Consider the following 62,866-nt stretch of genomic DNA (forward strand, 5'->3'; position numbering starts at 1 on the left):
ACAAGGGGATCCTGAAATTTCCTGAGAAAAGGAAGCAATGATAGTGGATGAAGATCCTTTTCCCCTGGTAGCCAATGTGAACATGAGCAGTACCGATTTGCGTTTCTTAATCAATGAGAGGAGAAGGAATGGAGGTGAGCACATGTCCATTAGGCCATGAGTTACTATAAGGAAGTGTTGGGTGCCTCGGAAAATGATATTTGAGGTTAAGGGGAAGAAAACAGAAATTTTTCATGAAAAATACAGCTATTACAGTGGGAGTGGTGTGCATTATGGTGAGAAGAATATGAGGTATGATAGGGAATCTATGGCCAAAAGGCCAGAGACCCAGTACCTCAGAAGGAACTCGTCTCCTGGGTTGGTGACTAGCGAGAGAAGAAGTTACCCGCAGTTATCCCAGAAGATAATACAGAGGCCAGCACCTCAAAAATATGAAAGAAAACCCCGTTTTGTTGTTCCTCCCAGAGCAATCCCCAACGACCTATGGAAACGGGTAGAGCATCCAAAGTTCCCAAAACCGCTTTCTCAGACCCAAAAACGACGTTTCTTAAGAGAAAAAGCTGCTGATCGCAGATCTAAGATGGGGGAATCACTCAGAGAGAAGAAAAAATTTGGGAGAAAGGCTACTGAAGGTAGTGAGGAAGAAGAGTTACAAATGGAGGATTTAATATTAGCTCCGGCTCAGATGAAAGATCGATAGCCGGAGACAGATGTTTTATAAAGATGGAATAGATGAGAAGTATTGTACAAAGTAGGCTGGATAGCCACTTTGGCTAATTTTGAGATATTGACTCGTAGAAAGTTTCTGTAATATGCGAGGAATAGACTTTTAAGCCATTCCCTGCTGAACTTGTTTGCAAATAGTGATGGAGCATCTGTGAATAAAAAAAAAATTGCTCATGGAATCCTTTGCAGCTGATGTGTTTTTAAGAGAATAATGTGTTGTCTTGATAGCCGAATTGATGACGTGTAGAGTACGTTTATTACATATTTCGATACTTTGATGGTGTTTGAAAAGTATGGGTGATAATGAGCAATTGTGATAACATGTTGTGATAATATTGAAAAAAACAGGCTATTTAGCCGTTGTTCTTAATTTATTTTACAGAAATCCGGGCAGAGTTTCTCCTGTAAACGTGACATCCCAAAAATATAAATACATGAAAAAAAATCCCAAGCAGCATGTATAAGGTAAACAACATGTTTCCAACAAAAAAGTTTGGCTTTCAAGCCACTTTCCCAAATCTACACATAATAAAAAAACACTTGCCAAACATGGCAAATAAGTGCAAAACGTACACCTATTGTCCCTAGCCAGTCTACGTATTTTATTTCTTCTCAATGTATTTGACACTCCGTACATGTATGTTCAGCCGCCGGCAGAGATATTCATCAAAGCTTGGTAATTTTCCGTTGAATTGTCCAGCAGCACTACCATGAATATTTTTCATCTCCATTGATCTTTAAGGTACTTTCTTGCATCAGCCTATGCGATTCTCAAATATTCGATTTCTCCAACCATGTTTCCTGAAAAATAAATGAGAACCACATGAGAAATAATGGAGTGTTGATCAACAAAACTATGCTTTGTGTGCGCTATATATTGTCATATATGTGGCACTTGTCACTTCTTTATGAGATGAAATGAATGTTGCCATTTTTGAGTTTATGGCTTGCCAAGATTCCGGAATGAGATCTCATCCTCAGTGAATTTGGTATAGCATCACAATTCCTTATGCTGGTGCATTTCTTGTAAGCACAGTGGAAGATTATATAAGTTGCACAAGCTATAGACCAAGCTTTGAATATGCACACCAAGGGAGCCGCTCTGTTGAGGTGCAAGCCGTGGGTGTTGCAAGGTGTTGCTTATCAAAAAACTCATTCAAACATATGCACAAACACCTTGAGTGCAGCATGAAATGTAGCAAATTCTACAATGTTTTTGTGATGGAGGATTGAAAAAATGGTGAATATACATACCTTGAGAAGATGTGCCTTGATGTAAAGGAGATTGATGATGGCAATTTTCAGAAACTTGAATGGCATAACAAAGGCGATGTAATCGGTGATTTCTATTGGAAGATCGATGAGAGTCGATGGAGATTTGGGGAAGGAAATGAGGAAGAAATAGGTAAGGATGATGTTCAGGGAATGCACACTCGGATTTAACCTGTTGGAGGAAGAACATGTGTTTCAGCTGTCAATTCTTCTTCAAGTCCGTAGAACCATTCCTTTCAACCATGTGATTATACGTTGTATCTGAATAGTTAGAAGACCGAACAAGAGCAAATATATAACAACCTTGGCCCACTGGGCCGAATTTGTCAAATTAGCCAAATTGGTCATTGGCCCAAATTGGCTAGGGGGCAATTGTTGTGTCTAAAATATAATCCAAGAAGTCCACTTTGAAGCCCATGAGCAGTAGCCCAACAAAGAAAAGCCCAGGAGAATAGCGGTTGGCCCAAGGAAAAGCACGATGCACCATTACACGACGTGAAAATCGTGGAGAGATCGTGGAATGTGGCTGAAACTCCCCCGTGGAGGGTGACAAAAGCAGAAGGAATAATCAGAAAAGGACCCGACAAAATCAACACAAAAATCTACAGCAAAGATCTGCATAATTCTCTCAATTCTATGCATGTTTATTTCAATTTCCAGCAGTCAAGTATTTGAATTTTTTACATATTCATTCAACTTTCTTGTAAAAACGTTGATCAAGTTCATAGCAACATAATTATATTTGATGTTGTTAATGGATCCCTCTTGTAATTTTGTCATATTCCTCATTTTTGTTTGCGTTTTTGAGCCATTTCGAATGAGTTAGAACTTACGATCGAATCGAGACCTACAACGTTTGGTAAACGAAGTCAGATTATTTCACAATTTTGGCACGAACACGTGTCTGGCACGCCCGCAATTTTCGTGATAAACAGATATATGTGTGGATGTATTTCTATCAGACTTCGAATAAATGTAAGTTATTTCAATTTGGATTTGTTCTCAAGATTTGTAATGCGATGTTTCATTTGAATTTAATTCAGTCACACACATGAAAACACTAGCAATCTATGCGTAGACCGACCTTTGTTCGTCTCATCCCGATCAAATTTTGAAATAGAAGAGTAATTTACTATGATAATTGTCGATTTGTTCCCCAATCCCTTCTATAAATATTATTTTATTAATTTGTTCCAATAATAATTACATACCTAACAGGGCGGAAATTAATAAAAACCATGTTTGACAAGAAACGCTCCTGATTAATATCCAAAGGACACGCAATTATCCTTTGCCTCACGGCATTGAACTCCTTCAATTCAATTTTTGCTACTATTAGTGTGTCCTACCTAGTCGCAAAATGTGATACAGTCTCACATATTATTTTTATAAAACAGATTTTTAACCCGACTCAATTCGTAAAAAATAATATTTTTCACTTTAATTATGAATCAAGTTAACTCGTCTCATAAAAAATCTCACCACGGATATATGTTAAAAATGACTACTATTATCACTCGATTTTGTTATAAATAAACCTAGTAAAAATTGATAAAAGACCGTATCTACATGGAAAGCTTTTTATAATCTTTATTATTTTATGAATAATCATTATAATTTGTATATCAATTCAATAGAGTTCGTATACAAATTTTATAGATCATGTGTTTATGTGAAAAAAAAATCAATTAGTCTTTGTAGGATATTCGATTTGGTAGAATATATGAGCGTTTGATCAATGTTCAAGTGTTTGATTTCTCTTTTCGGTATTTTCTCCGACGATCTTGTTACATAGAGCATTGTCTTAATTAACATAGTTTGCATACTGCTTCATGCTACCCGAAACTTTACACCATTAAGAAAACATAAGAAGAAAATCTCAATTAGCCTTTAATTCTATCCTCTCGCAGTATCGCGCAATCACAAAATGGATGCAATTTCAACAATTGTGTGTGTGTGTTTAATAATTATTGGGATAAATATTATTCTTCTCGATTTTTGGCCTCACAAATAAAAAAAAATACGAGGGCCACTGTTAATTAGCAGGCATTGTGTCATTCTATAAATCAAAATTATTGAAGACTAAATTATATTATCCCAATATCGTGCGTTCTATCTTTTAAATATGACGTATATAATAAACAGAGGGTCCGATATTGTGTAAATTATTTCGTATCATTCAAAAATATTGTTAAATATAAATATTAACAAATCAAAGATATAGTGTGGTAAAAATGACTATTTATTTTAATGAGATAAGATAATTAGTAAAAAATATATCTAACATGTGTTTCTATGCACAAATACAAACTCATATATTTATAATAGAAATTTGCATCTAACATCTTTATTAATAGTTTTTTTTGTCAAACATTTGATATCATATACATTCAAAATGAGTATTTTTGGTTAAGCGTTTACGAGTGAGAGTATGACTGAGATTATTGATATCTTGGGAATGAAACTCGTAAAATAATCAATAAAACTATTAAAATTTTGTTTTTTCATTTTTTAAATAATATTTTAAAAATAAAAGAGTCCAACATTTTTATCATTTTTTAATAATATTTTAATGAATATTGAAATTAAGTTGTTTTTAAAATAATTAATTAAAATTAAAAAAATGAGTAAGTGGACAGTGAGACCCATAAATAATGAAAGTTGATATTAAATGAATGTGAGTGTGTGTGTTAATAATGAGAAAGTGTTAATGTAATGAATATGTGGCTCGTGGATCCCATAATTTTTGAGGAGATGGAAAGTTAATAACATAGATTAATGTGGACGGATGCGGATGCCCTAATAGATATGATATCTATATCTATATCATCATTATTATTATTATTATCATGAATATTACAGATATATATAATAATGGTCTTGTTATATATTAAATTAAAGATGACATCAATAATTTTTAGGCATGATATATGTGTTTTGTTTTAAAAATATTTTATTCAAATAATATATTGATGTTATATGGTATGAATCAAAAGATATACATCTTTTTTAAAAAAATTTAATGAATTACTCAAATAATTTTTCAATTATGAATGCTAATATAATTATTATATATACTATTTTCTCAAAAAGAAAATTATTATTATGTTGCTGTCTCCTTTTTTTTTTTTTTTGTTAGTAGAGGTTTATTAATCAAGTATCGAATCCAAGTTTTCTTCTCAAATTTAAATTGATATCATATGAGTTATATATATTAGTGTAAACGAATCGAGTCAGCTCAAAAATTAGCTGATTCACAATCGAAACTGAATTTGAATCAAGCTCGAATATATTCAACATTTCGAGTCGAACTCAAGTATAATTTATTTTGTTAGATCACAAATTTTAACAATTTAATTAACATAAAAATTTTATTAAATGATTTTATCTGGAGACTTAATTTATCAATTAATTCACGAACCCGGACTTTAACATTCGAACCATAATTATTAAATGTTTTTTAGTTTGGGAGCATTAAATTTCTTCAGGACGTTACATGATGGCTGACGTTAGATGATGAGATACGTTGATCGATCATGGATCTCCTTTTCCACTTCGGCCGCTCTCTGAGGATAACAACGACGTCGTATTACATAAATCATATGCTAAACCCCCTCTATTTTCTCAAAATAAAATAAAAAAATCCCCAAATTCCACGCAACCCCTCAATTTCCGTTCCATGGATGATCAGAAGGACGATCTTTCTAACGACAAAACCACCAATTTTCACTTCTACTCAGATAAATTACCTTTCTGCTCCGATTCCGACGAAGATTCAGCCAACGGCGTTCATTTCCGAACGAATTTGAGCTTTAATGACGCATCCTCAAATTACCAAAAAACACCCAGAATTTTCGACCGTTTCGACAATTCCTCCTCATCCGAAGACGAAGGGGATATCAGCAGCTCATCTAGTTATCAGCGGAGACTCGATTACATGCTGCAGTTTCTCGACCGGAAGCTCTCAATTTCATCCCCTTCTGACCAGCCGTTGCCTGAATTTGTCGCTGCGGGAGGTGGTACTGGGATTTTTAAACTCCCTGCGCGAGCACCGGTTCACCCCAACCGACCTCCGAGTCTCGAGATAAGGCCGCATCCCGTGAGAGAAACGCAAGTAGGGAGGTTCTTAAGGAACATTTTATGCGTTAACGACGATGATAATGGGCCGCAGTTGTGGGCAGGGACGGAGTGTGGAGTAAGGGTTTGGGATTTGAATATTGATGATATGTACGGCAGTCAGGCCGAGGATGGGGAACTGGAAGAGGAGGGGACGGTGAGGTATTGGGAATCGGCACAGGTGGAGTCAGCCACGATGTGCATAGTGGGCGACGGAGGGAGTAGAGCGTTGTGGACTGGGCATAAGGATGGGAGGATTAGGTGTTGGAAGATGAAGGATTTTTTTGGCTCTTTTAGGAACGGTTTTCAGGAGGTGCTTGCGTGGCAAGCGCATCATGGGCCAGTGCTATCCATTGCTGTGAGTTCTTACGGTAATCTTTGCTCTGTCCTAAATTTGGTTTCTGTTGTTTTTGTATTCGGTTTCGAAGATTAAACACTTCAGATAAGCAGTTGTGGACCTCGTGGTGTCTGAATAAGTGCAGAGTGCTCTCTCGGTTAATTTAAGTTCTTATTATAGTTTGCTTTGCCCTTATTGGTTCACTTTGGGGAACCTTGGTATCTGTATCTATCAAATTGCTGTCAGTAAAAGTTTTTGAGTATTCCCTCTCTTAAATGGCATGCTACGTTGAGATACTAGTTAAGCAGTGCGCAACCATCTCATAATTTTCTTTCCAATTATGTCTGTTCATGACTAATGCTAATGTGAGGCGCTGTTGAGTTTAATCTCATCAATGCGGTATTAGCAATGTAATCTTGTTCTATACTGATAAGCAAGATGTCCACTTCAAACTTAAATAGCTGTGAAAATAAGGTGTATAATAGAATTATTGTTTATTCGCTCATTTGTGTCAGTAAAAATAATTTGAGAATAAAGCTCAGGGCCCTGCGCTCTTACTTGAGCAAGATCCCCTGCACTGTCAACCATAAGAGCAACATCCCCTGCACTGTCAACCACAATGATCCTCAGGCTCAAGCTTGATATGTTGCAGACCTCCAATTGCTTACCACACAAATCCTGCATTTTATGCTTAAAATTTACCCTCTAAAAGCCATAAGGCTAAGGCAGTTATGATTTTGATTTATCAGGGATCCCCAGTAGGCTGCCACCTGTTAGTAATTTTATGCAAGGTCTAGTACCAAGATTGATGATGTGAAAAACAAACCTATCTTGCGGAGCTTGTTGCATGTGATTTCTGTCAACTTTAGTTATATCTTCTTCCAATGCTCACGATGTTATGTTGTTGCTTCGTTGTTAATGCGATTACATGTTATAGGTAAAATTTGTATGTGTTTACGTGTATCTCTATGTTTTTCTCTTCTTCACGAGTCCACATTGTTCAATATGTTTCCAGACATTTTTTTAAGATTTTGCACGAACAATTTCGTCTTGAAGCTTCTTTTCTCCACTCATTTTACTCTCGATAAAGATCTTATGGGGAGTGTTTAAACAATTCCCAGTCGTCTAGGAAATACGCCTTTTTTTTTTACTTTTTCTTTAATTTTTTCCTTTGGAACAGGAGATATATGGTCGGGATCTGAGGGTGGTGCGATCAAGATCTGGCCTTGGGAAGCTGTTGAGAAGTCCCTTTCACTAACAATTGGAGAAAGGAACATGGCTGCTTTATTGATAGAAAGATCTTACATTGACCCGAGAAGCCAAGTTACCCTTAATGGTGCCGCCTACAGTAACATTTTTACGTCAGATGTCAAGTATATGTTATCTGATAATTCTGCAGCCAAGGTGTGGAGTGCAGGTTTTCAGTCATTTGCATTGTGGTAAATCGTCAGTAAATTGATCCTTTAAACGGCATCCAGTTTTATTGTTATGCATATAGTTGAGAACCTTATTTATCAAAAAGTCATGGAGTTATGCTCTTTATCTTTCATTTTTCATTGCTTATTGGTAGGATTTTTGCCAGAGGGTAGTTTTTCTTACGTTTTGAAAATTTGAAATCATTCCTTTTATAGCTCTAAGCTTTCCAAATCTCTGATGACAGTTGGTTGGCATCTGATAATATTCTGATGGGCACAATGTTTTAATCTGGTTCTAGGGTTTTAAGGAGTAAAGGACACCTTCAAAAAGGAAAAAAGAATTAAGGCTGATGAATAGCACTTTGCTGGTTTCTGTTTTTTTGTGCTTGTTGATTTTGGTATTCTCTTTTAGAAGGTTTTGATTTTTATTAGTCTCCACTATACAGGGATGCTTGTACCAGGGAACTGCTTAAAGTTTTTAACATCGATGGTCAGACCGAAAACACGACACTTGATGCTTTTATGGAGGATGAGATGAGGACGAAGTCCCTATCTGTTTCAAAGGAAAAGGCACATAATTCTTTTAATTTTTTCCAGCGTTCTCGTAATGCTATACTGGGAGCGGCAGATGCTGTTCGTCGAGCTGCAGTTAAAGGATCTTTTGGAGAGGATAATAGGCGAACTGAAGCATTGGTCTCAACTGTTGATGGAATGATTTGGACTGGATGTGCAAATGGGTTACTTGTGCAATGGGATGGGAATGGGAATCGCTTGCGTGATTTTCAGCATCATTCTTTTGCAGTTCAATGCTTCTGTACAATTGGCGAACGGATATGGGTAGGTTATATTAGTGGCGCGGTGCAGGTTTTGGATCTCAATGGTAATTTGCTTGGAGAATGGGCGGCTCATGGTAGCCCGGTGATAGATTTGGCTATTGGAGGTGGTTATGTTTTTACCTTGGCTAATCACGGTGGTATTCGTGGGTGGAATATTACATCCCCTGGACCACTTGATAATATATTCCGTACGGAGTTGGCTGGGAAGGAATTTTTGTATACAAAGCTAGAGAATCTGAAAATATTGGCTGGAACATGGAATGTTGCACAAGGGCGGGCAACTTCAGACTCCCTTATATCATGGCTTGGCTCTGCTGCGACAGACGTAGATATTGTTGTTGTTGGGTTGCAGGAGGTGGAAATGGGTGCCGGTTTCCTAGCCATGTCTGCCGCCAAAGAAACAGTATACAACATTTTCTTTCATCCTTATTTTGTTCAGTTTCTCTAATCTACAGCGTTTTGAAAATGCAATATCTGGAAGGTTTATAAGGTAAAGATTGTTGATATACAATTTGTTTGAGAATCCGATATAAAATAATCATTCGAAGCTGAATACAGTTGTTTCTGAAACGGGTGAAATAGGTTTGTTGTGCCTGCTAGAAAATTTTTGTCAAACACTCAAATATTATGTGGATGCAAATACTTCTCATAAGTTTCATTAAAGATCTGTGGATAGACAAGGAAATAAAGATAAAATCAAGAGATTCCAAACAATTTAATTACTTGACCCTTTGGACTTGTAAAGGTTCTTCTCATGCTACAATCACGCCTTCTAGTTCCAGTAATAAATATGTTTATTTGTCGTCCAATTGGAACCATTCAATTTTTTACATAACTTGCTCATGTTGCAGTGATTGAGTTTAGCGTTGATATATGTAAACAAAGTGGTTAGATCCAATGCTTCTTTATTTACTAGATATTACGTAGTGCGCTTCTTTTCCTTTCTTTGAATGCTTCATTTTGTCTGACATTCAAAACAAAGGATTTTTCCCGAATAATCCATGTTTCATTATTTTTAGTTAATCCTTTTTACATATCTAAGATGAAGCCAACATTTATTAGTTTGTCACTATCTGTTAGTTCATTCTTATTTTCTTTTTTAAATCATCAGTTCAGTTTTATCTGACTAATTACATCCATGAACTTGCAACCCATGCAGATGGGTTTTGAGGGTAGTTCCGTGGGACAATGGTGGCTAGATATGATTGGGAAAACATTGGATGAGGGATTCACCTTTTCAAGGGTTGGCTCTCGGCAGTTGGCAGGTTTGCTCATTTCTGTGTGGTGAGTAATAGTACTTTTGTGAATGTTATTTGATGAACATGGTTCTCTTCTCCTGTTAAACTCTGTGATTGGTTCTACCATGGGGTGAGGGTTTTCCAGAAAAACTTTCCAATATATGTCATTGTCTGAAATATGCTGCAGGGTTAGAAACAATATTCGAGGCCACGTTGGGGATGTTGATGTTGCAGCAGTTCCTTGTGGACTGGGACGAGCTATTGGAAATAAGGTATTGTTTGTTTGCTACTTTGCTCGTCTACTTGAAAATGTGAATATGATTTTATTTTATTATACTTTTTCTATTTTGAAAGATTAAATGGCAACATAACTGTTCTTGAATGGAATGCACTTTGCTTTGTTAGATTAAATTATTTTAGTAAGAGTGTCCCCACTGACAAAATGACTCAAGGGCTGGTACACTCAACTCTCCTTGCTCTGGATAGAGTAAAATCAAATGGATGAGAGCTCTTGAATAGTATGGCAGTCAAAGCATGCCCACTTCTTCCAAATCTGAAGCTAATTTCCCCTTTATGGAACATTCTAAATGGCTAAAAGCCATTCCCTTTCTACAGCAAATATTCCATATGCACCTTAACTACATAAAGTGATGATATGGTATATCCAGCTCACGACCATCGAATTTAGATGTAAAAAGGTCAAATGTATACGCAAGTTTCTGTTTTCCAACTTCTCATATAAAACTCCATGCGTTTTAAAAACTGGTTGAGTGCGAAGAGATGAATCTTTTTGTTTATGTTTAACAAATTATTCTTATCTATTTTATTCATGAAATTCTTTGAAGTGTTCAACTTTGACATTGTAACGGATGTCATTCCTAAGTCTGGCAATCACAGGGCTCACTGCCTCACTCTCATGACAGGGGAAACTGTGTGAAACAAACTGAATCATACAATAACTGCAGATTTTCTCCCCAAATATTTTGGATGATAAAATTGAATGGACACTATCCATTTGGGAGGAATCTTATGATTTGTTGGGAACTGTATGAAAAAGTCTTAACATGTAAAGACAGATATGGTTTGCAGATTAGACTGAAGAGTTATGATACAGAGCGTAAGCAGAAAGAGCCCCAATTAAAATTTGGAAAGTGATATAAACTTGAGAGATGATGATGGACGTAGCACTCAAAGATGACGATGTTTAGGAAATAGTTGGCAAAATTTCCTTGGGAAATAGATTGCTGGTAAATTTTGCCTGATGAAACAGTATATTATAAAAAATTCGGTTATATTATTGTATTTAATGAGGGGAAGTATGATTGTATCACTTTGATTCTGAAAAATGCCTCTATTTTACCGTTGAATTTTTAATCAGAAACAAGCAATTCATAGTGTTCAGGTGATGCTTGTAGTGGATTATTTTTCATTTTATTGAGATTAATTTATTCTCTGTAAGTTAATTTACTCATCATAATGTCATTATTTTAGACTCGTTAATTCAAGATTGAAGGTGTACCATTTTGGTGCAGGTTTCTACTTCTTCTTAATGGAATGGGTGTAGAATTATTATTACTTTGTATATTCTCTCTTATCGCTATGATAAAAAAGTTCCATCTTTGTTATTAAACTAATTTAAGGTGCTCTTGTCAGGGAGCTGTTGGTCTGAGGATGAGAGTGTACGGTCGAGTCATGTGCTTTGTGAATTGTCATTTCGCTGCACATTTAGAAGCTGTCAATCGCCGAAATGCTGATTTTGATCATGTATATCGAACAATGGTTTTTAGCCGGCCATCTAACCTTTTAAATGCTGCTTCTGGTATGGTGCTGTATTTAAGCTTATCTTCTTTGCTTGCCTTCTTGCTGTTATTTTTTGCACGTGTTAATTGTTTGCTTTTGCCATTTATCTTTTTTGTTGCAGCTGGCGTTTCATCTGCTATTCAAATGCTTCGCGTGACAAATGTACGTATATACTCTGGTGAATACTGCTGCCATTTTTTAGACCGTTTTAGAAAGCCTCCTTATGTTTCAAATGATAAGAAATTTTAATCGCTGATGCTTGTGCAGGCTATGGGTATTAACCCTGTGGAAGGGATGCCTGAGCTTTCAGAGGCTGACATGGTTGTATTTCTTGGAGACTTCAACTATCGTCTTGGTGGCATATCTTACGATGAAGCAAGGGATTTTGTTTCTCAAAGATGCTTTGATTGGCTTAAAGAAAAAGATCAGTTGCGAGTAGAAATGGAAGCAGGAAATGTCTTTCAAGGAATGCGGGAAGGTTATATTGCATTTCCTCCATCTTATAAATTTGAAAAGCACCAACCGGGTTTGGCAGGTATCAGGATGAAATATTTGTTTTACCTTATTTACAATTGCATGATGGAGGTTATAATTCCTTGGATATATGTATTTGAACTTGAACTGAAATTCAAAATTCGTATTTCAGTATCTATTGATGGCCTTGATATGATAGAATTTTATTTATTATTATGTTCAAAACTATTTTTGTGAGAGATTTAGTCATGGTTTGTTTGTGCTTTTTAAGGATACGATTCTGGGGAGAAGAAACGAATACCTGCCTGGTGTGACAGAATTCTGTATCGTGATAACCGTTCAGCTTTGGCATCTACCTGCAGCTTAGACTGCCCTGTTGTCTCCTCTATAGTACAGTAAGTTTCCTGGGAAAGAAATGCTACCTATGCATCTTTATTGTGCTAGAACATATATGGTTAGCCATGAAGTTCATTTTGCAAGGTTGGAATTCTATGCGCACAGATTAATTTATTTTGCTGCATGAACTATCATATTTGTGCCTGATGTTTCAGCACTTAGTCTCCTGATTAGGCAATTGATTATCATTCTAGTGCTATTTCTGTCATTGACTCTTCTCCTGCTTGATTTTTTTTTTTCATTTAGTTCTGTTCTTTTAGGTGTCATCACATATTAGTTGAAGACCTTTCTCAATTGATGATGAATTCATTGGATTTTGTACATACTTGGCGAAAATGAATTGATGTCTTATCACCCCACAAAAAAAAAAAAAACTAAAACAAAACAAACCCAAACCCAAAAGCATCTTTTAGGCTTCCTTTCTCCTTTTTTCTAAGGCTAGACATCTTGGACAGGTATGAAGCTTGCATGGATGTGACTGATAGTGATCACAAGCCTGTCCGTTGCATTCTAAGTGTGGAGATCGCCCGAGTTGACGAATTGGTTAGAAGACAAGTGTTTGGAGAAATCATCAGATCAAATGAGAAAATCAAACTTTTTCGTGAAGAGCTGTCCAAAGTTCCGGAAACAATTGTCAGTACTAACAACATAATACTTCAGAATCAAGATCCATCCATATTGCGGATCACAAATAAATCCAAGATGAACAGAGCTCTATTTGAAATGTGTTGTGAAGGTCTGGCTACCATTAAGGAGGATGGACAAGCGTCCAATCATTGTCCAAGAGGTGGTTTTGGATTCCCACAGTGGTTACAGGTAACTTTATTATTTTTATCTTTTTATGTCATTAGCTGGTTACCCGTAATTTTGTGTTTATTATTTTGGTGTTCGTTCTCTGTTATGATGTCAGTTGGTTACCCGTAATTTTATTTTTATTATTTTGGGTGAATTGGCCATAAGACTTCAACATGAATAAAAAATGTGCGCCCCTTTCCGTTATGCCATCTATACCTTTTATAGAATTGAGTTGGCTAGAGTGCAATAATCTCTGCGGTATGCTTGTAACCACGAAATTTCCTACTTGTAGCGAAAAATGTAACTCTTTTTTTCAGTTTCATAAACTTTTTCTTCTCTTTCATATACCTTGTTTATTTAATTTTGTCTTCCGAAACATTTAAGATATTGGTTATGATGAAGCCCCATCTACACCTTTTATAGAATTGAGTGGGTTAGAGTGCAATCATCACTACAATATGCTTGTAATTGCAAAAATTTCCTACTTGTTGCGAAGAATGTAACTCTTTTTTTTTTTTAAGTTCTATGAACTTTTCTTATTTCTTTCATGTGCCTTGTTTATTTCATTTTGTCTTCCGAAACATTGAAGATATTGGTTACATGAAGCCCATGGTAAGTGTATAAATTAATATAATAGATAGTGTTTCGTATTTATCTAGTACTTAATGAGCTTGTTTGATGTTGCCATGAAACATCACATCACATTGTAAAAGCATGGTATATTCAGTGGAAGTTCCTCTAATTTTTTAAAGTGCGCCATTTAATCACGTCCAGTTTATATCGGACACCTTTTTTAACTTCTGCATGCTTATTAGTTGCCACATGATCTTCTCTAACTTTATTTTGTGAAAATGTAATGGTTCCAAACTGTAACAGGTCAATCCAGCAGCAGGAATCATTGAACCAGATCATATTGCTGAAATATCTATCCGACGTGAAGAATATCATACATTGGAAGAGTTTGTTGATGGTGTTTCAAGAAACTGTTGGTGCGAAGATGCCAGGGACAAGGAAGTTATGTTACTGGTTAAAGTGCGAGGGAGCTGCACAACAGAGGCTAAACGCCATCGAATACGTCTGCGCTACAGCATTACTGGAAAAATCACACATAAGAATCCGAACTCCGACAACTCTAGTCCCTTCCAATCGAATCTTCTACACCGCTCTGATTTTCAAAAACTAAGTGGTTCCTGTGATGTAGCTGACCATCTTCGAAATCTGCATAGTCCTTGATGCTGGTGTATGAATCACCCGAGACAGATGTGCGTAATATTTACCCATGAACCTGAGTATCTATATATATGTAGATTACAAATTTATCTGTGGAACCTGAATATGGCCCTGAAACTTGAATACAATTACATGATTGTGCTGTTAGCTGCCTTAGTCTCAGAAGCACCAACTTTTTAATCTCCTGTTGAGTCCTGACCTGAGATTTCTGTCATTGGATGCATTGGAATTGGTTCGTCCAGCTAGTAGCTGTGCAAGAATGACCAGGTAGCTTTCATTTTGAAACATCTTTTTACTGAGCAGAGTTTTTTTTTTCCTAATACAAATATGAACATTTTGCATGGGTCTGGATTTGGTGTTCTCCCAGTTTCTTGTATATCTGGATTCATTTTTTGGAAGATATATTTGCACAGTATTTATAGATAATATTTTATAATAATAAGTGATGTAAAGGGAAGGGAAGTGTTCTAGTTTTCTCAATGCATGTTCGGTTGGTGGCAATTTTTCTCAACACCAGTTCCTTTTGGATTTATTTCCTGTTGAGGCTGTGTCGGAACATTTATTTGAAGTGAAGTACTGTGGCTGTTGAAAAGTTGATATTTCTGGTGACCGGATCAATCTCGACGGAGTGCTTTTGTAACTGAATCATGTTATCAAATTTCATAGGCTTTATTTAATTTATTTGTTATGAAATTGATCAAGTTGTTGATTCTTTGTGATTTATCATCTACTTTTGGAATTTGAAATCGATTTAACCAATAAATTTTTTTTTTTTTGCTTTCAATAATTTCATTCCAGCTGATGGCCACCAAATTATGGGATGTATCTGTAATTGCCTATGTCCTGGTGGTAGTTTCTATTTAGGATTTTTGTTGGTTCCAATCATCTTTTCTCGCAGTTCTATTACATGTTTTTTTTAACAAAACTACCACTATCGGTTTTACGTGTATTTTATGGTTAACTAACGTATACTTTTTAAGGCATATGATTTTATAGACTACACTGTCCGCACAAGAGGTATTTCTTCCGTCATCAAGTATTTAGATCAATTTTACCGTGAACAAGCAAAGCCCATTTCACGTCCAAAGCTTATTGTGTGTTGGTTGTGAAGTTCGATGTAACTAATTGTTGTAACCGATATTTTGAGAAATAGTTTTTTAGTAATAGAAATAGAAGTGCTCGTGTGAGATAGTAAGATAGTGTTTGCAAATGATTTAAAAAAAAAAATATCACGAACTGATTGTGTGGCACATTGTTCAAGGCAAAAACTCGTGTGAGACGATATCACGGGTCGTATTTTGTGAGACATATTTCTTATTTGAGTCATTCATGAAAAAATATTAGATTTTTTTAAATAGACTTCAAACAATTACTATAATCAATTTTAGTCTTCGGTTAAATTAATTTACCAAAATAGTCTTTTTATCATATCAAATTACATAGACACCCTCTATCATTTAAACTCTATTCACCATCAATTTCTTTATCTCAAACTCTATTTGATTTTCGCAATTTCTCGAATAATCTTATGAATTTCATGCATTTGGATATATAGTGGTGATAATTTGAGATAATTCTTTTGTCGAGTATCATTTTTATGCATTTTATTTTTTGAAGGTTTGTTGTGCATGCTCATAAACTGTTAACATGAAATAAAGTAGAGACTTAATTAAGATCATCAGATTTTTTTGTTTATATTTGTGTAAACTCACATTGATGTAATTCTTACGTTTTATAACCATGGTTAGTGTTGATTTTGTTTATATTATTTTAGATGAAGAACAATAGTAATTAAAATATTATAACCTTGGTGGTTTCGTATGCACTAATTCAAACTAACAATTCATAATTTTATTAAAATATGTTTATTGATATCAGTAAGTAGTATTAAAAAAATTAATATATTATAAATTAAATAAAACAGAACAAATGTTAAATCAACTCTTAAAAAGAAATAATAGATAATTAAGCAAATGAATCACGGAAATGAAACACGTGTGTTCATAGAAAAAGGATATTTTAGGATTTTTTAATTAAATAAGACATAAAGCAAAATGTGTTAAAAAGAATGTCATTTTTAAAATTATGACTTTGAAATAGACTAGAATAATCAATTTCCCTACTTTTTATGCTAAAAGTATTATTTTTTTGTGAATATCGGTAGAGTTAACCTGTCTCACAGATAAAGATTCGTTAGACCGTCTCAATAACTTTTTATTGTTGACAATGATAACAAAAAATTATGAAGTTGATAAGATTATATTTGGTTAACATGTCAATTACGTATTTTATTTGGTTAACAGGAGACCTATTCTTATAAATTATATGTGAAATCGAATAAATCGACTTTCTAATCAAATTTGATATTTTTATATTCAATTTTTATTTGGTTTTAAATACAATTCAGTATTTTATTTGTTTATTAAGCCGAGCTTTTTGACTAAACTGAAACCTAGCAAAAAATATTTTTTTTCCAGAAAAATTTAACTGATTTAAAATCGATTTTCGCTTTGTATTTGGGTTAATTGAATTTCTTGGGAGGGGATTTAAAAATCGATTATCTAATGTAAAATATAAAAAAAATGAGATTAATATATATATATATATATGTATGTATGTATGTATTATATATATAAGTCGAGTTTTTTATTATTTTAAGTAATTTCTCTTTTAAATATACATCAAAAAAAGAAATAAACAAAAAATATGATTTTATATATTATAATAAATGTCTATAGATTTATCATAAATAAAAATAGGAAACAATTTCAATCCCCTTAGTACTTAGCCATAGCTCTTAATTCATTTTCTGAAAACACTAAATATAACGATATTTATAATAGTTTGAGATATCGTTCAGTATCATGGATAAAATAATGATACATTGTAAATTTATGCTCATAAAATGTATGTTTCAACTCAAATAATTTATATGAATTTATTTCAAATCATATACATATATATACATATACATATATATATATGTAATCAGTAAAAAAAATGTCGGCCTGAATTTAGATTAAAAATCGTGGTAATTAATTTTGGGCTTAAGTATATGCTATTTATTTAACTACTTCATTTTTCGTATTTTTTATCTTGTGAATTATCCACTCTTCCACAGCACACAAACCAGAAAAAGTAGCGGACCGCTCAGGGTGAGAGTACTAACGTCACGCGCTGTCATTGTTTTGTCTGAAATGCCCCACGCAATCCTCCGGCTGTCCTAAAGCAGGTACCGCTATCTTGAAATCCCGACCGTTGGTTCTCGACAAAGAGAAGCATCCAAGTAATCTCAAGGCCAGTCCACACGATTGACTTTCTTATTTCAGAATTCGAGCCTGAAAGGGGGCCTTCGTTTAAAAAAAAAAAAAGCTCGAAAAATTTAGAAGAAAGAGATTTTAAGCGCCGAAAATCTATGTTCATTTGAATTTCACGAGGATTATACCCAAATCCAAGTTTCTCTCTCACTTTCACACCTCGTGCTGCCGTATACAGATTACGCATAGGATTGTTTGTGTATACACGTGTTTTGTATATGCACAAGCTGCCGCGGGTTGATCTTACTTCATTTGGAGACTCGGTATCTCAATTTGAGCTTATATGTGTCGTTTGAGCTCATAGTTTTGATTAATTTTTCCGGGGAGCCTGAGATTTTACCGTTTCGAGGGTTTTTTGAGTGTGTGTTTACCTGTGATACGTGGGCTTCTATGCATAATCAAGGGGGCTTTCTGTAGGGTTTTGCTGCCAGGGTTGGATTTTAGTGCTGGTTCTGCTTAACTTGACTGGCGGGTCTGGTTCAAGCGAAAAGTTCGGTGTTTTATATTTTTTGTAGTTGAAATTAGGGTTTCTGTATTCTTGGTAAAATAAGATATCGGAGTGAGTAGATTGTATGAGTGAATGATTACTAGTTCGTTCTAGAAGACAAAAGGAGAAATGTTTTATTCACAATTCATATTGGCGAAGAAAGGACCGCTGGGGACCATATGGATAGCGGCACATTTGGAGCGGAAGCTTAGAAAGAATCAGGTTGCTGATACTGATATTGGAGTCTCCGTCGGTAAAGCTCTAGTTTCCCCCTCTTTTCAAATCTAATTGATACTATACATCTATATTTATTTTATGAATGTTCTCATCGTAGATTTGCAGGCCCTTGGTGACAATAATCGGATTTAAAAGATAAATTTGTAATTTTGAAATGCATATTTTGATTGATATATTTGAAATAGAAACTCTTATGATGTGGCTATTTGGTTGTCTGTGAATTCAAATTTGGAGTTGAATAATTGCAATCCGGTGCAAGTTGGAGCTTTTGTTTTCTTATATCCAGAACTTGAGGAGAAAATATCAGTTTTCGTACTACTGGTGTGCCTTATTGTACTATGGCTAATTTAATGTGCATAAGAATGTATGCTTATTAATTATTACAGGAAGAAGAAGTTAATGTGAAGCTAATACTTATTATAATTTGTGAAACAATCACTAACTATGAGAGTATCGAGCTTAGATTGGATTGTTGAAACCTTAGTAAACTATGAATGAAGGGCACTCTATTCTTTTCATCACTCTTTCCATTTTTCATGACCGATATTAAAGAGGTTATTAGGAAACTCAAATTTATTTTAAATAGAAATATTTGGCACTAGTAAGGAAGAATCACTTTTCTTTTACTTGTGAGAAATATGTCGTATTTCATAATTTTTGAGGATGTGTGTATAGATGTTTTGATATTTGTTGACATAAGAGGTTACTTTGCAGTAGACAAACCTGATTTTTGTTTGAAACTGGAAAGAATTGCATGGTTTGACAATTGATTAATGAAGTATCTGAATCGAAGGGGATGTAAAATTGAGCTAAATATATTGGGAGCCCACAACACTACATTTTACTGACTCTGAACTTTCCACCTGGTAATACGATGTCTGCCTTCCGGGAAGAACGAGAGGACCGGCAGATGCTTCAGGGAAAGGCAGTTTTCTTCTGTTCTCTGCCTGTAATAACTGTCTTGTTTTACAAAAGCATAGGAAAATTGAAATCGCATGGATCTGAACCTATTCATTTGATGCTACATATTTATATTCATAAATTGAGTCACTAAAAGGTTGTTGATTGCCGTTCCCTTTTTATTTTATTTTGGGCAGTTTTGCAAAAATATATGTTATTTTATCAATTATCAAAATATTATTTCCACTTCCAATTTTTGAAATTGTTTACCTTATTATTCTCCTTTCTGTATATAAAAATATTGGAACTTCTGTACATTCCTTAGTAATGGTTCCTTTCTTATTGCTATGGTGGTCATTTTTTACATCATGGAATGTAATTTAATTATCTCGTGCAGATTCTATAATTTTTCCTGAGGTGCCGATTGCGCTTCGGTTGTCCAGCCATCTTCTGCTTGGTGTGGTGAGAATATATAATAGAAAGGTGAACTACCTCTTTGACGATTGCAGTGAGGCTTTACTCAAAATCAAGCAGGCTTTTCGCTCTACTGCTGTGGATTTACCTCCAGAACAATCAAAGGCGCCTTATCACTCCATCACCTTGCCAGAGACATTTGATCTTGATGATTTTGAGCTTCCAGATAATGATATTTTACATGGGTTAGCTCTCACTGTTTTTAGTTTTTCATGAGAGAGCTATGACATCATTTAAATGAGCTTCAATCTTTTGAGAAGAAAAGAAGCTTATTATAAATTCAATATGAAAAATTGAAAGATAAGATATCATTCCTACTAATCACTAACGTTACAAAGCAAAAGAAAATTACTACCCAACTTGGATGCATACTCTTTTCACGATAGATTACACATGTATTGACTCATCCTAATATGGGTTTGCATCTGCTTAATAAAAAAGCTAAATGGAATTTTTTTGAAGATCTGTCAGTTATTAAATTGGTGGCCTACTACTTGTCAACATATGCATATTGCATACACAAGTCAAGTCATTGGCTTGATAATTGATTGGAACTACTGTCTCTCTCAGATAAAGAGAGACTTGTTTCTATCTAGACGAGATGCATGACATTATATAAGACACTGAGAGATCCCTAAAATTGGGCGGTTGACTGGATCATTATGATTTTTTAGAGGACTCGAGGAGAATGTTATGTGATTTTATTTTTGAAATGATATGTTTTGACTCACATGTCAACTCCTAATTTGCAGCAACTATGTGGATCATCATATTAGTTCAAGGGAGCAAATCACCCTTCAAGATTCCATGGAGGGCGTCAGTTACTCAACATCAAAGTTTGGTCTTGATGGTTAGGGCTATCCTTGCAATTCTCTAATAGTGTTCCGTATTAGCTTTTTTTAATAACTGTTGCATCTTTTTCCTTATACTTCTTGTGGAAAAGTAATTCCAGCAACCCAAATATGAAGTTACATATTATTTTTCATTAGATTGCGATGCTTCTTCATGCATTCTTGTTCTTTAATTCGTTATTGTTGCTTATGTTGTTCACAGAGAGATTTGGAGATGGTGATGCATCTGGATTGGACCTTGACGAGGTACACTACTCTGTAGATGCTGTTATTATGTTTCCTTTCTTTTAACTTTGAACTGCTGTAGACATGTTATTATCTTATGTTGCTAACGAGGAGAATTTTATTGGTAATATAGTCATATAAGTTATACGTGATATATGTATTAATGGCGTAGAACATAAATATTTTATAATTAGTGAAAATCACCTGAAAATCCTAACAATTTTTTCCTTAAAACACGTTTTAATTTTGCATACTATAAAATCCATTTGTCTGACAATTTTTTTCCATCAAATAAATTTAGGAAATATATTTGATGAGTAAATTATTTATTATATTTGGGGTTTAATATCCTGTTATCAAATTTGTTGCAGGAATCCAATATTTCTTTTAATTTTTTTTAGTATCGGTATTAACTAATATAATATGTTTTCTTGTTAATTGTTATTAAAGGTAAATGATATAATGTAACTCTATAATTAAATTCTGTTGGGAGAAGAAATTAATTTTTCACTAGTTTTAATTTTATTTTTATTAAGTTTCAATAAATATTTATTTATATTTCTATTCATATATTTGATTTTCATATAATTAATTTATGTTATTTATATGAAATTAATTTTGTAAGAATTTTATATTTTATTTTATTTTTTAACAATAATTTGTTAGTTAACACGAATTTATAAATGTTTGTTTTAAAATCAAGGTAATCAAGGGCAATTTATGGGAAATTTATTAAAATTTTGATTTTTCGGGTTTAGTAATCAGCAGAAAAGTCAACTTGGTGTTTTTTCTAATATATGAATAATTTTCTGGGACTTTTGGATGTGAAATTATTTTTAATGGGCTTTATGGAAACTTTTTCATTATGTCGAGCGATTGAAACTTCTTTCTTTTCGTGAACTTGAACTAACTTTTTTGATTCTCAGAATCTGATTTACTTTGCCTTGTATATGAGCAAAACCCAAAAATATTTTCTGGGGAAACATATTTCTATGTTCTTACTAATTCTTATCAGGAATAAACGTTTGGCTTTACCCAAAAGACGGCTTGTATTTAATTTTCTTACATTTGTTTTATTATCTTTTGGAAAAAATTACATAAAATCCCAATATAAAAATTCTCACATCCAATAAATCCTACCAATTTTTTATTTATCTGAAATATCCATTTCAACAATTTTTATTTCCATAATACCCATATTGCTAAAAGTTGTTATTATTGTACCAAAATAGCCATTACTTACATGTCAAGTAACTACTAATTAATTTTATTTTAGACAATTTATTAAATTTCAATTTTTTAATAAATTAACTCAAATTTAATTTTTATTCTTTAACTTATTATTTAATCATACAACTTTTATATGCGTGTTTATTCACACATGATATATTTTGCTTAAAATAAAAAATCTATACGGAATTAAATTAATTTAAAATAGTGATTTAAATTTAAAATCTTATAAATTGGGCATCGATAAATAAATTTTACCAAGAAACTAGTTAAATAATTAGTTATATTCTATCACATATTAATATAATGCTGTTGAATTTTAAATATTCATTAATTCTATTAGTATAACTAAATTATATAATTTTTACAAAATGACTTTGTATTCTAATTATTTAAAAATATATTGTTTAATTTAAAATTTAATTGATTGTAAATCAAGTTGTTGAAGGATATTTTTGGAATGAAAATTATGCCTTTTGATATTCTGGGTTTTTTTAGTTTGAAAAATAGATAATGGGTTTTCAATACTAATTCAAAAACTACTAAAATTTTCCCTATTTTTTTCCTGATTATTACATCTAACTAGGTATACATTACTGCAGCAAACTACAACTTTATCAAGCCCATCTCAGTTATTTGACTATTTATGTATTTGTGGAACACCTGGAATACTTTGATTTTGATTCTTAGTGGGATGGGACTTGTTTTTGGTTCTATGAGCCTCTATATACCTATGAAACTGAGCGAATTTGTTCTATGATACTTTGTTCTGGTGTGAGCTGACGTCAAAATCTTCAGTAAGATGTTGACAATTACACTTTGGACTGTCTAAATATTTTCAAATTGAAAATCATATTCTACTTCTGAAACTGTTTGTGAGTGAAGGAATTTAGTGAAGTTTTGCTAATTTGCAATAACCTTTTGAGTTTAAGAAGTTATTTGCTAAATGTTTGAAGTGACTTGGCTTGTGAAAACCTCTGATGGACAGATCCCAAGATTCTTAAATTTTATTTGATCGTGGTTATGTATACTTAGCTCTTATAAATATCTTTCCACGTTTGCTTTTCTAATCAATTGAACATTTGCATGCAGGAATTATTTTTGCACAAAATTGGCTCTGCAGATCATGCTAATGAGAGGTTGGTTAATCTTTACGACTTGTGTTGTTTAAGTGATTTCCTTTCTCTATTCAACTTTCTCTATTCGATTTATATCAGTGTTTGGAATTTTTGGATTGTCAATCATATTTCACGGTCTGTTTACACACGTACCATTTTTGCAATTGAATGTTTAACAGACTTGAAGTGATAGATAAGATGCAACTGATGCATGATATATTAGTCCATTTTACGTAGTGTTGTCATTGTGGCTTCGGATCAATGGATTGATCCGAAATAGGTCGAGAATCGATTGTATTTGGTTCCAAGAATTGATAGACATAAATTATAAGTTCAGAATCAATTTGTGCACAATTATCAAAATTCATGAATTCCAATTAAACGCCAATGTTGAATTTTTGCTGTTTGAGCTTATCAGAAATTGTGACCTGCTTTTCATAAACCTAATAGTTCTTTCCTTACCATGTAAACCCTTTTTGAGCCTATTTTCCAGCAGCCGTAACTCCTTCATAGTTCACACCAGATACCCCTCTACTATGGGCCTTTTTGCTGTCTCCTTTCTCCCTCTCTCCTGGATTTCCATATATTGTTGACACCTAAGTTTTCTTAAGAATTTCTCCATAATCTATTTGCAAGATCAAACAGTATGTGGTCTTGGCGATGCCAAGTGGGAAAGACCTGGTAACGCCACTGTCTCCCCTTGTGTTGATCTCATTCTTTAGCTCTCATTGATCCTTAATCAACATTGGATGCTCAGAATATATTATTCATTTTGCAATTCAATTTTTCAAGAGAAAATGCCCTTTTGATATGTGTAAACCATATCGTTTGATATTTTGGGCATGTCTTAAGCTTGGGGTGATGTAAAATGTATGGATTATTTTGGGCATGTATGGATGGGTGAAACAGTGACGTTCTAATGGAAATGGGATTATTTGTTCTTTAGTGGCTTTGGTCATTGTTTTGCTTCCATGCTTCATAATTTGCACAATACCGAGGATTGATGTTTATCCATCTATTTTTTTTATTGTTGTTCTTTGCTCGACTATTGGTTTTTATTTTGATTTCATTTAATTAATAAATAATCAAGTTAATTTAAGTTTTTGAATTAGGAGAAAAATTACTTGGAGATTTATTACTATGTTTCATTCAATCTATCCACTCAGATACCCTTCAACCCAACCCATTAGCACCCACCCTATTTACACGAAGCCTATTGCTATTTTGGTTTATTTCGAAAAGTTGCTTGCATTGGTTCTCTTTCTTTTTATGTGCTTGAAGCTTGTTTATCATTTAATCGCTAATTTTAGGTTTGGCTGGGATATATGGTGGCTGTCTCTGAATACCTGTGTATAAGAAATATGAGAATATGTTGCATTATCAAATTATAGAAACACAGTGAATTGTGCTAATACCTTTTTTCTTTAAAATTGATAGTGGTGCATTATCATCTGAACAGTCTTCTGATTCTGTTACTGCTCTATCTCAAATAATTTAAATGAACCTCACTGCCCATCGTTATTCGTCTGTCTGAAATATTTTTATTTCCTATTATCAGTTTTAATCAGCTTGTATTATTCAATCGTGATAGATGCTGTGCTCAGTTCTTTACTTTATAAAAGCATACTGATGACACAACATCTTTGTGATACCAGTGCTGAACCTCAGGCCGCATTTGGATCAATTGCCTCTCCCAGGCAAGATGGGCAATATGAAGATAATGATATCAATTTAGAAAACATGGTACTTTTGGAGCTCTGTAATTTTTTTTAATAGATAGCTGGGCTGTCATCTATCCTTCATTTTGCTTTTCTCAATTCTAATTGATATTGCGTTTATAGAAAATATTTCATTTAACAATATTTTTATTGCTTCTGTTGGTTTGTTTTACAACAAGTTGAAATGTTCATTGTGTAGAAATTCGATTTTTCTTTGGTGACTTTCTTATGCAGGTTGATGGTGCTGATGAATTCACCGATCTTGTGGACAATGCTCATGCTCCATGTACTCCTAGACTGGTAGAGGAACCAAATCTCTCCAGTGTTCAAGAAGTTTCAGCAAGTGATGACCATCTGGAATCAGAATATCGTCTAACTGAATCTAATTTGCGAGATAATTCAAAAAGTATTATGTGTGAGGATAAACAAGAAATACACCGGGGTTCACTTGATGGTACAAATTGTGTTGCAACTCGTCATGTTCCACTAGGGGATAATGGATACCAATCAGGTGTCCTGGAAATCAAAGACTCGAAACAACAGGGAGAATCTACCTTCATTGAGGCTCATGTTGAACGCGTATCGTTAGATGAGTCGTCATCAGTGTATAAGCCCTCTTCTGTATTGGCTGATCAGATTGAGGCATCTGATGTTAACTGTAGGGTAGATATAGCGAATGAAATTGTCAATAAAGAGACACCACATTGTCGTGTAGTGGATGAGCCATGTGATGATGAAGGTCTCAATACAATTGGCTCTGAGACTGTTGCAATAAAAGATCAATCATCACTTGGGATTGAAGTGATTGGAAGTTTCGGTAGTGCACCGAATAATGATAAATCATATCTCGATATTCAAACTCAGGGTTATCAGGAACCTACAGATTCCTCTGTTTTTAAACAGGATATTCTTGAAAATGTTGCGACAAGTGAAACCCCATTTCTCAGGCCATGCAATTCAAACTTGGAACAACCTGATATTACTAATTCTGGATGTAGCATGTCCGCTGATGTTAATGTACTCACTGATATCACTGCTTTGGCTACGTCTGGAAGGGAGACAGCTATAACAGGTTGGTTAATCAAGCATAATACTTGATAATCTCCAACAAAGTGGAAGTTCCAAATTACGCCCTGGCTTATCCACACTATAAATTAAGCAAGAAAATATCATCATAACTATCTTTAGTTTTTTTGTGTGACCTTTTTCAGTTTACAAATATTACCCAGAATAACTACACCTATATCCTTGTGTTATTTTTTTGGTCTATTCTAAAGTTCATTTATTTCATTTAATAATTATGTAATAAACATAATTGTATTTTTAATATTGCAAAAATCCTGAAATTGAAATCCCTTTTTGCGAAAGAGGAAAATATTAGTGATAAGCATACATGTGGTTTGATCGATAGTTTCCCTAAACAGATTTGGTTGTGCATAGCAGTGATTGTCATTTCAATGTGTAAATCTCTTTGATTTGATATCAATGGCCTTAATTTTATCATTGATAATCCAGAACAAAGTTTGAAGGCAAATCACATTCAAGAACAATTATCACATAAAGATATTGACGAGTCATCCAGTCAACCTGATGGTCAAGTGTGTAACGCAAATTCTCAGGGAAGGCTAGTAGAAAATTTAAATAATTTTGAGGAATCTCAGATACCTGCTCCTGAAAAACTGCTTTCAGTACCTGATGGGTGTGCAGATCTACATAGAAACGTGCTTGAAGAGGTTTTGCCAAAGGACTTTGAAGGGCTTGATGAAGGTGATGCTGGCAGCAAAACCTTAACGGGTAAAAAACGCTGCTTTACTGAAAGTACTCTGACAGAGCAGAGTCTGAATTCTGCTGAATCTTCGAGACTAGTTCGTGTTAAAAGAACTGCAGAGTCTATTCCTGATGATGATGATTTGTTGTCTTCCATTTTAGGTACATAGTACTTTCTTCATCAACTAGATTTCTACTGACTGGTTTCTAATTTTATCAGAAAATTACTTTTTCAGTTGGAAGATCATCGTCAGTTATGAAAGTGAAGCCCACACCTGCTTTTTCTGAGGTGACATCTATGAAACGTAATCGTGCTGCTCCCCGTTCAGGTCCTCCCAAAAGAAAAGTGCTGATGGATGATACCATGGTTTTACATGGAGAGTATGTACCTTTTTTTGGATTTGATATTATATTTTTCTTTATCGACATGCCACTATCCTTGCTTGCATATTAAAGTTGAACATGTTGCATGGCTGGATTGTGTGTTTGAGACTTTACTTATCATAAGATAAACTAGATAGGTTGTCGCTATCACCTTTGGCGATTTCATTCTCATTTGTGTTATTTCTTGTTTACACCAGTTTCTTTCATTATTTTAACAATGATTTAGGTTTAATAGGAAATTTTATTTCTTTGTGTGATGCATTCTATGACATCGTATTAATCACTCGGATTTGCTGCCTCGTTGATCTGAACCATCAAGTTTGTGCCTGACTTTTAGTATTGAATTTTTTGCTTGCTGCTTGTTTCATTATTCTTAATGATCTATCTTTGTTCCTTGAAAGTACTATACGAGAGCAGCTGACAAACACTGAAGACATACGGCGTGTAAGAAAGAAAGCTCCTTGCACACGCCCTGAAATTTCAATGATTCAAAAACAGTTTTCGGAAGATGAAATTTTCCTGGAAGCAATACTTACAGGTGAGATTATTATAGTATTATCCTCCTTACTGCGCTGTATTTATATTGTAATTTCAAATATTGAAAAGATATTTTATTAAACTCTATATTGTTCATATCAGGACCTAAGGGCATTCTTTATGCTAATTTGGTTTATATATTTAGGCATGTCAATCGAGTTGGCAACTTTGTACAGTAAAGTAAGAGATATTGGTGGAATCAGAATTTGCGAGAGTGGTGCAATGGGTGCTTCTGTTGATGTTGTGGCTGAGTCGAAGCTACCTTCTCAAAATAATGAAAACGTTGTTTCCCTTGAAACTGTGGCTGATACAAATTTATATTCTTATAAGGAGAAAAATGATACCTTTCTTGAAACTACAGTTGAATCGCATTTATCTTCTCGAAATGCTGAGAATGTTTTGAGTTCGTTTATAGAAAGTGACAATAAGTTCAGTAGGCCTAATGTGGCCGAACATAGTGGAATGGGGGCAAACTGTGAACCGAGTTTGGTGAGTGATAATGAGATAGCTATTCCCTGTGAGAATCTTCTGCTAAGAGATAGCATTCTGGAGGAAGGCGACGTCAGTCAAGACCAGACTGAGGTTATTCATGTTGTGGAGACCAATGTTTCACAACAGGAGCTTGTTATGGACGTAACTGGTGTTGAAACAAGTGATAATATTTTTAATGCGGCTGACGCTGATATTATTGCTGAGCCTGAGTCAATTGAGCATACTGGTTGGAATAATGATACAGCTGATGGGCTTCAGGCAGGGTCAAATGAGAACTGTGAGAAAAACTCTTCCTTGAATGACGATGAACCTGATGTTTTACTGGAGCAGAAGGCTGATACACCTACTGTTGGGTTGGACCCCACAATAATGGATTTAGAAAATGGACAAGTAATTGGTGGAGATGAAAAAGAAGATAAGAATGTTTTTATTAATGAAATCAGTCCTGGGTTCGGCCTTCATGATCGAGATGTAAGTTTCTCCTTCTTTGCTACGCGTTTCGTATACATCAAACTCTATGTCGTTGACTTTTTGTAGGTTTGACCAGTCAGACACGTCAAAATCCGCGACATTTACTTTTTGTAGGATACACCATGGATACGATGGACATAAGTTTCGGCCAAAAAAATTTTGAACTGTTTTTTTTTTTTTTTTTTTTTTTTGCTTTTTCTTCTTAAATCACTTATACGAAGTGCACATTGTTTGTTGCCAAATATTATTGTAACTCTGACGTTAAGAAATCATTCTACTGTTACTTTTTTCAATATATTTATGAATTGAACGTTTCATTTTGAGTTAAAGCTTCCATTAACTTTGTGACATTGGTAATTTTGGTTAATTTTGTTCAATTTCGTGCAGGAAGTTTATCTGGCTCCTGGAAATGACACAGGTGTGATTCTATCTCAGTAAAATGATTCATTTTCTTTCTTGTCAATATGTTAATTAGAGTTGGAACTACTAATACATGGCTAATGGTGCCTAAAAAATAAAATAAAATAAATGAAAACTTTGTACATAAAGGGCATTACCATTAGTGAACGTCTGAAACATTAGTAAGCACAGTTGCCAAACAGGGTAAAAAATGTTTGCTGTTTGGTTGGTTATAATGCAGTTACAATATCACGATTGACTGTGTTGCTAGCGCATACCTGATTCTGCTCTGGCTGTGGCAATGCCAAGTTGTGATTGTCCTTGTAGTTGTGGCACATTAATGTTTAAGTTTATTCCATGATCATGTCTTCGGTCGTTGGAATTTAAGCTTGTGTCTTCACGAATTACGACAGTTTGACTCGTTCTTTTTCGAGGTTTCAGAGTTTCTGAATGTTGATGATGATGAGCTAGACGATTTAGCTGATGATTATATTCCTGATGGTGAAGAGACACGAGTCACTGACAACAGTGGATGGTCTTCACGTACAAGGTATATGCTCTTGTTGATGACTATCTGTATGTCGACAATAAGGCATTTCTCTACCATTGTCTCTGATTTACTGCCATCTGTGGGTGGATGTTATGAAATGAAGGAAAGCAAAATCGATTTATTAACTAATACTAGATGTGAGTGCTTGCTTAGTTGAACGACTTGGTTCACACATTCTAGGAAATTGAAATATGTGGCTTATAATGGTCATTAAAATCTTTCTTTGGACGTTACGTACTCAAAAAGTTGTAGCAATGTTGTTATTTGGTATGTCTTACTCAGTGGAATCCTAATTATTCATCTCTTTTGCAGGAATTGCTAAATGAACTTATTAATTACAAATACCTGTTGAGAACTAGGAATTTGATGATCTTGATTTGTGTTGAGTGATGACAATGGAGCCCATATGTTTGTGTAATTTTTTTAAAAAAACTTGATAAATTGTATGGATGATGTTCTTTGCACTCGAATGCTATTTTTCTTAGAACCTTCGTAAGTTCCTGATTTCGTTATGTTTTATAGGGCCGTTTCCAAGTATCTCCAAATGATGTTTGTCAAGGAGGCAGTGTTTGGAAGGAAATCTCTTTCCATGGACGGTCTGTTGATTGGTAAATCACGTAAAGAAGCTTCGAGATTATTTTTTGAAGCATTGGTAAGTTTTGACTTGTTTTTTAAGAAATTCCTGAAAAATCTTGCTTGCTTTAAATTTTTATTCGTTTGGTTAATCTTTTTTGATAAATTCAATTAATAATTTGTTTGGTTTATTTATTGTTCTCTCCTGAAAGGATTGTCAATGACTCTAATGTGAGGGTACAGACAAAATCGTTGTTAGCAGACCAAGGCTAAGGTCGCGAAAATTTGAGAGCGTAATAGAGAGCTGGTACTCGGGAGAATTTTTTCAAATATACCTCTGTTCATGTAGAGAGGATCTTGAATTCACTCGGATACAAAATACTCAATTGTTGGACTAATTGTGGTTGGTTGGCCTCTAGCAAGCCGATTTTTATGTTCGAGATCAGATTGTTAACAGAGTGACTGTTCTGCTTGATGTGGAATTGTCACATCGTGAGAAACATGCTCATAGTCATTACCCGTTTGTATCTCTTTCTTCGATTTGCTGACTCTGTGTGATCTATGTTTTAGCTTTGCCAAAATTATCTTCTGGAACCTAGCCTAGTTATAAAAATGGTTTGGCGTCCTCGACTTTGATCAACTGTTGCTGATCTTTGTGCTTTGATGTGAAAATGTTTTAGGTTTTGAAAACAAGAGACTATATCCATGTGGAGCAGCATAATGATGTTGATGACATTACCATAAGACCTTGTACAAGGCTGATGAAATCCGACTTTTAAACATTGAAACTGATATAGGAAACCTTCAACAACACAAAGAAAACACGTAATGCAGATCGGTGGTGTCGATTTGGGTTTATTCTTCCGGGAAATTAGGTCCATCTGTTTTCCTTGTAACGCTTGTGAGGTCCATAGTTGAAAAATCAGGTAGTTTATTTCTTTAATCTGTTTTAACTTTGTGGATTGTTTCCTGGTATAATATTATTATTCACAGTGGTAGTTGTATAATACGTATCTTATCTGTGTATGTATTTAGCCTATTTGGTAATATGAGCTAACCTTTTTTGTTTTCATGATCCAAGATTCCAACGAGTTGCTCAATTCTTTAAACAGTGGAATTTAACAGGTTGTAATCACAGCTCTCTATCTGAAGATTATTTCATGTATATCATTTTTGAAAATTCAAATTTAGTTCCTAAGTGTGCAATAAAAACAATATATGTTTTAAATATAATAAACAAAACAAAAAAATATAAACTATTTTATTTGTCAAAATTGAACCGATTGAAAACCAAAATTTAATTTAATTAATAATTTTTTTCTATTTAAATTATATATTTTATGAGATGATATTTAATGAACAAAGAATATTTTTGTTAATTTTTAGTTGATTGTTATTTACTTATTTCATCAAACCAAAATTTTTAGTTGATTGTTATATTATATTTTAATTACTAATTTAAATATTTATCAAAACTGAATAAATCGAACCGTTTTGCTAGAAAATCGAACTGAACCAAAGGAAAACAGTTCGGATATCAATTTATATATTTTTAAAATCGAACCGACCTATGAACATCTTTCCCCTCGGAATTGTCCATATCATTAAAAGTATACCTCTGAAGTTTCTGTGCACCAAATTGTCAAATATCCAATTGCGTGGTCATATTTTTTTATCCATAAGAAAAGAATCATTTTATCATAATCTCTTTTTCGATTTTTATATTTATTCGAGAGAATGCTTTCTATTTTGGGAAGGTTCTGCAAGTGACAATATCTTTAAAAATATTATTATATATTTGTATTAACTTGGGTTCGAATCTAAGGTTTATATCATGAGTATGTCTCTTGTAAGACGATCTCACGAATCTTTATCTATGAGACGAGTCAACCCTACGATATTTACAATAAAAGTAACACTATTAGCATAAAAAGTAATATTTTTTCATGTATGACTCAAATAAGAGATCCGTCTCACGAAATACGACCCGTGAGACCGTCTTACACAAGTTTTTGTCTTATATAATAAAGAGTTACGGCCTAGAATCACAATTTAAATTTTTTTGTTATAATTTTTGTTTTAATTTGGGTTTGAAGACATGCAAGATATTTATATTACTAAATTATGACGCGAGAATGACGAATTCTATGAACACCAGAATAATAAAAAGCTTTAAAATTTAACTTTCAGCTTTTGGTATAAATAACGAATCGCAAATCTTTCGTCAGACTCGTCGATCTTTTAAAAAAATTGTATTTGTATATCTCAATGTAAATGTACAGCTAACATGACTTATAAACATACGTGTTATGCAATAGAATCCGCACATCTCCGTAATAACATGATATTATCTATTTTGAGTCTAAATTTTTATAGATTTGCTTTTGAACTTTTCTCAAAATATCTCATATCAATCGAGATATTCTTCTTCACATATTTTTAAGGTGGAACTTTGGTTACATTTCAACAATCGAGACGACAACACCGAGTAATTTATTAGAAACTAAATCTGTAAATCTATATAAAATGAAGTTAATTCATAATTCTAACCAATATCGAGTCTACAGACTTGACTAATTGCTTGACCCACAATTTTTCTTTTCTTTTTTTTTTTTAAAAAAAAAACCCAACAACAAGTATTTGGCTGTCGTGCCAATTCAGCTTTTACAACGAATCCTCAAGGAATACAGAATACGTATCCAGAGAGATATCATATGCAATAGAGGATCGGAACTGTAAATTAATTAAAATATGGCGGTCCCACGAAAATAAGCAGAAAGCCACCGAATAATCATTTAATATTTAATTAATCTTCTTCGTTTATAATAACGATCGATCTCCAATTAATGTCTTCAACAAAGACCTAGAATCAAATATTTTTTTTAAAAAAAATCCCCTAGCTGTTTCTAATATACCATGATATTTTATTTCAGACATAAAACCTTAGATTCATTGGTCAAAATATTAGAAAACTTAAATTTTACGAACTGTCTGTGCTACAGATAAACATGATATATCATGAGTACCACGACCATATGTCCTTTATTTTTCGTTAATTTGTTGTGACTTACATTAGATGAACAAGTACTGTATTCTAGGATTGTGTCGTCGTGATTCGATTAATATATTGTTTTCTCGTACCCAAAATGCAGTGAAAGTTTTAAAAATTTTGTTTTAACGTTCAAAATGTTTTTGGGTGTTGTATGACTTAAATCATTCATGGTTGTTTATATCTGATTTACTTTGCGTATATAAAGCATATTCTAACTATTTCGAGTTTTAAGCGGATATAACCATTCTTTTAAATCTCAATGAATTGGTCTCCTTCCTACTCCAATCATTTAGGGGGGCGTAATCAATGTAGGAGATTTATTGACTTTTAATGACTTTTGTAGATTTAAAAGTCTAGATGTATTCAATTTAGACTTTTACATACTCTATAGAAGTCTATTGGTATTCAAAATAGACTTTCATAAAGTTTTAAAAAGTCAAGTGGTATTCAACATTGACTTTTAAAAACTCTATAAAATTTTATAGGTATTAAAATTTTCAATAGACTTTTAATAACTTCATGGAATTCATCAACATGCAAACATTAAAGCCTAATGTACAACTATAAATTGTCAAAAATTGTATTTGGTTCAACCTAAAGATTTGGATGAATTTTTAAAACTTCTAACTCATACCCAAGCTATTTATTTCTCTCTATGACGCTTCACATCATCTCTTTTCTTATCTCTCTCCTTTCATCGATCTTTATCACTCACTCAAATTTTAGAAGTGTATCTTTATATATATTTTCATCTTTTTTTTTTAATTTTTCATTTTTTGGCTGATTGTTCATTTAATAATTTTTTATTTTAATATCATAGGAAATTTTGAATTCCAAAATTGATTTCATGATTTTTAATTTATGATATACAAATTAATGTAATATGCAATAATAATAAAAGATTATCCAAAAAATTATCGTTTAATTCTTAATAATTGAATAGTCTCGCAATAACCATGATTTTTTAAATTCTTTTTAGCAATTTCAATTTCAATTAATATGTAAGCTTTGATATTTCTATTCAAAATTATATCCACACAAATATTCTTTTCACATGTATATTATCAATTTAAAAACAAAGTTACAGATTAATCAATTGATGTATTTTAAAAAATTTACAAACATGCATACAAACCACATATATACATATGTAATGCTTAAATGATTTAACTTTTAAATAAATTAATTCATTTATTAATATAAATATTGAAAAATTATTTCAAACTGAATATGTTATATATGTTAATTAATTGTTGGTTCAAAGAAATTAATAAAAAATAATATGTTATAATTAAGTACAAATTTTTTCAATTCTATAAAAAAATTCACAAAAGTCCATAAAAATCTTGCAAAAAAGTCTACATGAATCCTTATAATTCTTTTATAAATCTGTAAGATTCTGTAGAAGTCAATAAAAATCTATCAAATCCATAAAAGTCTATCGTTTGAAAAAGTCATTAAAAGTCAACAAAACTCTGAATTGAATACACCCTACTTAATTAGGTCAACGATCATAAACTAGATTTCTTGTATAGACCGCACTAGATATCTAAACGAAATTTGCGTCAAGATTGGATCACCTGAATTTCAGAAATCCACCGGTGGTGCGTCAGGGTCGGGGTGGCCCCACGGTGGAAGGATGGTGGCCGAAATTTTTTTCTCCAAATATTGGTGGTGGCCGAATTTTTTCTTTGTGAGTTGAAAAATTTTTGGTGTAAATATTGTGTTGTGTATTTGTTATATTATGTAATCAACATTTCTTAACATACATATAAATACAATACTAATGATATTATTAAATTTGTAGATTTTAAATTTAATAAATAAATAATTGTGAATTCTTTATAACCCTGATCGATGATTAGACAACGTACGTCGATGTATTGAGCGTATAAATCTTGTTTATACAATGACAATTGAAAATTTCTTGTGAAAAACCTTCTAGTATAGATAATTTAATTTAAATCTAATTTTAATTATTTATTTTGTAAAAAATTTATAATTTTATCAAAATTTATTTTCGGAGATAAATTTGATTAAATTTTAATAAAATATCAATATAACCCAAATTTTAGAAAAATAGAAAAATTGCCCCGATCACCTCAAAAGTGACCTCGTGGGGCAGGATTGCCCGAGACCATCTCGGGTACCCTGCATGTGCCCCTCCTACACTGCTTGAACAGTTCGGGCGCACATCCTTGCCTGTCTAATTTTTTTTAATAAATACTGGGCAAGCTGCGTATTGCTTGCGTGCTGCCTGAAAAAATTCCGGGAAGTGAAAGTATTTTTTTTAGGTGCTTCATTTTTTGAATTTCAAACGCGGTTAGAAATAAATTAATTAACATGATTTAATAAATAAACAACGAGATATCATTTGAATGAAAAACATTGGCTCTGATACCATATTAGTCACCATTATTAATATTATTATTTAATTAATTGATATTAAATTTACTAAATAAATAATTTTGAACTTATTATAAACTCGAATAATGACCAGATCAGCGTCGATATATCAATGATAAAAATATTTTTCAAATAATTAAAATTGAAAATTTCGAAGATTAGAATTTCCACTGATCCTTGTTGCCAGCGGCCTGTATCAGTGAACGCCAGTGGCCAGTTTTGTGAACTCGTTCACTAAAACAGACATTTCCACTCTCCTGACTTAATTAGTTGTTAAGCTAACTTCTACCTCTTACATTATATGAAATTAACTTATAAACTCCTTTATAAGCAATCTATTTGATCTCCACCAAACTATAGTCGACAAATTCAACTCTTTGAACTTGACTATCTCAATGAGAACACATAATCCAATACTTGTATGATCTTCAATGGTTAAAGGATGCAGCTAGCTATGTGTTCACAACTTCATGTGATTCAAAATAATATTTGTTCTCATTTGGACTTACTTAATTAGCCTCATTCTTTTCATCAACCTCTTGATCAAGAACGTCAGAACTCAAGTCTGATTGCATCTATCAAATCATGATAACAATATATAGTAAGATCTCCACATGATCCCCTAGGTTTAACTGATACTATCTGCAAAAACCTTAAGTTATTGTTAACATACAGTACGGTTCTTTCAACTCATATATACGATCGAATCTGCAACCATTGGTATATCGAGAGTTGCAAATGAATTCGATAACGATGTGATATATCTTTGGGTAATAATAGTGACATGATACGTGTAACAAGAGATTTTTTTTTTCCCCAAAATGCACATGTCTTACTCTGGCCAGAGATATCACATGAGATATTTTCAACCGTAGGTAGGCAATGAATCTCCAAGTACAATGCATTGATTTTTACATATTTCGAAACTACACCTAACCTCACAACCTGATGACACTCAATGGAGTCGGTAAACGGATCAAACTACATGCTAGTACGTAGAGCTTCCACGTTGTCTCGAGTCAAAAGACTAATGGTGCACAATCATAACCGTTGACTATTCCACTCGAGAAGTGAAAACCATTTGGAAAGTTCGATGGAGGGTTGTTCAGTGCATCATCAAATGATCACATATCTGTATGAATGAACATCTATATGTCCTTACCAATGAAAGATGAGGTTTACATCACAAATACTAGTTTCAAACTCAAGCGACCTTTATCTTTATTTTAGGCAGTTGAATCGATTAGGAACCAGTTTATAATATACAACACATTTTTTTAATGAGTTTCATTATCTTAATTTGGGATACATATCTTATGGTACCCATTGTTGGATTTTATCTATACAACTTGAATGAATATACATATAAAGTAAATGTAATAACTAGATGAAATCATAAATCATTATTAAAATAAAATATTGTTTTTACATAAGAGTCAAGAAAGCTCAAGCCACAAATTGACTCGTTGGATATCTACTCTAACAGCTCTCGTACGTATATATATATTTGCAGGTTTGTCGAGTCCAACAATCCAAAACATAGCGATATAGTCCATACCCTATAAAAACTATGAACCAAAGTTTACAATAATGATATCATCTGTTGTAATAAGTTTAAACTCTAGCTTTTTAATTATACTCCTAAGTAGCTGATATAATAACTTCTCTATTAAGTTCTTAATTTATTTCAGACACCACTAACGTGCGACAGGACTTCTCTACGTCCTCAAATTTTATTTCGCTTTTGATTTCACTCAGAATATAAAAACCTCAGGTCCCTTTTTTTTTTTTAATCACGCAATTCCTTAAAGCAAAATGGAAAGGAAAATTGTTTAAAAAAAAGTGGCAAATTCTTTCTTTTTTGATATCATTTCGGGTCTACGGTAAATGCAAACTGTGTGGATAGCATATATATATGTGCTTCTACCATCTATAAATAGCCCTTATATAGTGCATACAAGACTATAGAACAATAAATCCATAAGCACACTTGAAAAAATATAATGCCTAGAGATAGAGATCCTCTGGTCGTAGGAAGAGTCATAGGCGACGTGTTGGATCCATTCACAAGATCACTAGGACTTAGAGTCACTCATGGCAATAGAGAAGTGAACAATGGGAGTGAGTTCAGGCCCTCCCAAGTGATCAACCAGCCGAGGGTCGAGATCGGAGGGGAAGATATGCGTACCTTCTATACTCTTGTACGTGATTTATATATGTTATTATGATATTCGAAAAGCTTATTTTCTTGGTCTCTGTAGATTCATGTATATATATCTTTATAACCAATTATTATATACATATATATATATGTATATATAGCACTGGCAAATCGAAGAATTTGAACGAAAATCTGCGCAAAAAAATAAAAATAAAAAATCTCATGACCTATCCCTAGCTCATTCATTTGATGTGATCATGGGAATGAATGTATTTCTGTATGTTGTGTATTTGCATGCAAACAGGTGATGGTGGACCCTGATGCTCCAAGCCCTAGCGATCCAAATCTCAGGGAATACTTGCACTGGTGAGATATCTATATGTGTGTGTGTGTGTGTGTGTGTGTGTATATAAAATATTAATTGCTAACTAGCTGGGGTTTCATCTACTGCTGAAAAACCCCAGACCGATCGAACAGGAAAATTGAAAACATTTTTTTATAATTTTTTTTTGATAAATTTAAAGTTCCCTCTTTGTTATTATTTGAATATAAAATCAGAAAGCGAATCCCAAATAGCAGGTTATTGCCCACCATCATTTCTTGGGAACTCACACACACATATACATACACACACAGTATATATATATATATGTATGTATGCATGCAGTGGCGGAAGTCAAGTTTTCATTTCTATTTGGACTATAATTTTCTAAGTCATGGTTGAGCTAATATTGACAAATAAAACCCCCGGACTATCGAAAAAATAAGATAAAAATTTTATGTATAAAAAATATTAGAAACAAACAAGTCGTCCGGATGGTAGCAGCACATGGCTCTGCCCGTGCATGCATGCATCTAATCCTGGGCTGTTACTTACAATTATAATTTCAAAAAAAAAGAAAAAACAACAACATCTAACGTACGTAGGAGATCTAACATATAATGAAATATATATGTTTTTTTTTATATTTCAATAATTAATTAGAATTTTAAGATGGATACCATTTCTCTTTTACTTGACTGATTTGACTTGCATGCACGCGCCTTTCAAAATCCTCTGCGCACAGACAAAAGTACCTTGGCAACACAAAGTCTTTTTAATTGGTGACTGGTCTCTTTTGGGTGGGGCATCCACATTAATTACATTAATAAAAATTACATTAATAAATTAATATATATATATATATATATATATAAATACGTACATACATACGTACGAGCATATAGATCTAACAATTTACTTATTAAAAAAAAAAAACAATTTACTTTACATATTTTTTTGATGAATTAAATTTTCTTATGATCCAACTGGTATACCCCATTAATCTCCATAATATATCATTACGATCCAGGTTGGTCACTGATATTCCAGCAACGACGGGTGCTAACTTCGGTGAGTTGTCTAATCATTGAATTTATTTTTATATGCACATACTTTTTTGAGAAATGAACTCATGGTTCCATACCGAACTATTTCGACATCTATTTTGTTCAATAAATAAAAATTCGAAAACAACGTATATCATATGATGATATAAATCAAATCATTCTAATCCATAAATAATTTGTCTTTACAACTCAAATTCCAAATATGAATCAAAATACGTAGAATCGTCTTAAAATAATAAATAAGTAAATCGAAACAAAATCATATCCAAAGATCTTGAAATTTCGTCCATCACCAATTCCAAAATATGTCTTGCTCTTTGTTCTTGATTTGTTACTCGTTCTTATCTAAGAGGAATAGTAAGGGGTGAGAATTTAAGGAAATACTAAGCAAGTAGAGGATGTTGATGCACAATATATACTAGTGCATAATTTTTGAATATTGGGAATATCAAGACAAGATATAACACAACAAATTACAAACATATAATAATGATATTTCATCTTATTTTATATTATTTAATGATCAGTCCTCAATTTTTAATCTTCTAAATAGCGAGTCAACAATTTTATACACATTATGTATGGGCCATATGATAGTTTTATTCTCACCGTGTAGGAGTCATATAACGGTTTTATACCCAACTTATGAGGATCATACATTTTTCAAGAACTCTTTTTCATATCAAGCTTGAATCATAACGGTGCTTGAAATTCTTTTTTATACAAAGAAGCATGAACGGTCGGATATTTCAAAACATTTACATAGATTTCTATTTTTAAAAACTAACATAATCCCACTTATATATCATTCTTCAAAAACGTGAAGAGCCAAAAGCGGTGATTCATAAAAGTTTGCTTATCTTAAACCTCGAAATCTTGTGTTTCTTGAGAGAAATTTCCAAGTGTTTTGTCTAAGCTCCTCTAGGCTTTTTCGAAAAAATGAGGGAAGGACGTGGTGTAAATTTTGGATGAAGAGAGGTTGTGGCTAACGAGATAGACACGACATCTTCTTCATCTTAAAATTTCAAAAATCACGATAGATTGCAATGCAAAGATTTGAATTTTTTGGTTGCGGATAGATGACGATCTTGATCTGCTTATCTTGTAAATATTTTTTCGGGAGTTATAAATGTCCATCCTGGGTAGAGCAATCGAAACGTGATTATTGAGTTGTTGTACGATTTAAAAATTTTAAATTTCATTTTTAGTACCAGCTATAAATTTTGGTAAAGTTGTAAATGTTCAGTATTACCATTGGTATCAGAGCTAAAGTCACGAGTTCGATTCTCATTAATTGCAAGAAGTACAATTATTGAGAGAGACATTCTTGGATACATAATTATCCTCACTGCGTAGAACAATCGAAATGTGACTTTTGAACTGCTGTATGATTTAAAAGATTTGTGTTGTACCGTTAACAACAGCTATGACTTTTGGTAAAACAGAAACACTCTATTCTACAACTTTTTCTTGAAATATATACATATATATATATATATACATATATATATATATATATATATAGTAGGTTTCTTGTGAGACGGCCTCACGAATCTTTATCTGTGAGACGGGTCAACCCTACTGATATTTACAATAAAAAGTAATACTCTTAACATAAAAGGTAATACTTTTTCATGGATGACCCAAAATAAGAGATCCGTCTCACAAAATACGCCCCATGAGACCGTCTCACACAAGTTTTTGCTATATATACATATATCTTGATGTATGTACATTAAATTTCGAAATGCATGCATCTATCTGGTTTAAGTTTCAAATTATTGGGCACGATCCAATACAAACTCCAAAATTTATTCAATACAATTTGGAGTATATAAAATAATGAATTTCTTTACAAATGGTCCATTAATTTTATGTGACAACGGCTTTACTACTATTCCACTACAAAGAGAAACACAGATTGTGTGGAGCACAATCACTTGAGGCATACATGACATCCGTGTCTTTCTTTTACATCATTTTTTACAATCCCATAAATTATATGCTTTGCGCATGTGCATAAAATATCGATGTTATCAAGAATTATGTAAATTAGATAAACACGCAGAATACAATTTTCCACTAACTTTTGTAGGTGCAATAACTTATAAAAATCAAACCTTTTGTGGTTGAAATATATTTAATTTATTATGTTTTTTAATGTAATTATTAATATATTTTTTTTCTTATATTAATTTCGACCCAAGTAAATTATTTGATTTCCGCTTCTTTGAATTGATAAGTGGAAGCACTGTCTCCTGCAATTATACTTTTTGTCGACTTCCAACTTTTTTTTGTCGATCCTAATGCGTTCAAGGACCCTACAAGCCTCGCCCTAACGTGTCGATCTCACGATTCATCCTACAAATTTTTTTTTTTTTTTGGATTAAAGCAATTATATTATGATTGTGAAATGTATACTAATACGTATATGCAGGACAAGAGATAGTGTGCTACGAGAGCCCGAGGCCGTCGATGGGGATCCACCGGTTCGTGTTCGTGCTCTTCAGGCAGCTGGGGAGGCAGACGGTGTATGCTCCGGGGTGGCGCCAGAACTTCAACACGAGGGATTTCGCGGAGCTCTACAACCTTGGCTCCCCAGTGGCTGCTGTCTATTATAACTGTCAGAGGGAGAGTGGCACTGGTGGAAGAAGGAGATGAATATTTACGTATAATATTTCAACACTGATTATAGGCTTATGCTATATATGTGTGCTGCATGATCATTAGTGTTTTCAAGTCGTCTACTGCTGTAATTGATCTATAGGCTTGAAACAATATTTATACGGGAATAAATAAACAGTAAAAAGGAAACAAGCTTGGTTAATTATATATAACTCATCGTGTTCTATGTGTGATTATATGTCCCAGCGATGGCGTCACCCCATTAAAAACTTTATATATAAAGAGGCGACCGACCGGTCATGTGATATGGCTCACAAGAAAAGAGAATTCTTGTGTGATCACTTGGGACGAGCCTTGGTGTCTGATGCCATTTCTCGTACAGTTTGCTCATAGCATGGCTTGTTCTCTTTGCTTCGATCGTACAGAGAACCGTACGTTGCATGCGGTAATTTAGAAATAGTAAGAGGAAAAGGAAACACGAATCGAGCTGCTCTAGCCCTTTTGAGGAGCCAACTTGACTGCATCGGGCTCGGCTGAGAGGTGGTTTGCGTCCAAGGTGGGCTGAGACAATCACTTCTACTAGGGAATTAAAGCTCCGCTTCCCCACCTTGCTACGTACTCAGCTACTGTTTGTATCCTCCCATCTCGACGGGGAGGTTGGTTAATTAATTTTTATAAGTTTAGGCTATCAAACATGTCCATGACGAAATTACCTTATATTATTGCGCTTAGATCGATGGATTTTATTACCATTGAAATTGATTAACTTGATGAAAAAACATGAGATTACTTTTATTTTATTCATGAAATCAAGGGCTCTCGAGATCTTAGCAGCTATGGCAAGGCAGCATTCCGATATAAGTCGAACAAAGTGATAGGATTGTCGGAGCTGAGTCTAGCTTGGGTATTATTGAACAACGAGAAATAGAACACTGTAGACAAGAAGCATCAAACTGTATGATAGCATCATCCTAGCAAATATATATACACTGTACACAGATGAGGGTTTTTGTGAGATTTGCAGAGTCAAATAAATGTAATTCCCATAAAATTTACGAAAACCACTAGAGAATAAGTCAAGTGTAAATGTAGGATCATTAATCATAGTCTGAGAACTGAGTTTAACACTGAGTCTTATGTATATATTATATTTTTGGAAGTGAGTTATGCATAGTAAGATACAGTTTAGTGCAAATTAATGATAAAATATTAGTTGATTATACGTCTGGTTGTTTCAGCCAACGATACTTAGCTCAAGTTCTACAAAGTATTAGACATCTCCGATGGTAAAAACCCATCTCTAAAAACCCATCTCATTCTCGTTCTGTCACTTTAATGACACATAAAAAAAACATTCATTCGACCTCCACCGTCGAAAAACCCCAAAACTTTTTATTGACGTCAATATAAATATCCCAACTATACTATTTAATGAACTTCACTATCAATTCACATTATCAAATTATACATATACATAATTTATGTATATATGATGTATATTTAATAAGCATTACTTATATTTAGTAAAATGAATATATATAATTTACATTTATTGAAAATTATAATTTTTTAAAAAAAAAATGTGAAAATTTATAAATTTAAAAATAAGGAATACAAAGTGTGGATAATTATTACAAATAATTCATAATATTATATATGAGCATTTTCTTAAATTAATATTGTTGAACTATAGGATGAAATGAAGTACAACAAACGAAGGCAATAAAATTGTTGGAGTGACTTGGTGATCTTGTGAATAAAAAAAATATAGGACGAATGAGAAAAATGAAAAAAATTACGACAGCTAGTTGAAAAAATTTCAAGCAAAAAATAAAAAAAATCAAAAACAATAACAAAATCACACAAAATATTGCACTCAGCAATTTACCAAATTATTAAGATAAAAAAATTAATGTTCAAAATCAGAAAAAAAATGGCAACAGTACGGGGTTTGTGCACGACACCACAGTTGAATCAAGTGAGCTCATGTGAGGTTCGTATGATCCAACGGTTCTGCAACGCACAACATCATATCATGCACCGGAGATGATCTTCCTCACGATATATGACCTATGTGATATGTGGGTATTTCTGCCACGAACAGCAGCTCCTTAAATTAAATACTGTTCATCCTCACCAAACCAAATTTCGGTGCGACAAAAATCCGAACCAAAAACCAAATCGAATCGAACCGTTCGGTTCAGTTAAAAACCGAAATATTTTATATTTTCGGTGTAGCTAAATTATTATTATTTTATTTTATTTATGTGTAGTAATTTTTTTGCTTTTTTTGAGGTTAGCTCATGACTCATCCAAGTTTTTCTTTTGGAAGTATCTGAAAGAAAAAAAAGTATATTCAAATTTCAAATCAGTGAATTAAATTTGTAAATTCAAGTAATTAAGTTTACTTATCTATTTTAAATACATAAACTAATGTTACAATATTTATTATACTAGAATGACTTAATTAAATAAATTTACAAGTGCTTAAATTATTAATTAAGTGAATGTCCGAATGGTTTTTTTATTGTACTTAATTAAAAATATATGTATGGTTGTATGCTTACCACGACCACAAATCGCAAACAAATTTGTACTACATGAACATACAAATTAAAATGAATCGTATTAATATTGGAAAACGACAATGACATATTTTAATTTTTAAAATTCTGTAGCAGTTATTTCAAAATTTATAATATTACATCCTTTAAATATAACATATAATTCAAAACATAAATAAAAATAGAAGTAAAAGATAAAGTACATTACTGTCTTTGAGTACAAGACACAAATGACAATACAAGTGCGAAAAAAAAAAGGAGAGAAAAAAAGGTTTCGGGTCGGTTATTCGGAAAAAAAAAAAAAAAAACTTGAACCGAACACAGAATCGAAAATTATTTTATAATTTTGTCACTTTTCTATATTGATCATTAATATTGTCAAATTTCATTTTAATCATGTATCTTTAGATTTTTGAAAATACTAATAATTTTTCCTCAATAATGTTTATAAAACACTACATCCATGTTACATTGATGCCACATAAGTGCCACATTGAGAAAAAACAATTAAATTGTCCAACAAAAAATTTATCGAAGTAAAACTGAAATTTAACAACATTTTAGGATAAAAAACGTAAAGAGATAAATGTCATATCAGCACTCTTGATGAAACAATAACTAAAATTGCAAAACATAAAAAAAAAATGTGATCAAAATTAAAATTTGATAACATAAAAAACCCAAATTGTAAAGCGAGAAAATTAAGATAAAAATTTCATTTACATTTTAACCAAATGCTGATTAAAGGGCTGGCAACGTTAGTACACTACTTTTCGACCTTGGGTATCTTAACCAAATTGATTTTCAATCGCTAGTTCCCCCAAGCATAATCAAAATCTTTTATTAACATAATTACAATGTTGGTTTATGGTCTGCCACTAAGAGTAAATATGCATCTACTTAATATTAGAACTATTTTTATTTTCAAAGTTGTCAGGTTTGGTCATACATACCTCAATGTTAAAAAAATAAAATAGAAAAAAAAATGAAAAAAAATACCAGAAATACATCCGAATTTCCCAGAAACCTTTTTTTATAAATAAAAAAGAAATGAAAAAAGATAACTGGACAAAGATCCACCATGTGGTGGTGGCCATCCCCGGCCGACTCATTGTTTGCAGGATTTGTATAATTTAATATCTACATTTTCTATCTTGAAAGAACTTTTGAGTTCTCCGCACATAATTAAATTTTATAAAATGGCTTAAATTATATGGGAAATTTTCAAATTCGATGCGTTCATGTTTATCTTTTTGCGATTTTGGTCATCAGTAATATCGAATTTCAATTTCAATCAATTATGTTTTTGGTGTAATTTTAGTCTTTTTTTTAAAAGGCGTCAAAGATGGAACCTCGTGGGAACAGACACCCCCCTCAATTTTTAAGACCGAAGGGGTGTGGGAGGTGAGGTGAGGGGGGGATTACTAGATGAATGGGTGTTAGGATGTGGTGCAATACGATTTGAGGTTAATGTTTTGATAGAAAGATTTGAACTCATAACTATTTGTCAAATGCACACCCAGTTCAGAAATTTGAAGATCCTTTTGGAGGCATTCAATGATATACTTTCAACTTAAAGAATTTACTTCTTCAGTTGTTCAGAAATGTAGAGGTCGACGTTTCCTACCAAACTTTCACGTAACCCTAGTCTATGACACCAGTTTCCATTTTTATCCTCACGATCCCAAATCCTAGATTTCAATTTTGTCGGGTCGTGTTTGGATTGACGGATTTTAAATCCATAGATTTCAAATGTATTTTGTTGTTTATAGAAGATCATAAACTTCAAATTCACTTCTTAGTTATTTATATAGTATATTATGTTAAATATGATTGATTTCAAGTTCTTACAATTATGGTGATATTTGAAATTCATTCTATATACTAATATGTAAATGAGTAAGATATACATTTAAAATTTGATATGCTATTTTATATTTTTAAATAATAAAACTATAATCGAAATTCATATATTTCATATACATCTCCCCAAATACACCATCTCATAATTTCAATTTTTTTCGTCATTGTATAATTAGTGTTAGCCCATATTTGATATCACATATAGTTAATTATGATTCCTTAACTAATAGGCTTACTCAGTATTTTGAGTAGGTCTCTTGTGAGACGATCTCACAAATATTTATCTATGAGATGAGTCAACCCTACCGATATTCACAATAAAAAGTAATAATTTTTCTTGGATGACCCAAATAAGATATCCGTATCACAAAATACGATCCGTGAGACCGTCTCACCCATGTTTTTGCCCAATATTTTATATTTAATAATAAGAATCAATATTATCGTGTGACTAATATGCGTAATGCTTACTTAACTAGATTTATTTTGAGTCTTCCAATTTTTATAGCTACAATTAACAAAAGCATTGATAATTTTCATTAATAAGAACTATTAAAATAAGATTATGGAATGAAGTGGAAGATGAAATATCTGATATTTTATTAATATATAATATACACTGAAAGGGAGAGTGCTCGAACTTTTAGTATTAACTTAATCATCAACGAATTTGAAATTATAGAGTCATTATGTACAAATGACTCAATCAGACGAATTTGAAGTTATAAATAGTCTTTATTTATAATTTAAAAAAAGTTGTCTGTTTTTTGTCTATTTTATGGTATTTTTTGAAGTTATAATCGTCCAAATTCTTGTCTTTATTTTTTTCCCCAATGACAAAATATGAAGCCATATAATTATCTAAATATGAAAACATTTAACACATTTTTAATAAAATATATATGTATTTCTAAATATAAAATAATACAAATAGTATTTTTAAAATAAATTGTGTACATTTTTATCCAACTAAATATATTATTATCTCGAACTAAAAAGTGTGGGGGTATATCTGTACGTGGAGAGAGAATAAATTTGGCGTGGCCATTATTTTATAATAATAATATAATATAATATTTACAAAAAAAAAAAGAAAAGAAAAGAAAAGGAAAGAAACGGAGAGAATTACAGCAATCGTACCGACAGTTGAACCTTGATTTTGCCAATGATCGTAGAAGCAAGGAAGGAATTACCTTCAATTGCAATTTTATTGCTTTGCGAAAACCCATTCGTCTCTCCATTTTGCAGTTCAATTAGCTTAATCATATGCTGAAAAGGTAATTATTGCCTAAATAGTTGGATTGATTTCGAGGGGAGAGTGCTAGGGATGGAATCGGAGGATGAGATGGCAGTGATGATAGAAGATTCCAACGACGATGAGGAATTTTACGGAGGGGGAGATGATGACGATGATTCGGACTCGGAGGACGTCATCATGGACTATGGTGGATTCATGGACCACGACTCTGATGATTCTGATGATTTCTCCTCCTCTCATAACCAATTCCAACACCACCACCATCGGTCTCAGGTTATTATCATGGTTTTTGAGGAATTATTGCTGTGATTTATGTCTGTTTGTCGTTTTTGTTGAAAAGTATTGATTTTTAAGTGAGCGGCGCACAGTTTAGATAAGGTTTTGTGGTTCAGCTAGGTGATTTTACGCGTATTGATTCTTTAGGGATGTCTTCTGCACGCTGCGGATTGGATAGTAGAGGAGTTGTTGGTATTTGATTTCTGTGATCGTTGGAATTTTTTTTCATATATATTGTTTCTTTGATCTGTTGCTTTTATTATATTGTTGAGCTGATACTACTTTTTGAGAAGAAGTGAAATTTGTCTCGGTTAGTATTTGCATTGTAATTTATGGCATATTATCTAGGATGTGATGATAGTGGAGAAGAAATGAGTCTTCCACCTCAGTTTGTTTCTGTCATTTCCCTTGCCTTGGGGGCAAGAGTTGCGCAGCCACGACCTGAGGTCTAGGTGTTTGGTACAAACTTTTAAACATTTTTCAGGGGTCAGAATCTAAGTTATGTCTAAAGATTTTAAAAATTATAGTTAAAACCTGAAATACATAAATCTCTTTTAAGATGAGGCTGGTAAATTGACCCCACCTCCTGCAACACTTCCCCCACCCTAGCTGGGGCCTACAGTTTGGCTTCAAAATGTCTCTTGCTGAAGTCACGGATTAAGAAAATACTTGATTATTTATGCTAACCCAGTCAAATTTTGGATACCTGTGAGGGGCGGAAGGCAGCCTGTGTTCTAGCTTTTGAGTGTCTTATCTGTTCATGGGTAAATTTCTTTAACTCTGTTATGAACTAATAAATCAAGGTTTTCCAACAGCTATATAACACTGAGCGTGTGAAGGTGAAAGTTGAGTGGCCCAAACTGGAGGTTGTAAATGGATGGATTCATTAACCTTTTGCATTTGTGGCAATCTTCACATATATAGAATTCTGTTTAATTTAAAATTATAAGATTGAGTTTGAAACACTCCTTTTACTCTCCAATCTCAAAACTTTTATCCTGGTAATGCAAAATACCGGCCCATTCTGCATGCTTACACTTGATACAATCTTCATTATGCTTTCTGGAATAAAGCATTTGAACAGTTTACATGGTTGCTAATTGCTTATACTCTCTTCTTTAGAACTATACCATTTTGAATGAAGATGAGATTCGAAAACATCAAGAGGAAAGTATCGGAAAAGTTTCTATGGTTCTCTCAATCTCAAGGGGTGCTGCAGGAATCTTGCTCCGCCATTACAACTGGTAGCTAAAAAATTTGAGTGGGCTCTTTTCATTGGTTGCTTGGATTAGATATATCTTTACCATATGTTGTGTTGTTCATACTTTATCATGCATCGTGAATCCTCCATATATGTTTCTATTCATGATATGGTTTGTTAAGCTTATCTTTTTGTCAACTGAAAGTGAATTTGTTGAAGTAAAAAATTGTAATGGATGTGCTTAACTTAATTGAGTTGGTTATTTTATTTATTTTGTGGATAACTCCTTCACATGCGCTCGACTCACAGGAGTGTCAGTAAGGTGAATGATGAATGGTTTGCTGATGAAGAGAAGGTTCGCAAGGCTGTTGGTTTGTTGGAGAATGGCATTCCTCTTCCAAATGCCAAAGAGGTGATTATAATGTGTAGAAGTTTTGTTGATTTTATCTTTACATTTTACATATTATAATCATTTGATGAAAAAACACTCAGTCTACGTTACCTTCATTGAGTATCCATCGAACTAAACATCCACGCCATCACAAGTGGATCAATTAATTCCCAATTCGTGTGTGCTGGATCTTCGGGAGAAGTTGCTTTGATTCCAGTGACATACCCCCCACTATAACCACTGGAGTAAATTTGGTGTGTTGAATTTGTGTCTTGTGGAAGACTTAGCACTATAATTTTGAGCGATAGCAGGAGAAAATTTGGACAGATAAATGGATGAGCAAGAGTCACCACGGCAGTCATTTTTGATACAGCTGTGGTTGAAAATTAGTGATCGCAAACCTGTTATTTGACCATGAGGATATGAAAAAATATTAATTCTATATCACTCATTCTGCAATACATTATAAATAGTGTCACCTCAAAGGTGTAATGCAACGAGTATACATGATTTATGGGATACAAAATCACCTATTGTGGAAAAATAACAAGATATAAACTCCCCTAACATAAAAGATATTATTCATGTATCAATATTCTCAGAATCTCCGGTAGTGTAGATTTCTGATTCTTCTACTTTCATTCATGTAAAATTTAGTCTTTTTCTTTCTCTGCAGCTGACCTGTGGAATTTGCTTCGAAAATTACCCTCGTGATAGGATGAATGCTGCTGGTTGTGGCCATCCCTTTTGTTTCACGTGTTGGCAAGGTTTGTATTTGTACAGGTTCTCTTCTTCTTATTGTTATTATTTGTATGCTTATGTTCTTTAGGGGCAATATGATTTTCTTCTGATTGACCTGAAGGGATATATGTATTAATTTGTCGACTGTTGAATTCTGCTCTATAAATCATTTTATGACATCCGTTTTTTTCTAAGTTTCTACTTGTAATTCATTGTGTAGGTTATATTAGCACTTCCATAAATGATGGCCCCGGATGTTTGATGTTGCGTTGCCCAGATCCATCCTGTGGAGCTGCTGTTGGCCAGGATATGGTGAATAAAATTGCTTTAAATGACGATAAAGTGAAACACAGTCGTTACTTTTTGAGATCATTTGTCGAAGATAATAGGAAGGTAAATGAGATCATGCAACTTTGATATCGAGACATACTTTTTTTAATGTAGCATTTTTTTTCTCATGGAGACTCTCAACACTCTTAGTACTAAGTGCTCGGGCGAATTGCTAAACAGTTGAAGTTAAAATCGTTGCACTTTCTCATTTTTTTTTCCAATAAAAATTGATATCTAGGTTATGGGAGACTGTTGATATCCATGGACTTTACTGGATTGTCTTTTTTTCATACTGGACTTTGTTGGAGCATTGTATCTATGTCTTGTGCTAAAAAGTTTCCATCTTTCTTTAATCCATTTCATCCACGGATGAAATGGTGCCCAATTGGATTTTGTTGGAGCACCGTATCTACGTCTCGTGCTTAAAGTTCTCCATATTTTTTTAATCCATTTCATCCACAGATGAAATGGTGCCCGGCACCAGGCTGTGATTTTGCTGTAGATTTTATTGTTGGTGGGGGAAGCTATGATGTTACTTGTCGCTGCTCCCACAATTTTTGCTGGAATGTGAGTCTTGGTTCACTCTTCTAATCTTTTTCCTTCTTATTCGAATTTCTTGTATTACAATCTCTTTGTTCGAGAATAAAGCAATTATTTTTTTTTCTACTGCATTGCAGTGTGTTGAGGAAGCTCATCGCCCTGTTGATTGCGGAACTGTGGCCAAGTGGATACTGAAGAACAGCGCCGAGTCTGAAAATATGAACTGGTATATTTTGCAATACTAGTTAATTGGAAATCATGGATGTCAAAGTTAATTCCATCACATGTTGTTTCCATGACTTTGCAACACTGTTTTCACAGAACATGGCAAATTTCTGATTGCTTTTAAATGTATTTATAAATTTTCAACACAAACAAGTGGTTGTTTTTGAAAATACCTCGAAGATTAATGAATACCATCTAAAAGTGTTCATTCACGCATTTTTATTTTCTTGATTGATATTTATAGTTGTGACTTACCCACAACCAGCCCCCCAAAAAAAATGGATGTGATATAATTCAATTTTTTTCTTCATATTGACATTTCTAAATCACATTAGTCTGATCTTATTTCAGGATATTGGCTAATTCCAAGCCTTGTCCAAAGTGCAAGCGGCCTATTGAGAAGAATCAAGGTTGCATGCATATCACGTGCACACCACCTTGTAAATTTGAGTTTTGCTGGTATGTGTGTTTCTCTGGTTATGAACGACAAAAGCTCTACAGTTTTAAGAAGTCCTTGATTGTAGATTAACTTTCACTCTATGTACATGGTGATTCTTTTTTGCCCCACCTTGTCTTCTTTTGCATGCTCAAATGATGTAAACTCTCACCTGACTCAAGCTGCTAATCTTTTGTTTCTGTAGAAAATCCTTGTCATTTCATGCCATCTGTTGTGATACACTTGCAGGCTCTGCCTTGGTGCATGGTCCGAACACGGTGAAAGAACTGGTGGATTTTACGCATGCAACCGTTATGAAACTGCTAAGCAAGAAGGAGTGGTGAGTTTATAAATTTGCTACTTTCTCATGTGTTTCTAAAGCTTCATCTTCATATCATGTCTCTATTAAATTCATTCATCTGTTGCATATAGTATGATGAAGCTGAAAAACGAAAAGAGATGGCTAAAAATTCTTTAGAAAGATATACACATTACTATGAAAGATGGGCTACAAATCAATCGGTATGTTCATTTTTCCAACTTTTATGATGTGGTTTGGCATACTTTCCGCTGGTTTCTCAAATTGATTGCAGTGGACAAGATATTTGTGGAATATTTAATTTACTTTTTAGCTTCATTCTCAGTCAATTCATACCTTGTGTGTTTAGATTTGGATTGCAACTTTTGTTATTCACATATAAATAAATGCCTTACAAGAATCGTTCCTTTGTTTCCTCTCATATCTTTGAAATATTGTGAAGTGCATTCCCCACTTCTTTAAAAGGCACCTCACTATCACTTGATTAACAGATTCAGGAATTTTGTGTATTTATCTCAATCCCTCAAGGATTAATTGAGCTAGCAAGTGCTCACAAATCCAATCTAGTTGTATGATTTGGCTCGCAATCGCATCTTCAATTTGGTTGTGATAAACGCTTAATGTGTTCTTATTCTCGAGATATATAATTCGTACCATCATTTGTGATTCCATATTTTGTATATGTTTTGTGTGGATTAGATCTCAATTTATAAATTTTACTATTCTGCAGTCAAGGCAAAGAGCACTTGAAAACCTACACCAAATGCAAACAGTACATGTAAGAAACATACTTCACTCTGCAGCTCGCTAATCCTCCACTTTGGAAGATTTTTACTGTTCCTCGCCCCTTACCGTAAATGAGATCAACTTACCCAGTAATGTCACTAAAATAAATTTCTGGTCAAAATTTCTTTTCAATTGAAGGACCTTTTCTTATTTTAAACTTTTATAGGCATCAGTGTTTTACTGATATATTAGTATTCTGAGCATAAGTACTATAAATTATTTTCAGAGCTGAAGAAGTGTATTGATGATGACTTTATTATGCAGCTAGAGAAACTGAGCGACAAACAATGTCAACCTGAATCTCAGCTTAAGTTCATCATAGAGGCCTGGCAGCAGGTAAATCTTTAGTTTCATAATTTCTCACTCTGGCCAGAGGGCATTGTTTTCATGGATGTGTCATTTATTGGTCACTGCAATTTGGAGAAGAGTTTGCATGGCCAGTCAGTACACATGATAGATGTCATTTAAAGCACTGAAAGGTATAACTTGGACTCGCTTCTCGAGCAGAAAAGGCCAAAAGCGGTGGTTTTGAATAAGTGAATTTCAATGTATCAAACTGTCTTTTTTTTTTTTTTGCTTACATCAGCGCCAGCAAAAATTAGCTAAAAAACAGTCTCTGATTAATGCCCAGCATTAGATGGGGTAGATAAGGTTTTGCAACCTCTTCATCTTCTTTGAAGAACTAACTGTAAATTCTTCTTCTGTATCCTCTAAGTAATTATATTATGTGCTATATTTGGTAGCATTTCACTACTAATTACAAACTCTGGACTCTGACATTAGGACGTGGGATTTATTTTGATAATCCAAGCTCTTAAAGTACGCCAGTTTTATGGCTTATGTGCTTGCATTGGCCTTTTACAGATTGTTGAATGTAGACGAGTTTTGAAGTGGACATATGCGTATGGATATTATCTACCTTGGGATGAGCTTGCTAAGAAGCAGTTTTTTGAGTATCTACAAGGTCTGCAATTTATCCTACTTTGTATATTTTGGTTTGTTCTTTGATTTCATTTTACCATTTTTTCTCTGTATTCTTTAGGTGAGGCAGAGTCTGGTTTGGAACGGCTTCATCAATGTGCAGAGAAGGAATTTCAGGGCTACCTAAATTCTGAGAGTCCATCAAAAGACTTCAATGAGTTTCGGACAAAGTTGGCAGGATTGACCAGGTGAATCCAACTATTATTCTCTCTTCTGCTCGACTTCTGTACTCCATATTTGTTCTGACATCAGATTACTCTATCTTGTTTTTTTTAATCGAAGTTACACCGCACCTGTCATGGACTTTAATCTTCTCTTTGTGTTTGTGCTGGCTTTATGAGCACCATCAATTCATAATGATTGGTTTTTAATATAAGTTTTGCATGGATGACTGTAGCTACTTTCTACATCTAAGCCTTGAGAAGAAGAGTTTTCAGCCATGTAAAATCTGAGTGTGCGAATGATACTAATAATGCTTCTGCTTGGGTTAATTTGAGATGATGAAGTGTCTAAAATGTCTCTTGTTGGCTTTCTTGTATTTGCACACGTTTTAAAGTGATCCATTTTGTACATAGATTGCCTGGTTTGGACTGCACTTTGACATTTTCTCATTACGTGACAAGTCCAGTTGATCTCAAGGGTTAATCAGAAGATTTCTCCAATTTCCTAGAATCCTTAAAATGATTGTCTCGATATCTTGTAGAATAATATTTAATATTTGATGATACGGTGTGTCTTTCAAAGATACTGAACCATGTTCACCAAAGGCACATTGTTCGACCCAATTAATTCCTCCCGTACTATTTTCCTCAAACAAATCTAGTTTGTGCACTTTCTTGCATGAAGAAAAAATTGTCTGGATCATTAGATGTGAAATTGATCTCAACATTGCTCTAGAATTATGTTTTCAAAGTAGCCCTGGTTTATAGATGATTAACCCGTGAGGACATTCTTGAAGTACTGACACTGCATCAGCATGCTGTCTGAGTAGGGTTATTGAGTGCAGGAGAAAGTGCTCTCAACTTAATTATTTAATTTCTCGAAATGTTGAAATGTCAAAGCTAAAAACTTTCGCATGATTTGGACAAGCATTAGATACAGTTGGAGGTGTGAACAACACTTCGTCTTTGGAGGAAGTGTTGGTTTCATCCACATCACAATGATTTCCCCAAGTCACTCTTTCACCAAGTGAAAAATGTGATTTCTTCCTTTCGCTGAGAAGACTTACCTGTTCTCCCTTGGTAAATATTTGTATTCTAGTATATTAACTTGAACTCATTCACCTTTCTCAATTTTAAATATTGCAGCGTCACTAAGAATTACTTTGAGAATCTCGTCAGAGCCTTAGAGAATGGGCTATCAGATGTAGACTCTCATGCAGCAAGCAGCGGGGCAGGTAGCTCCAAGAATCTGAGCAGTGGCAGTGGCAGTGGCAAAGGAAGAGGCAGCCGGGGAAAGGGAACTACATCCAAATCAAACAGTTTTAGAAACTTAGATGACTCGAATCACTGGTCTTGTGATCACTGCACACTTGCCAACGATAAATCAGCTACCATTTGCCGAGTGTGCCAGCAACACAGGTGAACAAACCGGTTCTTTCCTTATTATCTTTAAAATGAAGCCACTAGTATTGGCTGCTTCAGTGTCACGCGCCTAGTTCTCAGTGCTAAAACCATCAACCAGTCTCAGAAGTCTTGGTGACGGGTGAACTGTACATAATCGTTTCGGATGTGTTGGATGCCCGAAAACATTTCTATGTTGTATATTATTTTAATATTTTATACAGTTAGGAGATAAAGACTAATAAAAAATATTTAAATGTTGTAAGGTTTGTAAGTAGGAATGCTGACACTGGACTAAATAAATCTGTGAATTGTAAACGACAAAATTCACGTTTCTATTTTTCATATGAATTTGTTTTTAGTTACATTTTGAGTTTTGAACAATAGCCATCGGTCTACACTTCAATAAATTGCTTGCCTATGATACGATTCTCCTCTAGTCTGTTTTTCTATTTACATTTGTATTTATATGACAAAATTCAGTTTTATCAACTTTACTGATTTTCAGAAGTGTGTACTATTTATTATAGTCGCTTCTATAGTTTCAAATCCAAGTGATGTATAAATTTTGCTTTAAATACTCAAGACAGTAGAAAAATCCCCCATTCTTTGAATTTCAAAGTTCAAAATTACTGAGACTGGTAAGTCAGTATCAGAGGACATAATCACAGGAAAGCTCACAAAATTCATAGCCAGTCTGTGATCGCCGGCTGTAGAGCAACCTCTGCAGTGTCCTTACAATGTAATTTGTTTGCAGCAAGCCGCAAATATTAGAGTAAAACATGTGAACCAGAAGATGAAACCCGAAAGTACCTTATCCTACTAGAATTTTTCCTACCAAAAATCAAGAAAGATCACATTAAACAACTAGCTAGAAGTTAGATTTGTACACGTCGTTCCTGAAATGTTTCTCAGGCCAGGGACTTCTATGTCGTGTTCCATTCGGTAAAATTCGAAGATCCGAGATTCGACCGAGAACTAGGAATATAGTTATTGCAATTTGATCCCTGATCATAAATAGCACTTGCCTTTACTGCTCCACTTGATTGATACAAATTTCTTGTCTGGGGATAAACATCCGTTGATCTAAACATTCCCTCTAGATCTCCCTCGCCATGCCCCACGAAACCATTTTCCCGATTTTGATTCCCATTTCCGACGATCACATGTGCCCATAATCGGCCCCATAAAGCTGTTTCCAGTGGTTCCATTCCCATCTCCATTATTCCCATAAACGGAATTCGACCCTGAGCTATGCTCCATAGAAGAAGAGTCCAAGCTCATCAGATTGTGCAACACGTGAGAAGATTGAGAGAAATTTTGTGCGTTTCCCAACTGAAGCTGATGTGGAATATTGTTGCTACCATTAAAACAATGACTAACTATATCTTGATCTTGTTCTTGTTTGCACCACATCCGGGTTGGGTTCGCGTAACCGTAAATGTTCGATGGCTGAGTTTGGTGGAATCCAATTGTATTCCACCCATAGCCATTTGCAAGATTATTCGGCCAGCAGTTTCCTTGCTCGGACCATTGGATTTCTAATGCCGCTTCTTGGTTTTCGGCACCCTTTAAGCGCTTAGCAGCACTGCCGATCGGTAAAGTGTTGCTTTCGAGTATGCTTTTGACATCATACCGGTTTATTTCGAAGTTAGTCACGGCATTCAGGCCTCGGAATTTTATTGCAGCTATGTCATATGCTTCTGCTGCTTCCTCTTGGGTGCCTTTAGAAACCAAGATATCAGGAACAATATAATGTCATTATTTTGGAAATAAAATTTTAACATATTATGTACACAATATATGTGTACAGTGTGTTATAATTATAAAACTGTTTTGAGTGATTAAAAGTAGAATGAGTTGAAAGCTGAAAATATAATTTGGGAAAGAATTTGAATACATTGTGAATATGCTTGGACTTGGTAAACATCTTCCAGAAAAATAAACAAAATATAGCCAATAACTTCATGCAAGAAGCTTACTGAAAGTTCCCAAGTAAAGGTCCTTGTTCCCTGCAACTCTTCCTATCCTTGCTTGCCACCTTCCATGCTGATGATGTCTGTTAAATTACTCAATCTTAATTTAATTTAATTTGTGAATGGAAAATGCAATGATAACTACTGCATGTATATCAAGTAGTTTGGAATGCAAAGATGCATGTCAACATGCTGAAAACTATATATTAATTATTGACTCCATGTTGCTCATGCCCAATATGTCATAATACAGATACAGATTTACCTTGTAACTCCCCGATAAATGGAAGCGCCGCGTGAGAAACCGCTACTTTTCCTGGATTAAAAATGTAATCATTAAGTGATTAGCTCAGTAGATATATACAAATACAGAACCATTATGCTTTTCCCGTTCATGATTCTTATTAATTCTGTTATCAAAGCTTCAGGTTACCTTCTTAATGATGCTACATGTTCTTGTCTAGTCATGTGCTTCATTTCATCCACTTCTTTCTCATAGTTGCTAATCTGAATCAATGTTTTGGAGGTAGTCAATTATTTCAAGTTTACAAAAATACAAATATTGGAACATTTTAATCCAAACACAGGAAATGAATTAATTGGTTCTCAAGATGATCACTGACAGGAAAATTTGTAGTGGTAGTGGTTCCCCAGTATTTCAAAGCTGCTAAATCATATGCTCGAGCAGCCTTTTCTTCCTTGTCATAACCTCCTAAATATATATACATAAAATTATACGAAGTTCAGAAACAAAAACGTAAAGAAAATGGAAAATTTATTTAATACAAAGTTTCGTGAGTTGTATCAGTTTGCATTGGCAAATAACAGAGTGAATAAAATTAACATGCACGACTTACCCAAGTAAACTGCAGTAAGATTGAATCATTCACCAACAAGTTCACGGAAAGGAGACAAAGAAACAAGTGTTAAAACAAATAATAAATAAATCTTAATTATGATTAATATTTTAAAAAATAAAATAATGGCAGACACTTTATTCATATACCTTGCCTTCCTTTCCGGGTTTGTCCTTCTCTTCTACAACTATTATCCCACAAATGTGCTTCATATCTTCCAGTCCATCTATGCCTGCTCACAGTCAATGATGAGAAGAAAAGATTACCTCTTTATACCATTTAGACAAAACCCAGAAAAGAACCATCATGAAATACAAAAAAATTAAATAAAATAACAAGAAAAATTTATAATCGACCTCGTTACACCACGGTAAATGGAGGTCCTTTGTCCAAACGTGTCTGGATTTTTCCTGGTCACAGACTCTATTGCACCACTGGACGTTTGACTGTCAACTGTAGGTTGTTTATTATTATCTGATGCACAACTCTCCTCTGCACTATTTTTATTAATATTGTTATTACCGTCATTCACAAGTGGTAAGTTTTGAGAGCTTGACTGTGAGCATGTGCTCATGGAAAGTGACAGTGTCTGAGCACCGGCAGGTGGTGCCGCCTTGGTACAGGGCTTTATCTCCGCCGTATGTGGTGCCGTGGGATTGTTTCGGAGCCAGCTCTTTATCATGGAGAGGCCAATGGAAGTGTTGTTGTTGGTGGGGTTTACTACACATTTGTGAGAGGTGGCATCTGTTTCTTGGTATATGTTGTAAGAGCTATCGAGGGTGCTATTGGCTTGGTAACTTGTGGGATTTGTAACATTAGGGTTCTTGAGCTGTTGATGATGATGATCAGCGGTGAAAGAGTGCATCCCAATTCCAAGAAAATTTTCAAGTTTTGGGGTTTCTTGACTCTCCAAATTATGGCTGCCGCATGGGATTATAGTGCTCATTCCCGTTCCTCCCTTCATATTCCAATCTGCAAGAAAAGAAAAGAGAATCATAAGACCCTCAAACTCAACCCCTTTGTTCTGCATGAAGTGAAGTACATAATCATCAAAACTCGAGGGACAGCACCTGCAGAAAATTTTACTTTCAACTAAAAATACAAAAATCTGCAAAAGGGACACAAATCTACTTAAGCTAAAAAACTTAAGAGTAACTGATGAATTTACCATGAGATTGAGGATCCGAGGTAGCAGTGTTGGTGACGTTGAAAGCTTCGAAAATACCAAAAGGAGGTGGAATGACTGAATCATAGGGTTGTGTGAGACCAAAACATTGATCAGAGACTACTACTTGTTGAGGTGAAAGAGAGAATCCTAACCAGTTATTCATAGAACCCATTTTCAAAAATATATTATTATTGATTCTACTTCAATGAAATAAGGTTACAAACTTTTGATTTTGAGAGCGATGTTGGGTTTTTTTCTTTCTGCTAGCGCATATATTGGTGTATATATATGCTATTGAAAGACAAGAAGCAGAAGCTGATGCATGTAATGAAATGGCAACTAAATGTGAAGTGAATGATCTAAAGCAGATTTTTAAAATGTTGGAAAGTGCAGAGAAGATATATATGCAATCTTAGTCACAGATTTCTCGTACTATCGTTGGTGATATATGGGGGTGTGGTACTGATCCCAAGAACCACTGTGGTTGAAAGCTAGCCAATTTAGGGTTTCATCAGGGGCATAATTGTCATTTCAAGCCAAATTATTATAATAAGCAATTATATTGAAGCTACTTTAAATTATACACACACAAGGAGTCCATGATTAGGTTGGTAAAAATTTAAATAATATTTTCTAGTATGTTACGTATCTTAGATTGACATGTTAATGGAAAAAGTAGGAGGAGGGTTAGACAATTGAAAACTCATATAAATGTGATTAAAGCGGATATCTTAGATATTGGTTTAAGAGATGAAACACACGAAAATTGTTTAGTTCTGAGAAATAATATACATGTAACTACCACACAACTAGCGATAATGTGTTATGATGATAATGATTTTCTAGTAGGCTACATGTAAATTTTATTATTATCAAAAAAATTATAGGAAAAACTGTTATCATTTTTTTTTTGAAAAAACTAACAAATACAAGTACTCCCACGATCAGAAACGCATGAGAATCACTACAAGAAAAACGCCCAACGACAACGCAGCTACAACAACGTTTTTTTGAAAAACCGTTGTCGTATAGTTTTTAACAACGGTTTTAGTGAAAACCGTTGTCGTGGGTGCTTTTTGACAACGGTTTTATAAAAACCGTTATCTTTTAGGGGGTCAAAGACAACGGTTTTTAGAAAACCGTTCTTTCAGCGTTTTTTTAGGGCAGAAGACAACGGTTCTACGAACTGTTGTCTTTTGGCGTGTTTTTTTGGACAATCGACAACGGTTTTTGAAAACCGTTGTCGATTAGTGTGTTTTTTTACAAACGACAACGGTTTTTTTTAAACCGTTGTCTATTAGCGTGTTTTTTTAGACAATCGACAACGATTTTTTAAGACCGTTGTCGATTGGCGTGGTTTTTGGACAAAGGAAACTGTTGTCATATTTAGCGACGGATTCTTTATTACCGTCGCTAAATTCAAATTAGCGATGGTTTTAGTTTAAAGAAACTGTTGCATGTTTAAAATTAGCGACTTTTTTAAAACCCCGTCGCTACACTTAGCGACAGTGTGGTATTAACCGTCGCTACATTGAGCGACGGTTTTTATCCAAACCGTCGCATAATCAAAACATGCGACGGATTTAAAAAACTGCCGCTACATTTAGCGACGAGTTTTATTTAACCGTCGCAACTTTTGGCGACGACTTTATGACAACCGTCGCTAATTTCACGGTTTAACAAAATACCGTGCAAACTCTCTATAAATATCTCAATTTTCGGTCCATTTTCCTCCACAACACTTAAAATTTTTTCTCTCTTACACAATTTTCTAACTTCACATAACACTTAAAATTTTTCTCAATACTTCATAATGCTTAAAATTTTTCTATCTTACATAATTTTATCACTTCACACAACACTTAAAATTTTTCTCACTACTTCATAACACATAAAGTTTTTCTCACTACTTCATAAAATTTTTCTCACTACTACTTCATAACACTTAAAATTTATCTCTCTTTCACGATTTTACTATTTCACAACATTTAAAATTTTTCTCTCTTACACGATTTTAGTTTCGATTGTTAGTTTCTTTTATATTTATTAAATTATTAAAAGAATTTTTTTTTATTTTTCGAAACAACTTAGCGACGGAAAGCATGAATAAAGATCGTCGCTAAAGTTAGCGACGGTTGCTTTATGCTGACCGTCGCTAATTTTAGCGGCGATATAATAAACCGTCGCTAAGTAGCGACGGTTGGAACAAAACTGTCGCCAATTTACGTAGCGACGGTTTTCAAAAACCGTCGCAAATTCCACCTACCACAACTGGTAAAAACCGTTGTCGTTGAGCGGACTTTCAACAACACCCTCAGTTACAACAATTTTAAAAAGGCTACGACAACGGATACCGTTTTTGTTGTAGTGAATCCAGGGCTAGAGCTGAAATATTTATCATTTCTATAATTTTTGCGGGACGCAAACATATATATAATGTTAAGCCAAAACGGAAATAAGTAAAAAAAAAAAAAAAAACTATTCGTCCCAAGTAGATATGGATAGCCAAAACGGAAATAAGTAAAAAAAAAAAAAAAAAAACTATTCGTCCCAAGTAGATATGGATCCATGCATGCCACCATTAATGGGGTCTTACTCTAGACTAAGAAGAAGAGCATATATCTGATTTCGTAGTCTTAATTAAAAGTATCAAATGTTTGCCTTTGAATGTTCATTTAAAATATATATGTGTGTGCGCGCGTGCATATACTTATGTGGATACTGATGATGTATCACTCACATATTAGATGTGATTAAACATAAAAAAAAATGCATATTAAATACGTGGATGTTACTTCATTAGTGCTCACATAAATATGCACGATGGACGTACAACACATCAAAACTATATAGTTTTGAAGAGACAAAAAGGAGATTTAGGAGATATTTCACACATTAATCTCCTAAATCTCTTTTTGTCTCTTTAAAACTCCTTAATTTGATACTAAACTTTAATCATAAGATACTATATAATTGATCTCATATATATACATACATATATATATATATATGTTATTTCAATATGGCCTTGATTGGGGCCAACCTCGGCATGATAGGTGTTTAATGAAGCATGACCCATCCATGTACGTACATTTTTGATTGATGTCCAGTTGGCCGGAGACATGTAATACATTGAGTGAGTGAGTAGAACAGGAGAGTGCATGAGAGGGGCTATTTAATTAATATGATTTAGGGTACATATTTATATGAATAAAATATAAAAAAAAAAATTATTCCGAGAGGATATGTTAATCGTCTAATTTGCTCTCCTTACGCTATGTTGCACGATGATCGTTTCTTTACGCGCGTGTATATAAATAGAGTAAAATAACATACATAAAAAAACACTCTCGGAATAACATAATCTTATAGATCCGTATGTCTTCCCTGAATC

General features: G+C 33.6%; 4 protein-coding genes and 1 pseudogene across 6 annotated transcripts; 4 read left to right on the top strand and 1 right to left on the bottom strand.

Moving 5' to 3' along the window:
- Positions 1-5,604: 5,604 nt before the first annotated feature.
- On the top strand, positions 5,605-15,406 carry LOC142533440 (type II inositol polyphosphate 5-phosphatase 15-like). Of its 3 annotated transcripts, none has more exons than XR_012816756.1 (11): positions 5,605-6,485; positions 7,632-7,890; positions 8,313-9,105; positions 9,862-9,986; positions 10,128-10,212; positions 11,594-11,902; positions 12,008-12,275; positions 12,486-12,609; positions 13,066-13,426; positions 14,282-14,902; positions 15,180-15,406. XR_012816756.1 is itself a non-coding variant. In XM_075640202.1 (11 exons), the coding sequence occupies exons 1-11, from the start codon at positions 5,678-5,680 to the stop codon at positions 14,636-14,638; spliced, it is 3,387 nt and encodes a 1,128-aa protein (XP_075496317.1). In that variant the 5' UTR covers positions 5,608-5,677; the 3' UTR covers positions 14,639-15,406. The 3 variants fall into 3 exon arrangements, 2 of the variants coding, with proteins under 2 accessions (XP_075496316.1, XP_075496317.1); XM_075640202.1 differs by having other exon boundaries at positions 5,608-6,485; positions 11,594-11,759; positions 11,862-11,902; positions 14,282-15,406; XM_075640201.1 differs by having other exon boundaries at positions 14,282-15,406.
- Positions 15,407-17,930: 2,524 nt separating this feature from the next.
- On the top strand, positions 17,931-31,437 carry LOC142533811 (sister chromatid cohesion 1 protein 4-like). The gene is made up of 15 exons (XM_075640707.1): positions 17,931-18,692; positions 19,974-20,235; positions 20,803-20,900; positions 21,104-21,147; positions 23,449-23,495; positions 25,130-25,217; positions 25,427-26,264; positions 26,708-27,121; positions 27,196-27,340; positions 27,745-27,881; positions 28,026-28,843; positions 29,231-29,261; positions 29,684-29,792; positions 30,315-30,444; positions 31,046-31,437. Exons 1-15 carry the CDS (start codon positions 18,569-18,571, stop codon positions 31,142-31,144), a joined length of 3,384 nt encoding a protein of 1,127 aa, XP_075496822.1. The 5' UTR covers positions 17,931-18,568; the 3' UTR covers positions 31,145-31,437.
- Positions 31,438-37,772: 6,335 nt separating this feature from the next.
- On the top strand, positions 37,773-42,196 carry LOC142533908 (protein VERNALIZATION 3). The gene is made up of 4 exons (XM_075640843.1): positions 37,773-38,024; positions 38,289-38,350; positions 39,337-39,377; positions 41,811-42,196. Exons 1-4 carry the CDS (start codon positions 37,827-37,829, stop codon positions 42,032-42,034), a joined length of 525 nt encoding a protein of 174 aa, XP_075496958.1. The 5' UTR covers positions 37,773-37,826; the 3' UTR covers positions 42,035-42,196.
- A 5,342-nt stretch (positions 42,197-47,538) lies between these two features.
- Positions 47,539-55,836, top strand: LOC142532638 (putative E3 ubiquitin-protein ligase ARI8). Its single transcript, XM_075638966.1, has 15 exons — positions 47,539-47,956; positions 49,082-49,203; positions 49,470-49,572; positions 50,228-50,318; positions 50,513-50,685; positions 51,085-51,189; positions 51,300-51,388; positions 51,739-51,846; positions 52,073-52,163; positions 52,256-52,345; positions 52,873-52,920; positions 53,193-53,264; positions 53,793-53,892; positions 53,971-54,097; positions 55,217-55,836. The coding sequence occupies exons 1-15, from the start codon at positions 47,753-47,755 to the stop codon at positions 55,491-55,493; spliced, it is 1,800 nt and encodes a 599-aa protein (XP_075495081.1). The 5' UTR covers positions 47,539-47,752; the 3' UTR covers positions 55,494-55,836.
- Positions 55,837-56,079: 243 nt separating this feature from the next.
- Positions 56,080-59,864, bottom strand: LOC142533072 (AP2-like ethylene-responsive transcription factor BBM; annotated as a pseudogene).
- Between the last annotated feature and the right edge of the window lie 3,002 nt (positions 59,865-62,866).

The sequence above is a fragment of the Primulina tabacum genome, chromosome 18 (genome assembly GCF_025594145.1).
Source record: "Primulina tabacum isolate GXHZ01 chromosome 18, ASM2559414v2, whole genome shotgun sequence".
Lineage (NCBI taxonomy): Eukaryota > Viridiplantae > Streptophyta > Magnoliopsida > Lamiales > Gesneriaceae > Primulina > Primulina tabacum.

Excerpts from the sequence above, each read along its gene's own strand:
- LOC142533440 (XM_075640201.1), top strand. The coding sequence starts at position 5,678 with ATGGATGATCAGAAGGACGATCTTTCTAACGACAAAACCACCAATTTT. Across the intron at positions 9,106-9,861 it reads TGTCTGCCGCCAAAGAAACA|ATGGGTTTTGAGGGTAGTTC; the intron begins GTATACAACATT and ends CAACCCATGCAG. Across the intron at positions 11,903-12,007 it reads AAATGCTTCGCGTGACAAAT|GCTATGGGTATTAACCCTGT; the intron begins GTACGTATATAC and ends ATGCTTGTGCAG.
- LOC142533811 (XM_075640707.1), top strand. The coding sequence starts at position 18,569 with ATGTTTTATTCACAATTCATATTGGCGAAGAAAGGACCGCTGGGGACC. Across the intron at positions 20,901-21,103 it reads ATCAAAGTTTGGTCTTGATG|AGAGATTTGGAGATGGTGAT; the intron begins GTTAGGGCTATC and ends TGTTGTTCACAG. Across the intron at positions 26,265-26,707 it reads AAGGGAGACAGCTATAACAG|AACAAAGTTTGAAGGCAAAT; the intron begins GTTGGTTAATCA and ends TTGATAATCCAG.
- LOC142533908 (XM_075640843.1), top strand. The coding sequence starts at position 37,827 with ATGCCTAGAGATAGAGATCCTCTGGTCGTAGGAAGAGTCATAGGCGAC. Across the intron at positions 38,351-39,336 it reads CTCAGGGAATACTTGCACTG|GTTGGTCACTGATATTCCAG; the intron begins GTGAGATATCTA and ends ATTACGATCCAG. Across the intron at positions 39,378-41,810 it reads AACGACGGGTGCTAACTTCG|GACAAGAGATAGTGTGCTAC; the intron begins GTGAGTTGTCTA and ends ACGTATATGCAG.
- LOC142532638 (XM_075638966.1), top strand. The coding sequence starts at position 47,753 with ATGGAATCGGAGGATGAGATGGCAGTGATGATAGAAGATTCCAACGAC. Across the intron at positions 49,573-50,227 it reads CTCTTCCAAATGCCAAAGAG|CTGACCTGTGGAATTTGCTT; the intron begins GTGATTATAATG and ends CTTTCTCTGCAG. Across the intron at positions 52,921-53,192 it reads ACCAAATGCAAACAGTACAT|CTAGAGAAACTGAGCGACAA; the intron begins GTAAGAAACATA and ends TTTATTATGCAG.